The following is a 72,089-nucleotide window of genomic DNA, read 5'->3' on the forward strand; positions in this document are numbered from 1 at the left end:
GCAGCTTAGAGACACTCCTACACCGGTCTGAGGGTACACGACATGTGGGGTTCCTAGAGAGACTGGACATCATGCTCGACGTGTCAATGGCACTTGAGTATCTGCACCATGATCACTATGAGCTGATCCTGCACTGTGACTTGAAGCCTAGCAATGTGTTGTTTGATGAGGAGATGACTGCACATGTGGCAGACTTCGGCATTGCAAGGTGGCTTCTCGGTGATGACACCTCTATGATATGTACGAGCATGCCCGAAACGGTTGGATACATGGCACCAGGTACATAATTAGCTACGTCTTATTACAAACTGGTTTTTAAGGCAATTATAAATAGTGTCTCCAAGAAAAACAAATATGATTGAGGACTTATGCTTTAATTTCCACTCATTGTTTCCTTGAGCAGAGTACGGTTCACTCGGAAAAGCATCACGGAAGAGCGACGTGTTTAGTTACGGGATTATGCTTCTTGAAGTCTTTACTAGAAGGAAGCCAACTGACGCCATGTTTGATGCACAGCTAACCTTTAGGCAATGGGTTTGTCAGGCATTTCCTGCAGAGCTTGTCCAAATCATCGATGGTCAGCTACTGCAAGGCTCCCCTCTTTCTAGCTGCAGTTTGGAAAATGGCTCTCTTGCATCTGTGCTCGAGTTGGGTTTGCTCTGTTGCAGCGACTCGCCTGACCAAAGAACAACGATGCGTGATGTGGTCGTGACGTTGAAGAAGATCAAAGCTGAATACATCAAACAGACAGCAACAACATCACGTAGTGCAACACAATGACCGAGCTCCCTTTTAGCCTGATACTATGTCATCTGTAAGACTGCAACGATGCGTGGGTGTATTTGTTTCGCTTCTTTTGCACTAAGAGCAGCCACTTCCCTACTAGAGTGGGCACGAATGAATGTGAGTATTTGGCATGTACAACCGTTTGGTCAGCTTTTCTTTTCTCCGGTTGCGTGAGTACGTAACATTCTTGTTTCCTTTCTATCAATTGAACCCTTTCCGAAATACGGAGTATATATGAACAAGACCAGTGCGCCTAACGCTTTGACCACAATGTGTGAAAATAGATTATATCCCTATGATATACCGAGTCAAGTGCCATATACTGCCTCCATCCTAAATATAGTCTTTTTAGAGTTTCCAATATGTATTACATACGAAGCAAAATGAGTGAATCTACACTCTAACATATGTCTATATACATATGTATGTAGTCTGTATTGAAATATCTAAAAAGACTTATATTTAGGAACGGAAGGAGTAACAAATAGTCCAGTCCGAGAACACATTCAAGTTTCACCCTTTTTTCTATTTTCTCAGGCATGCCTTATCTTGAAAAGAAAGGCCATAGAGGCACAATACTTGACTGTCTTCCAACATAGATGTACTACGTTTTTTGCAACAACCAAACTTGCCATCTTTGACAGTGTTGACTCATTTCTCAAATACTAATTTTGTCGATGGATTGAACATTTTAACCTTTTTTATAACTTTATTAAAGACAGGCAGACTTCACTTCTTGATGCTTTCGTATGAAGTCCTCATTTAAGAAAACGCAAGCAGAAGCATTGCCCCGTCTCAGTGATAGAGCATGTCCAATCACAACCCAAAAAATAAAGCTCCGAAATAGTCAAATGGGAGATGGCCCAATTTTTGAAGCCCTAGAAATGGCACCAATAATGACTCCTAATTCGCAACCCCATTTTCTTATGACATATAGGACCAGCCCATTAATGACTCTTTCATTTTTTTTTGTATTCTATTTTTTTGTCCTCCATCTTTCCTTGGTCATTTAGTGCCGGAGCTTAATGGCAGCAAGTCAATAAGCAGCGGAGCTAGGAGGGGTTGGCGGGGTTTGGAAGGCAGTGACATAACTCAAAAGGGGATGGAGGGTTGTCGGTGAAGCAACTCGGGAGGATACAAAGTAGTGGCGACATTGCGGCGGAGGAGAAGGAGGTTAGTGGTGCTCTGAAATTGTCCACTACTTCAACAACCAACAATAGGGGTTAGAGAGAGAGAGAGAGAGAGAGAGAGAGAGAGAGAGAGAGAGAGAGAGAGAGAGACTAGTATTGGGTGCTCTCTGGATGTTTTGGAGGGGCCTACCTAAAATGGTCTTGAGTAGTGTGTAAGTGCATCTAGTGCCACCCCTAGTTGGTTTTGGAGTATTGACGACAAACCTAGTTGAGGGACTAATGTGTTTGTGAGAATTGCAGGATAACACAGGTAGAAGTCCCTCATTGATTCGGTTTTACTACCAGAGATGACCCCTAAAATGTATGAAGACATTGAAGACAAAGGTGGTATATGAAGACATTCACATTGAAGACTATGACAAAAGAAGACACGTTATGAAGCCTATGGAGCTCGAAGACTTAGATCTTTCGTAGTTCTATTTCTTTTGTGTTGAGTCATAGGAACCACCGCACTGTTAAGTGGGGTTCAGGAGAACCAGTCAGAATGACTCAAGTGATGCCTAAATCAAAAACCTATGTCTTCAAGTGAAGACAATAAGAGCGAATCTTGTCCAGAGCCGGACAAGTCAGCTTTGCTTGTAGCCCAAGTAAAGTTGCCATGAGAGTTTGAAATCTGACCGTTGAGACACGTGTCAGTTCCTTAGTGACCCAGGGTCATTTTGGACAAATCAGGTCGGGTTGCCAAGTGGCTATAAATAGCCCACCCCCTACAACCATAAATGGTTGGCTGCTCAGATTTTAGTGCACGGCTTTTGTAGTTTGAGAGCAACCCACCTAGAAGCCTTTGAGAGAAAATTCCTAGCAAGGAGAAAAGCACTAACCACCCAGAGCCAGAGAACATTGGGCGTCACTTAAGTCTTCTTGTCTGTGTGATCTGAAGCCTTATTACACTTGAGGACTGTGAATCCTCCAGACGGTTAGGCGTCGCGTTCAGAGCATCCAAGAGACATTGTGGATTGCCAGTGAACAAAGTCTGTGAAGGTTTGGGAGTCTACCTTGAAGACTTACCAGAGTGATTGGGCGAGGACTATGTGACCTTAGCTCAAGGAGAATACGATGAGGACTTGGTGTCCTGAGCTGCGTGTTCAGGACTGGGTGTCCGGGACTGTGTGTCCTAAGGTTTAAATACCTAGCCGCTCCAACTAGACGTACAGTTGTCACAGCAACTGGAACTGGTCCAACATATCATTGTCTTCAACGAGTCACTGGTTTCATCTTCACTTCCTTTTTCTTACTGTTACTCATTGTGAAGCCATTGCATGCTTGCTCTATCTTTTGTCTTCACAACGTGAATGTATGATCTGTTTGACTTCATAACTTCTTCCTACCTGATCCTTATTACACTGCAGCTGTTTGTCATTGTGCTTTCACTCTATTGAATACTTGACCATGGCTGGCCTCGTATAATCTAACTTCCGCTGCATAGTAATAGGCATAATCTTTGTTGTTTGTCTTCATAACTCCCACGTTTTGAAGACTTTCATAAATATCGCCTATTCACCCCCCCTCTAGTCGATATAACGCACTTTCAATTGGTATCAGAGCAAGGTGCTCCCTTGTTCTGTGTGATTCGGTTTAACCACCTGGAGTTTTAGCTATGTCGACTGCAGGGATAATCAAAGTCTCTGCTGCGTGCCCCGTCTTCGATGGAACTGAATATCCCTACTGGAAGAATAAGATGCGCATGCATCTTGAAGCCATTGACGTCGACCTATGGTATGTCGTCGAGAACGGCGTTCCCAAGGCTGGAGAAGGTGTCACTGCTGCTGATGTCAAGAAGTTCACTCAACTGGACTCTACTGCCAAAAATATCATCTGTGGTCATCTGACAAAAGGACAGTATGGCCGTGTGAGTGCCTTGAAGACATCCAAGCTGGTCTGGGATTGGCTCTCCAAGGTCAATGAAGGCATCTCAACCCAGAGAGATCAGAGAATCAGTGTTCTTCGCAACCTCTTCAACCGCTTCAAGCGAAATGACAATGAGAATGTCCAGCTCACATTTGACCGGCTCACTAACATAACAAATGAGCTTCAAGCCCTCGGCGCCATTGAGATCATCAAACATGAAATCGTCAAGACGCTGCTGAGATCACTTGATAGTTCGTTTGACATCCTAGCCCTGATGATTCAAGAACGTCCTGATTTCAAGACACTCGATCCGTCTGACATACTTGAGAGGCTCAACACACATGAGTTTCAGCTTTCTGAGAAAAGAGATATCTACGGTCCAAACTATGGGCGAACTCGTGCCTTGAAGGCAAAAGCTGTTTCCTCATCTGAAGAAGAATCTGACAGCAGTTCTGATGATCCTGAAGACATTGGAAGGGAACTTGCAATGCTAGTGAAGAAGTTCCAAAAATTCACCAAGAAGAAAGGCTTCAGAAAATCTTCACGATCAAGCTCAAGGAATGATGAAGCTTCTGCTCATGACTACAAGAAGAAAACATGTCACAAGTGCAAGAAAACTGGACACTTCATCTCTGAGTGTCCACAGTGGGACAATAAGAACAGAAGGAAGAAGAAGAGCAAGGAATATGATTCTGACGACAAGAAGAAGAAGAAATACTCAAAGTCTTCTTCCAAGTCTTCCTCAAAGTATTCATCACACAAGAAGAGCTCATCTGGCAAGGCACGTGCGTTTGTTGGCAAGGATATGGATTCAGAGGAGGAGTCCGCTTCTGAGGAGGCAGAGGTGGAATCTGAGGAGGAGTCTGATTCAGGCGTCGCAAGTCTGGCTACAGCATACGTTGCCAAGTCCATCTTCAACACTGAAGACAATGACTTCATTACCGACACCGATGCAAATGACAAGGACTACTCCACTTCTACCTACTGCTTCATGGCACGCGGTGCCAAGGTAAACACACGCACTACTCACTATCAAACATCTAGCGACGATGACTCTGATTGTGGTTCAAAACCCAGCTACAAAACACTTGCTAAAATTGCAACTGAACAACAGAAAGCTATGGAACATATTCAAAAACTGTTAGACATAAGCGATGATCTGTTAGGTGCTGAAATGACTCGATCTGAATCCTTAATTGAAGACATAAAAAATCTTCACGTTAAGTACGAGGAACTTGAAAGTCGTCATGAAACTCTCTCAACAACTCATGAAAAGCTTTCCTATGATTATCTTCAAAGGAAGCAAGATCTTGAGAAATTGAGAGCGACTCATGAAGATCTTCAAAAGGAAAAGGAGTCACTTCGCGCCAAACAGATCAGTTCCGCTCAGGAAGGATTTGAACCACCATGTCTTAAATGCATTGAGCGTCATAATGCTACTTCTGTTGCTGAATGTTCTACTGCTACTACTATTGCAATATCTTCAACTGTTGATGTGGTAACTAACCCCTCTGCTGAGGATACCACTGCTATTGCTGATGAGAATGCTAGGTTGAAGACATTGCTTGAAATAGGGATGTACAAAAGTCTTAAAGGGCATCAGACACTATGTGATGTCCTCAAAAAGCAGATTCTGAACCGAAACCCGAGGAAAGAGGGTGTTGAGTTCGTAAGGAAAATGAATGCTGATGGCTCTTACTGGAAACCTGAGCAGTACCCCAAAACCACGTGGGTTGCTGCAAAGGAACCTTCAGCAGATCCATCCAATCTATCTGGCTTCACTTGTGCTAACCCCATTATCATTGATGAATCCCTTGATGCAAACTATAAACTGTTTAAGAATCAGAATGGTGAAGTGTTTGCCAGGTACATTGGTACTAACTGCAGGAATGGACCGCCTATGAAGAAGATCTGGGTTCCGAAAAGGTGTTTGGAGAATCTTCCTGTGAATGTCATCATGACACCTTATGTGAAGAAGACAAACCTCAGACCAAAGGCTTCATACGGTCCAAAGGCTTCATACAGACAGAGGACTCACCTGAGTCGCACTAATGCAAATGTTTTGTAGGGAAACCATACTCAGGCATATGAATATGAGAGCGGTTCATCAAACCACCATGTTCATAAGACCAAGAACTATTCTGCTTATTCTTATGAGTACTATTGTCCGCCTGCAAGACTGTTTGCTAGGGCTCCAAAGCCAAAGTTCTCAGATGCTGCACTTAGACTTATTGCTTCTAAGCCATCCTTGAAGATGTGGGTGGCTAAGAAAGCTTAACTCTCTTTTGCAGGGAAATGTCTCCAGCAGAAAACCAAAATCATCTGACGGTATTGCTGGGGACCTTAAACATCTTGTAGGGCGCAAGATCAAATGCCCGAATGGTCTTACTATGTACTTCGTTCCTGAATCGCTTGCTACTCTCCCTATTAGTCCTAATCTGGATCTAAGCTTTCATAACCCACTGGTTCGTCAAATGTTTTTGCTTCACAATGCTCTTTGTGAAGCCTATCCCCCTAACTGCACTGTAGGGTACGACACCAGCTTCTTCAGAATGGATTATTGATAGTGGGTGTACAAATCACATGACTGGCAAAAGAAGCCTTCTTATGGACTGAACCTTACGTCCATCCGACAAGAGCCACATCACATTTGCTGACACTGGTAAAAGTAAGGTATTGGGTCTAGGTAGAGTTGCAATCTCAAGGGATCAACACATGAATAAAGTCATGCTTGTTGAATCCCTTGGCTTCAACTTAATGTCTGTCTCAATGCTTTGCGAGTTAAACATGATCGTAATATTTGGAAAATATCGTTGCCTTGTTCTAATGGAATCTGACAAGTCTCTAGTATTTGAAGGGTATCAAAAAGATGATTTGTACGTGGTAGATTTCTCAGCAGGACCACAATTTGCCGTATGTCTTCTAGCAAAAGCTTCAGAATGCTGGCTCTGGCATCGGAGGCTTGGGCATGCTGGCATGAGGAACCTCCACACCCTGGCAAAGAAGAAGCATGTCATAGGCATCGAGGGCGTCAAGTTCAAGAAAGGTCACTTATGCGGTGCCTGTGAGGCAGGAAAGATGACGAGAGCCAAACATCCCTCGAAGACAATCATGACCACTACTCGATCCTTCGAACTGCTTCACATGGATCTTTTCGGTCCCACTCATTACTCAACTCTTACTACTACTGCTTGTCTCTATGGCTTTGTCATTGTTGATGATTACTCTAGATATACTTGGGTGCACATAATCCTTTACAAGACTGAAGTGCAGGATGTCTTCAGACGCTTCGCCAATCGAGCAATGAACAACTATGGCGCCAAGATAAAGCATATCAGAAGTGACAATGGCACTGAATTCAAGAACACTGGCCTTGATACATATCTTGATACCTTGGACATCACACATGAATTCTCAGCCCCGTACACGCCACAGCAGAATGGGGTCGTCGAACGCAAGAACAGAACACTCATTGAGATGGCCAGAACGATGCTAGATGAATACAAGACTCCAAGAAAATTCTGGCCTGAATCCATTGATACTGCATGCCATACAATCAATCGTGTTTATCTTCACAAGCTTCTGAACAAGACATCTTATGAGCTCCTTACTGGTAAGAAGCCAAATGTCAGTTACTTCAGAGTATTTGGCGCCAGGTGCTGGATCAAGGACCCACATCACACCTCAAAGTTTGCACCAAAAACACATGAGGGTTTTATGCTTGGATATGGAAAGGATTCGCACTCCTACAGAGTCTTCAATCTCTTTCATTACAAAGTGGTTGAAACAGTGGATGTGTGGTTCGATGAGACCAACGGTTCACAAAGAGAGCAACTGCCAAATGTGCTAGATGAAGTTCCATCCAGTGAATTAATCAAGCTAATGGGAACTAGAGACATTATACCTTCTGAAGCTCATCCTGAAGAAGAACTTATCATCTCAGCACCTGATCAACATGAAGACAATGCTCAGCCTGAAGACATTCCTTCTAACAACGACAATGATCAGCAAGAGCAAAATCTTCGCCCTGTACATCCTCGCGTTGCCAATGAAGTGCAGATTGAAAGAATAATTGATAGCATCAATGCACCCGGTCCACTCACTCGTTCAAGGGCAACTCAGCTAGCAAATTTTTGTGGGCACTTCGCTTTCGTCTCAATAACAGAACCCAAGAAAGTTGAAGAAGCCTTCATGGAACCTAAATGGATTGAAGCTATGCAAGACGAGCTTCAACAGTTTGAGCTGAATAATGTATGGGAACTGGTCAAGCGTCCCGATCCTCGAAAGCACAACATAATAGGCACCAAATGGATATACCGCAACAAGCAAGATGAGCATGGTCAAGTTGTCAGAAACAAAGCTCGTCTCGTTGCTCAAGGATATACTCAAGTGGAAGGCATTGACTTCGATGAAACATTTGCTCCTGTGGCTAGACTTGAAGCCATACGCATACTGCTGGCCTATGCAAATCATCACAACATACTTCTTTATCAAATGGATGTGAAGAGCGCCTTTCTCAATGGCAAGATTGAACAAGAAGTGTATGTTGTACAACCTCCCGGCTTTGAAGATCCAAAACATCCTGACATTGTATACAAGCTCAACAAGGCACTATATGGCCTCAAACAAGCCCCTCGGGCCTGGTATGACACACTCAAATACTTCCTGAAGAGCAAAGGCTTCATACCTGGTTCTCTCGACCCCACTCTCTTCACGAAGACATATGATGGTGAACTGTTTGTGTGCCAAATATATGTGGATGACATTATCTTCGGCTGCACCAATCAGAAGTACAGTGAAGAGTTTGGATATATGATGCAAGAGCAATATCAAATGTCTATGATGGGAGAGCTGAAGTTCTTTCTCGGTCTTCCAATACGATAGCAACGCAACGGCATCTTCATATCTCAAGAGAAGTATCTCAAAGATTGCCTGAAGAAGTTCGGTATGCAAGAATGCAAAGGCTTCACGACGCCAATGCCAGCCAAGCATCATCTGGGTCCTGACGACAATGGTAAAGAGTTCGATCAAAAGGTATACCGCTCCATGATTGGTTCTTTACTTTATCTATGTGCATCTAGGTCAGATATTATGCTTAGTGTTTGCATGTGTGCTCGATTTCAAGCGGCACCAAAGGAGTCGCATCACTTAGCTGTGAAGCGAATTCTTCGATATTTGGCTCACACCCCAACTCTAGAATTATGGTATCCAAAGGGCTCAGAGTTTGATCTGGTTAGATTCTCGGATGCTGATTATGCTGGTGACAAAGTTGATCGCAAGTCTACATCAGGCACATGTCACTTTCTGGGACGATCACTTGTATGTTGGTCTTCAAAGAAGCAGAACTGTGTATCTCTCTCCACTGCTGAATCTAAATACATTGTTGCTGGATCTTGCTGCGCTCAGCTTCTGTGGATGAAGCAAACGCTCAAAGACTATGGCATTCATCTGAAGCAAGTGTCACTCTACCGCGACAACGAAAGCGCCATCAAGATTGCCAACAATCCAGTTCAGCACTCGAAGACAAAGCACATTGAAATTCGTCATCACTTTCTCAGAGATCATGTTGTGAAGGAAGATATTGATATCATACACGTCAACACTGAAGAGCAATTGGCAGATATCTTCACCAAGCCCTTGGATGAGAAGAGATTTTGCAAGTTATGGTGTGAGCTAAATATTCTGGAATCCTCAAATGTCCTGTGATCAGGCACACATCCTAACACTTATGCATATGATGACTTAGATGTGCAACACACGAAGTAAAGTATATCTTCAATCAATGAAGACATATATTCTAAGTGTGAATACATTAATGTGGAATTTGACTTCGGAGCGCCACGATAATTGTGCGCCGTGTCTGGGTCTAATACTTCCTATACGGTGGGTAACGCCACCACCAAATGTTCTATTTTGAAGTGTTTCACTCATGGCGTTACCTTGCTATGTCTTCACATTTGGTTTGGCTTCAATCTCAACATGTCTTCATGATTATCTTCACTATGTTGATTATATATATATACTAGTGTTCTGTCCTCTACAGCATTCACTTATAGCTATGTCTTCTTGTTGAATCTTTTGAACTAAGTGAATGTGATCGGACCCTAACCTCTCTATACTATCTATCTCAAACTCTATCTCTCCAAATCATATGCATTCTATTGAAACTGTCGAATATCTTCTCTGCGTCCTTGTCAGTAGAAGATACAAAGACAAACCTTAAGTCCACTTTCAATGCTCATTCCTCCACATGAAACCCGGAGAAGTAGGAACGACCACCCGACAATCCAGGCATGCGTGGGACGTGGAACAAATCCCAAAATTCTGCATGATGGCCACGTGTTCCTCAGATGCGAATCGCCAGGGGCACCTGTGTAATAACGCAGTGCCGCCCCTGTACCTATAAATACACACTTCATGGCGGTCATTATCTCTTCTTCCACTCTCGCACGAACCCTAGCGCCACCGCTAGCCCTCGACGACGCCGGCGACAAAGCGATTCGCTGCCGCAACCTCTCCGACGTCGTCTTCACGCCGACCGCGGACATTGTCCTCTCCGCCGTCGCCGTAGGTGTCCTCCGTCGCCAAGTTAGGGCACGGAAGATCGAACTGCTCGACCTCATCTTCCACTCCGTCTAGCAGTTCTTATGTGGTAAATAAAACTTCCTTTTTACGGCACCGTTGATCCTATGGCTTTGTCACTTTCTACCACAAGCAGTTTCTATTCACACAAGTTAGATCTCTCTCATACTGCATCTCATAACATGCCTAGTATATTCACTTATGCTTCATAAAGTAGTTAGATTCCTCACTTGTACTGATCTCTGGATTCGTACAAATCTGGAACCAACTCCTTATCTATGAGTGAATGTCTTCGCACGATGAGGTCAATGTCTTCTGAACTGATTTATATTCAAAATCTTCTGAGAATGCATATGACCTCTTCCCCTTCCCTCGCACCTTAATGCTGTCACAGGTACATGTCCGTGGGAGAATCCCTTGGTTCTCATAGTCTGCATTCATTTGCAGAATTCTTATAGCATCATATAAATTCTCCCGAAGCAAGTTCCTGTTTGTCCAGCAAGCGAAAACCTTTGAAGCCTTTGAACGTGTTGAAGCCTTTCAGTTTAAAGTTCATGGCTTCAGAGAAATCAGCAAGGAAGAGTGGCAGAAAGCGTCGTGGAGAAACATCTAGAGATCTGCCAGATGACCTCTCAGAACTGTACAAGACAGATCCTAAAGAGGATTACAATCAGCGCAAGACCCGAATCCAATGGATTCGAAGATATTGGGCAGAACAATGGTTCAAATACCGATTTGTAACCCAGGAATATGCTGAGAAAAATGCCATCAAGAGACCGTGGGGAGACATCCTATACAAGAATCTTCAACCCAGGTCCAGAGATGAAGCCATTGAACAAGGCTTTTATCCCTGCATGGTCCGTGGGCCACAGCCTGTTGATGCACACCCATCATCACTACTATGGTGTCGTGACGACATTCTATTCAAGCGCAACTTCCAGTTTGCCCAGAACTCAGCGAAGCAAAACAAGAAGACATTGGGACTAGACTTCAACCCTGGTCCCTCAGCTCCAAGGGCTGATGGCACACGAGATGCAGAACCCAATGTCGTCGGTCCTTTCTACAACCTTGAAGGCCTCATCACCCATATCTTGGTTCAAGGGACTGCAGTGAATGAGCCTGCAGCTGACGCTGAATCAGATGAAGCGCATGCAACACCGAAGCCAAAGAAGTTGAAGAAGCCTAAAGCTTCAAAGCCTGCCCCTTCACCAAAAATCTCACGGGCGAAGCCACTGGCAACTGCACCTCCTGAAGACAGTATGCAGTTCGAAGATTTATCACGCATCTCCAAGCCCCAGAAGGTCAAGATGCCTCTGCCACACACCGGCCAAGAGCTAACAGCTGCTGCCATTCTGCGCAATGATGCCATTGATCTGTCAAGTGATGAAGATATTGCAGATGACGCTCTTGAGCAACTCATCAAGAGCAAAGAAGAAGCAGAAATCTTCAATGATCTGCCTCTCTTTGATGTAACAATCATCCACAACTTCATTGATGAATGGTTTGACACGCCAAACATTAGCTTCGACGATCTCCAACTACCCATTGGCCTCAGTGTCGCCTTCCATGGCGCCATTGCTTCAGAGTTAGCTATCGCCCAACGCATTGTTGAACTGAAGCAGAAGATTGACTTTGAGAAATCTCAGTTCAAGAAGCATATGGCCAAGCTCAGCGTGCAAGACGTGAAGAATTTCAAGATTATGCTGCACGAGATCAAGGAAGCCTTTCTAAAGAAACGTGCAGAAGCTCAGGGTTCTCGTGAGCGCATGAAGGTCCTGGCTAATAAGTGTGTGCAAGCCTACAATGAGGCTGAGAAGCGTAAGGCCCTTGGGCGTCCTGGCATCGACCCCAGGATGGCTGCCAAGAAGCAGAAGAAGCCCGCTATGGCTGAACCTGAAGCACCAAGGCAGGAGGCAGATCCCCTTGTCTTCCCAACTAGCATGACTGGCCTGAAGCCAAACGTCAGGTTAACCGCTTCAGAACTGAAGAAGACCAGGACTGCTGAGGCTGAAGCAAGGAAGAGAAAACATCCTGAAGCCTCTGCTACTGCCCCCGCCAAGAAGAAAAGAATGACCAAGAAGGAACGTGCTGCTCCCACAGAGCTCTTGATTGTTGAACCCATTTCCATGGTTCACCCCGACGCCGATCCACAAGAACGTCAACTGACTGTCCATGAGCCTGCTTTCACAGAGGCTCATGAAGCTGAAGACTTTCCAGTAGCTGATCCCATCACTGCTGAAGACATTGGTCATCATGACCATGTTGAAGATGGTGCAGCCCTTCCTCAGCTAGAACACCAACAGGTATCATCGCCTGTGCTAACGCACAGCGAACTCATCAGCATTGGTCGTCCACTGACGCCAATTGCACATGATGCTTCATGGGCGGATCGCCCACAAGAGAATGAAGACCTTGAGGCCCAGCCAACAGCAACTCCACAGGCGTCACCCGCATTGCGCAGGCTTCGCAGAGGTCCAAGGCCTCAAGTCTCTGCTGAAGACAATCCGGCTGCATCAGCCGTGGAAGAAGAAGTCCTACAAGTTGCCACTCCCCTGTCCCACCAAGAAGCAGTTCTCGAGGAGAACGTGATCGTGACCGATCCTCCTGCTCGCCAAGTGGAGGTTGAACATCTTGAGGCTGCCACCACCAACACCACTGAAGCCACTGACGCTGTCATGGCTGAAGCTAATGTGGAGCCCTCACCAACAAAAGCACCAGAAGTCAGCGAAGCCACTGATCCCGCCACTTCTGTTCCTGAGTCTGCTGCCGGTCCCCAGTTCAACTATCATGTTGAGCACAGGCCTCAGGTACAGAAGCCAATCCCAAGATTGCCAAGGTTCCCAGGTCCTGCATCAGCACCTGGCTCCTTCAATATCAATGGCTTCAGAGCAGACAACACATTCTTCAACAGCTCCAGGAACCCCTACTCCAGGGAAAGAATATCATTTGATCGGTTCTGGAGTTATCCACAGCGAAGCTATTACTCATGTGTTCTTTACAACCAAGGTCGCATCTTCCCACACAAGCGCCTTGACATTGAAGCAATAGCTGGTCTGCCCTGTCTGGAAGAAGCTCTGGATTGCTTCAAAGAGGTTGGATTGCTGCCGTTCGTCACTGACCAAGAGCATTGGAATGAAGAGTTGCTGCTCCAATTCTATGCCACACTTCACATCCGCGGGTATAGCAGAGATCCGAAGACTTGGGTCCTGGAGTGGATGACAGGAAACATTCATCACGAAGCCAAAGCCTTTGACATCATTGAGCTCACTGGTTTGCCCACTCCTGGCGATCTCTACGAGCATGGCTGTAGCTTCATAGTGAAGCTATTGAGAGCATCTTTCAGAAGACTGAACCTAATATGAGTCAGATGCTCAGTATGATGAAGCCATTGCCCCAAGATGCTGCTTATCCCATGGAGTTCTTTGTTGAAGACCTTGAGTATCTGCCAAGAACCATTTATCACATCATAAGGCGAACTCTCTGGCCAATCAAAGGACATTCTCCCCATGCCAAGCTGGAAGGTACAATGAAGACTTTGGTCTTCTACATTCTTCATGGAAAATGCTTCAATACACAGGATTTCTTCATTCACCAACTTGCTGCATCTGACTCTGATCTGTTTGGTTTGAAGTTCTACGCCCCTTGGGTGATGCGGCTGATCAAACTTCACTCCGCTATCTCATATCAGCCCTCGGCCTGCAACCATCGGATCTTTTTGCCTGATGTGGATATGTCTCTTGAAGCCATCTATCCTGAGCCTGCCAAGGAACCTCTCAGTCTTCAGAATGCAGAGCATCAAAGTTTCACTCAACGTTGAAGGTGTGGAAGCCGTAACTCGTGTGTATTCTTTGGCTGGCACTACACGTGCACCGCATCCTGCTCTCACTGAAGCCACTGACAGTACAACTGCTCCACGACCCAAGAAGCGCACTCGTGTTCTCAACGACCGAGAGCTTCTTGTGGCTCTTCATCAGAAATAGGATAGGCATCATGACTGGCTGAAGCGTCAGATGCAAAGCCTCTTGGTGGATGTTAATCGCATTTGCAATCTTGCCACCAAGAATGCTTTTGTTGCCCATGAAACCTCTCGCCGCACATGGAAAGGGCTAACGCTGATGTGTTCTGAAGATGATCTTCAAGAGGATGGCTTCACTGAGCGATTCAAGTTTGACTCCACACCTCCTCGAAGGGCAGTGTTGCGACGAACTCCATCCCTTGAAGACTCTGAGTTCTCTTCCTATGCTGCAACTGTGAATGCCAGAGTGATCGAGGATGAAGATGATGCTACTTCACCGCCACCTCCTTCAGCATGCTTCGACTCTGCTCCAAGCTCTTCAGCACCGCCAAACACCACCAACGACCCTGCTAGTTCACCTACTCCTCATGGGAACGAGTAGATGCTCTATGTCTTCAAACCTTTTTGGTCCTTACTGACAAAAGGGGGAGAAGCATATGAGGTTGATAGTCTTCAAGCGGGTCCATATGGGCGGGTGCTTTATATTTTGCTTCGTGCTTACAACTCTCGTTTTGCTACATTTGGTTCTTTGAGTTGTAACACTTAAACTCGATGGTTGTCTGCTACTTATCTGCCACCTTGTGTTGCGATGATAAATTCCGCATGTGCGACGATAAATTCCGCACTTAGATCATTCTGCAGACGTCCATTTTCCATTATGCATGTCATTATCTTCATATACTTTCACATGCATAGTGGATTGTCATCATAAGTTGAAGTGGATCTCCACAAGTACAACCTGCCATGTGCATTTGCATTCCAAAAGCAAATTACTTATATGCACATCTTCAGGGGGAGCCCTTGCAACTTATGAAGACAATTCCTTATCCTTTACAATTTCACAGATTATATTCCCCGTTGAAAACTTCAACTAGTTTGTCATCAATCACCAAAAAGGGGGAGATTGTAAGTGCATCTAGTGCCACCCCTAGTTGGTTTTGGAGTATTGACGACAAACCTAGTTGAGGGACTAATGTGTTTGTGAGAATTGCAGAATAACACAGGTAGAAGTCCCTCATTGATTCGGTTTTCCTACCAGAGATGACCCCTAAAAATGTATGAAGACATTGAAGTCAAAGGTGGTATATGAAGATATTCACATTGAAGACTATGACAAGAGAAGACACCACATGAAGCCTATGGAGCTCGAAGACTTAGATCTTTCGTAGTTCTCTTTCTTCTGTGTTGAGTCATAGGAACCACCGTACTGTTAAGTGGGGTCCAAGAGAACCAGTCAGAATGACTGAAGTGATGCTTAAACAAAACCTATGTCTTTGAGTGAAGACTTTGAGAGCGAATCTTGTCCAGAGTCGGGCAAGTCAGCTTTGCTTGAAGCCCAAGTAAAGTTGCCGTGTGAGTTTGAAATCTGACCGTTGGAACACGTGTCAGTTCCTTAGTGACCCAGGGTCATTTCGGACAAATCAGGTCGGGTTGCCAAGTGGCTATAAATAGCCCACCCCCTACAACCATAAACGATCGGCTGCTCAGATTCAAAGTACGGCTTTTGTCGTTTGAGAGCAACCCACCTCGAAGCCTTTGAGAGAGAATTCCTTGCGAGGATAAAGCCCTAACCACCCAGAGCCAAAGAGAATTAGGCATCACTTAAGTCTTCTTGTTTGTGTGATCTGAAGACTTATTACACTTGAGGACTGTGCATCCTTCAGCCGGTTAGGCGTCGCGTTCTGAGCATCCAAGAGACATTGTGGATTGCCGGTGAACGAAGTCTGTGAAGGTTTGGGAGTCTACCTTGAAGACTTACCAGAGTGATTGGGCGAGGTCTGTGTGACCTTAGCTCAAGGGGAATACGATGAGGACTGGGTGTCCCGAGCTGTGTGTTCAGGACTGGGTGTCCGGGACTATGTGTCCTAAGGTTTAAATACCTAGCCGCCCTAACCAGACGTACAGTTGTCACAGCAACTGGAACTGGTCCAATAAATCATTGTCTTCAGCGAGTCACTGGTTTCATCTTCCCTTCCCTTTACTTACTGTTACTCCTTGTGAAGTCATTGTATGTTCGCACTATCTTTTGTCTTCACTGAGTGACTGCGTGTTCTGTGTGGCTTCACAATATCTTCCTACCTGATCCTTACTACATTGCTTCTATTAGTCATTATGCTTTCACTCTATTGAATACTTGACTATGGCTTGCCTAGTGTAGTCTACCTTCCGCTGCAGGGTAATAGGTTTATTTCTATCGTTTGTCTTCATAACTTCCATGTTTTAAAGACTTTCATAAAAATTGCCTATTCACCCCCCTCTAGTCGATATAACGCACTTTCACCTACAATCAGCCACCCTACCCGCCTCATCATCACCACTGAGACTCATCCATAGTACCCCAACTCCACAACAAACTGAAAGCATAAAATTTCCATCGGACACACTAGCAAAGCTACTTAAACCACTAGAAGGGCAGACTACCTAAACCCACATTGTGACCCATCTTCAAGGAACATGACAACACATTCATGTTGCTAGCTGACTTGGCTACCCTGTGGACCCAAATACACCGACAAGTAGAGAGTATCCTTCATGGTTGGCTACAAGGGCCATTATCATCTCCCATTGCTCTCAATCCAGTGACTCCAACTTAAGGAACCATGCTAAATAGTTGACCACACCCGTGAATGACAGAACGACATACAACTCTAAGTATGGCGACAAGCTTCAAGAAAGAAATGTGGGTTTGCGTCGATCGAAACTCCTACAACCAATCACCGTACACGTATCATCATCACCACTGAGGCTCCTCTAAGGTTTAGCTCCAACTCCACGACAAATGACAAGCATGAAATTGTCCATTGGACACAATGACAAAGCAAACTACCTAAACCACCGGTTAGTCAGACTACCTAAACCCACAACGTGATCCCCCAGGGAGGATCTAGGAGGTTCCATAGCATCGTCTCTAAAAATGCAAATAATTTGTACTATGTCCTTAATACCAATTTTCCAACAACTTAATGTCATTTCAGGACTGATGTTGGAACTATGATGATGCTTAGACCAGATTATGCTACCTATAGGGTAAATTTTCACAAAATTGAATAGTGGTACCCCCATACCTGAGGTCCTAGGTCGCCATTGTCTTGACCCTGCTCATGGCCATCATCATTGCAAAACAAAAGGACTTTAGGGCCACTTTGGATCATATGAATATGGAAATGATGGAATAGAAAAAATGCAGGAATTGGATATCACATAGCATGAGATCCTAGAGGATTTCAATATACAAGAATCCTACAATAAGTGATTTTGGATGTTGCAAACTAAAAACACACGGAAATTGTAGAGATTGAGGAGACAGGGTAGAGAGATAGAGTGAATGTGCATTGAGCTTCTCAAAGCAAAAAAGAAAAGGAGGTTTCAGCTCATGTTGGAATTCCCTATGGAGTGGGAGGCATGGTAGTGGATTCCACAAGAATTTAGTATCCCCAATCATGTGATCAAAATGGATTTCGGAAATCCTTAGGATTCAATCATCTAAATTACTACCAAAATCCTACAATCCAGAGGTTTTCTTAATAAAGGCACCTAAAGGGCATCTTAGATCTGATCAATATCAAGGAAAACATAAATCAGTGCAATGGATAGACAACTTTACACAAAAAGATCAGTAAAAATAAAATTCCATTGAAACTTGTACTAGCCTTCTTCTTCCTCCGATTGTATGCCACCCGCTGGAGATTGGAAATTTTAGTGATGCAACGGTAAAGAAAAGGGACATCTGCAAATGCCATTGCCATAGTAGGTTTTGAAGGCGGCAATAGTCGCTCGCCCTTGAGAAGAGATCTAAACATTGCTGAAGCAACATCGGTTGAAGCATCATCCCACGTGATACATGCTTGCAGAAACCGATTTAGAGGATTGCAGAAACCAAACCATACCGCAGAACAACATGGAAGAAGATATCAAAACTAATGGTCAGTCAATAGCTCTCCTTGAAAGACATACCAACTATCAAGATCTAAAAGGAACCAACATATATGTGGACACAAAATCTCACAGGTCCTTCATCGGCATCGGATCTAGCATCGTTGACGTAGGGAGGGACCGGAAAGATCTTATTTCAACCCTCCATCACCGCCACAACCTTGTCGATGTCACCAGGGAAACAAAAACCTAAATTAAAAAAAATAAGATGGTCGGATCCTCACTGAGTGGTGGAGCCAGGATTTAAGAAAACCCCAGGCCAATTTTCTTTTGACGACATGGAAAAACTTTCGCATTTACTACCCAAAATAACCGTGTAAGCGTTCTAATAAAACTTTAGCACTTATAGATGCTACATTTTTTCAATTAAATTACAGTTCAACAATACATGTAAGACTTCACACAATTTTTTTTGAATTGAATTTCAGTTCAATGCAGTCCCAGTGTTAAATACGATCTACAAAAAGTTTAGTATTAAATACTTCTGTTATTCAGTATATATGCACTACAAATAGAGTTTTGATCAAAAATTTACCCAGCTAGCAACCGGTAGGACCGCAGGAGCACAACGGCCTCGTCCCAAAGCAGATGACGCTCGGGGCGCAATGGCGGTTGGGCTCGCCGCTCGTGCCCTGGACTATGGAGGCCAGGAGCTCGGTGTCGATGGACGACGGCGGACTTGCAGCAGCACAAGACGACATCGCGGAAGATGGGGGGCAGTGTGGGACGACGTTCACTGATCAGAGGATTGGTAGGACATTTTGGTTGTGGCCGGTGCTGATCCCAGTTCCTGGATGGGCTGAGCCCTCGACTCAAAAATAAAGGACGGGCTGAACCCTGGGCTCATATCAAAATACCGTTTCTAAATATAAGTTTTTTTTAGAAATTTCAATATGAATTATATACGGTCTTTTTAGATATTTCAATATAGACTATATGCGATCATTTTAGAGATTTCAGTATAAACTATATATGAAACAAAATGAGTCCTTATTGAAATCTCTAAAAAGACTTATATTTAGGCCGCGTTCGACACTCCACCGCTCCTTCAAATCCAAGAATCTACGGAGCAGCTGTTAGCTCGCTCCAGGGATTATAACTCCAGCTCCGTCCGCTCCAGGAGCAGAGCGGAGCGGAGCGGAGGGCCACCGAACGCGCCCTTAGAAATGGAAAGAGTATATAGTTAATACTCCTTTCATTTCTAAATATCGGTGTTTCTATAGATTTTAATGCAGACTACATATGAATGTATATAGATATGTTTTAGAGTATAGTCAAAAACTCTACACCCCGGCCGGAGCCGTGCGCCCAGCTCCGCCTTTGTCCCCACCTCTTTTGCCGGCGACGAGGCTGCCGGACCGGGAAGAGGAGGGGGCCGAGGCGGCCGCGTGTAAGGAAGTTGAGGCGGCCGCGGCTAGGATTGGGTCAAAAAGTCCTTTTAGTGGCGGCAAAAGAATGTGCAGGAAAGCTAAAAAGAGGAAAAATCTTCTCAAAAGAAAAGCTAAAAAATGGAAAAACTTGGGTAGCAAAGGACTTTTGTTCCGGAGGCGACCGAGTGCGTGGTGGGGAGGATGACGTGGCAGGCTTTGGGAGTACTAGTTTACTTGGCTGGCTCGATCAGCTCCGCTCTACGTGCTCAGTAAGTCAGTCGTCGCCTACACTTGGGGAATTTGTTGGTGTTCCTGTGTGAGCTGCGGGGAGGATACCTGCGGGCTTTGATCCGGCGAGGCGAGGCTGGACCTGCGCCAACCGGCTGCTTCTGCTTGCCATGGCCGGGATCGACGACGGCGGGGCCGCCGCCGCCGCCGCCGCGCAGCTGGTGCAGGTGCGTCTTCCTCGTCTCCTCTGACCGATCTGCCCACCCGTGGCGGCGATTGGCTGCCTTCTGGCTTCTGCTGCATGCCTGTGTGGGATTTGTTCTTAGAATCGCTGGTAGCGCTCGCGATTGCCTTGGTGGAACTGGAATCGATTTGTGTATCCATAAGTTCATCTAAAAATTAATTACTGTAATAGTACTCTTTTGACCCTTTCCTCTTCCGGACCTGATCACCACCGACAGATTATTATTTTTTTAGCCAAGAACGTTTTTTCTCATTCAGCTTTCGCGATGCTATGATTGGGGATCTACATGATGAAAAGTTGCAACGATTCAGTAGGATATAAGTACCATTTGCAAAAACAAAAAATCTTTTTACTCTGCTAATGTACTGGCACTTGTCCCTCTGCAGAAGCTGATAATATGTGGAGTTCCAGAAGAGCAGCAACATCAAGAAGGCTTGCTCATGTATTTGGAGGAGCGCAAGGATAAGGTTTCCGAGATCACGGCGGCCATCTTGTCAGCAGGTACTGATTTAATGGAGTCATCAAAGAAGGATGAAGACAGCAGCAGCAGCAGCAATGCTTACAGTGAGAGCCTGTTGTGGTTGCAGTGGATGATGTTCCGCAGAAACCCAGATGCAATGCTTCATGACATGGAGCTTAGCTCTGAGGATAACCGTGCTGTCTGCGGGACTGTCTGGGGGCAGAATGGCGTTGCTTACCGCTGCCGGACCTGCGAAAGTGACCCCACATGCGTGATTTGTGTTCCGTGCTTCCAGAATGGTAATCACAAGGATCATGATTACTCCATCCTTGAAACAGGTGGTGGGTGTTGTGATTGTGGGGATGCTACTGCTTGGAAGCCTGAAGGGTTCTGCTCGAGGCATAAGGGGGCCGAACAAATTAAGCCTCTTACCGAGGAGCTTGCGAGTTCCGTAGGGCCTGTGTTGGACGAGCTGTTGCTGTTCTGGAAGGAGAGGATATGCGTGCCTCATGCAAAGGCTGATGATTATTGCAAGAGGGTTGCCCAAGAGTTGACGGTTTCTGTCGCTGACATGCTGCTTCGCTTCTGCGCATGTAGTGAAAGCCTTCTAAGTTTTGTGTGCCAAAGGATCCATGAGTCCCCTGGTCTCTTGGATGCATTGATGAGGGCAGAGAGGATACTGGACAAGAAAGTTGTGATCAAATTGCATGAGTTGCTTTTGAAGCTTATCGCTGAACCGGCTTTTAAGTATGAGTTTGCCAAAGTTTTCATACAGTACTACCCTGTTGCATTTTCTGAAGTTATTAAAGGGGGCAACGACTATGTGCTGGAGGAGTATCCACTGATACCAGCCTTTTCTGTCCAAATATTTACTGTGCCTGCGCTGACTACAAGGCTTGTGCGCGAGCACAATTTGTTGGGTACTCTCCTTGAATGTTTGACAGCTCTGTTTCTTTCTTGCGTTGGTGAGGATGGTCGTTTACAGGTATGTTTAGCTTCCTCTTTCTGTCGCTCAAAAAGTTTGATGCTTATGCCTTATTATCTAGCCACTATGCACTGATGGGATATTGTTACTTTTCGAGCATAATTGCTATATTCTGTCAAAGCTGCTGGTACAATTCGCGGTGAACATATTTCTCTTACCCGTTAATGGTAACAACAACAGGTAAAAAACAGAGCATAGGCCCTGAATGTGGGCTTGTCATCAAACATTAACACGCCTAGCATCTCTTCGACTATTGACAAGAGAACTCCCAAAAAATAACTATGCACAAGAGACCACAAGATAAATAACATTTCCACGTACTTGGATTTCTGATAAATGTTTGTTCAGTATATATGTTGAAAGATCCCAGGAAGATTTTAGAGTGATAGGCAACTTAGGAAGCATAGTTTGGTTTCTCTTGGGTATTCTGCAGCGATGTATATAACAACTTAATATATTGTGATTTGTACAGAGTAATGTGATTTCATATGGTCACAGAAATGTTTCTACTTTGTTATTTGCAGACGAGCAAATGGGTAAATTTGTATGATGCTTCTTTTAGATTATTGGAAGATGCGCGCTATGTCCTGAGACATGAGGAGGTTTCCATGTATGTTGCTTCTGAGAGGCCTGACCTGACAAGTTCATGGGTTAAGCTGTTGTTACTTGTGCAAGGAATGGATCCTCAGAAGAGAGTGACGAGTATTCATGTTGAAGATGAGAATGAGAATCTGTCTGCGCCTTTCGTGCTAGGTCACTATCTTGGGGTCATTCAGAGTCTTTTGATGACGGGAGTATTTTCTTCTCTTGGGCAACAAGAGTCAACAAGTGTTACCATATGCTCCACTACGATAAAAGGCATCGAAAGTGTTGAGAACCGGCGGCTTGCAAAAGTTGGAAGGGTCTCCCAGGAGAACTCGGTATTCAATTTGAGTACCAGAGAGAGTTCTTTGAACAGGGAATTACTGGCCCCTGCTGCCTGTTTAATTCGTCAGTGCTTGAAAGCTATTGGTAGCTGGCTGGAACAGATTGGTGAGGTGAGCGTGAAGGTAAATGAAGGATCCCAACTAGATAATGTTTCAGATTATTATGAAGTGATTGGTCCTCCTATTCAAGAGTCCGACAACATGTTGCTGATAGGTCAAGGGGGGATGCCTCAAGTTGGTAACATCACAGGAAAGGGAAAGATGCAAGAAACTAGCAGTGCACCGGATGTACAGTTGCACACTGAAAATGCCATTGCCGCTACTCTGACTGGTGGCAACCTTCTATATGCTCACCCAGATTCAGGAACTGATGAACAACAAGGTATACTCAGCAAGACAGGCTGGCATCATGTTGTCTCTGATGTCAGTTCACAAGAAACGTCTTTTCATATCCCTTTACACCGTATGCTTTCATTACTATTGCGGGAAGCAATGAAGAAATGTTCCGGAGAGGATGCCAAAACAGAGGAATGTTCGGTTGTGCGGTCCAATGAGTTCTTCTCTCAGGTACTTGGAGGTTGTGAGCCTCATGGGTTTGCTTCAGTTGTGATGGAGCATCCATTAAGAGTTAGAGTGTTTTGCGCACAAGTGCGTGCCGGAATGTGGCGTAAGAATGGTGATGCACCTACACTAAGTGCTGAGTGGTACCGCTCTGTGCAATGGTAATCTCTTGGTGAACTCGAATGATTTTCTATTCAACTTACAGTCCTGAAGTTGTACTGATTACCCGTCTTTCCAGGTTTGAACAGGGCTTGGAGTCGGATTTGTTTCTGCTTCAATGCTGTGGTGCATTATCTTCTCCAGAGTTCTTTGTGAGGACCATTCAAGAAAGATTTGGTCTGTCAGATTATACATCTCTGGATCTCACTCAACAGAATGAGTAAGCCCCAAGTTGTTTTATTATGGCGTATCGACTTGTTTTGCCTGAATATTTTTGTTTAAATGTTGAACAATTTTCTTATGCTTTTTCAGGTATGAGCCGGTTCTTATACAAGAAATGCTAACCTTGATTGTGCAACTAGTCAAAGAACGCAGATTTTGTGGGTGTTCCACAGCAGACAACTTGAAGAGAGAATTGATTTATAAATTGGCTGTTGGAGATGCCACCCATAGCCAGATTGTGAGGTCTCTTCCCCGTGACCTTTCGTCAAGCGAACAACTTCAAGATGTTCTAGATTCAGTCGCAGTTTATCCTGATCCATCTGGAAAGAAAAAGGTTTTAATCCTTGAAATTATACTACATGCTTCTGCAACTTGCTTTTTATGTTTGAATGAATACGTGACTAATAAGAAAGATTATATCACAGGGCAAGTATGTGCTTCGCGAAGCATTCTGGAAGGAATTGGACTTGTATCACCCGCGTTGGAGTTCCAGGGAATTACAGGTTGCTAAGGAGAGATATTGCCGTTTTTGCAAAGTTTCTACTCTTGGCGCTCAACTACCTCAATGGACTAATGTTCTTAGCCCTCTGCGGAGTATTTCTAAGATTGCCACCTCCAAAGCTGTCCTTCAAATTGTTCGTGCTGTTCTCTTTTATGCTGTTTACACCGACGCATCATCAGTATCACGTGCCCCTAACAATGTTCTTGTGACTGGTCTGCACCTGCTTTCGTTGGCACTTGACATATGTGAATCAGAGAGTCAAATTTCGGCGGACCAGTACGGGATGGACATAGTGCAGCATGATGATGAATCGTGGGTTGTTCTGTCATCGGATGAAAAAGAGGCTTTTCCCATATTGACCTACTCTACAGAACTAGTCTCCCCAGAGACTGACAAACTAAAGAAGGATAGCATGCTAACCTTGCTTGTTTCACTGATGCACAAGGAAAAGAATGACAGCACCTTTTCTGGATGCAATATTCCTTCTCTAGTTGAGACCTTGTTAAAGAGATTTGCCAAGTTAAGTAAGCAGTGCATGTCTGCAGTAAGACAACTGGCACCACAAGTACTCCCATCCATTCCAGATCATGCCAGCGCCAAACAGAATTTAGGATCTCCAGATTCGACGGGAAAACACCAATGCGAAGCTGCAATCATGGTAAGAGTTTAACTTAACAAGTTTACTAGTCTAATTATATTTTCAAGCCATCTTGAATTCCAGCTTCAGTTAAAATTCAAAAACAGGGTCTTTGTTTGGATGTGCTCACAACATAATTTTTTTCTAGGATAGAAACGCTAGGTGTATAGTTTCCTCGATTAGCTATTGAATTTGCGTTTTGGAATTTGTTAATTCATCTACAGTTTGCCCTTCCTACTTGCTTGTTAATTCTGACCTTTTCTCAATACTGGATTATGTGCTAGTTTCTTATCTGAATCTGCATGTCTTAGGCAAAAATGGGAGCAGAGCAGTCAAAACCTGCTGAAAGTATGAAGTCCTCAGGAAATGAATGGCATGACGTTCCAACATTTGAGCCAGATGCGCCCAAATCAACTGCCGTTGAGACGCGGCCAGTTTGCTCTCTGTGCCAGGATTCGGATTCCAAAAGTCCACTCTGCTGTTTGATTCGTCTTCAGGTGATAATCTTCTTGTCTTGACAATGGCTTACTTTATCCAGTGATGCTCTATGGCAATATCAACATGAACTGGTGATTCTCCTTGCGCAGTATTTTGACTACTTAAAGTACCTTTGTCTATCTCATGTTCAATAGCATGCCAATAGGACTAGCTAGAATATATTTTTATGTATTATATGTTGGTGGTATAGTATTCTTGCTTGTTCTATGATACAGAAATCCGAGCTTGCAGCTTTTGTTGAGATGGTAAATCCGTCCATCAGAGGAGGGAAAATCAATTGATTCCTCAGGGTGCTAGGTCTTCTATTTGTCAGGGATACACCATAGAACCTTCCTTTGTTACAGCATGGAAATGACACATTTCATGTTTTCCCAACTGGATACACTTTACTATGCAAGTGATTACTTTGGACTTACAAAAATAGCATATGATGCAAAATCTGTCGGTTTCATAAATGTAGCTTACCAAGTCAACTTTGGGACTCAAAATAGTGCATGTGCAATAAAACATGTACAAGTTGTTCTGCTTGATGGCTCACTGATGCAACTTCTCTCCTACTCTACTAACTGAAACTTTTCAGAGTGCCATGGAAACTATGATGGCAGAGACTGTTGAAGATGGTCAGACACCAAGATCAGTTGCAGAGTTTGCTTCCAAGGTACTCTCCCATGTCAGTTCCACAAGCTCGCTGAAGTTGCCGGCTGTTCAAGTTCTTGAGGATAAACTCGAGGCGGAAAGACGGGGTGCATCTGCACTCCGGGAAGAAATCGGTGCCCTGAAGAAGCAAGCAGAAAGGGTTGATGCGGTCATCGCCAAAACCCAACAGGAGATGAAGGAAGTCAGGAAGAAGCAAGCCGAGACTGACCAGATTCTTCAGCTTCTGTTACGCAGATCTCAGGGTAACCCCACTTCTTAGTCTCTGTTGAGACTGTGGTTCTACTGGGTATATCAGTGTATGTCGAACTTATTTGAACTCGTTGTGTGAACCACTTCGTATCTTGTGTATATCTTGAATAAAACGTGAGTTGAATGCTGGATGTATGTGACATTCAGTATTGGGATGTACTGTACTATTGTGTTGGGCTATGCAATGCATGATGCTTCTGATTGCCATTTGGTCGATCGATGTTGCTTCCACGCTCCTGTGTGGAGCTCCCAGCTGATCAGCTGCATGCAGCAAGGCCCCTCCCTCCCAACCCTAGCCACCCCTCCTCCTCACCCCCCTCCCTCTTCCCTTCCTCGCCGCCGCCTGAGGCAGCCGTCGGGCAAGCCCGGGGCGCCAAGGATGGTGGCGGCGGGGCCTCGGTTGCCCTGCCTCTGCGTGGGGAACCTCGGATCTGGAGCAGTGGCTTCATTGGCAAGGCACGGCTGGCTAGCAGCTGTGCGGGCAGTGGATCTGGCGTCCCGCCCGCGTGGGGCGGCAGGATTTGGTGGTTGTTGGTGGCCGGCGGCGGCTTCTGCGGTACCCGGTGCGGCGATCTGGCGCCTCCCCTCCTCCCTTGTTCTGCGTGCGGGCCAGCCTGGTCGGGCCACGCTTCCTCGGGTCGCCGGTTTTGTACAGGAGGCGCTGCTGGTGGCGGGGATCTATTTCAGGCGAAATCCCTGGTTGGCCGGGCCGCGTCGACGGCGACGCCCGAGGGTGCCGTTCCCCTCCTTGGAGGCGTTGGTATGGACTGATCCCCTCACTTCCCCTTCCCCTAGGTCTTTCGGGCGAAAGCCCTAACTTTGTTGGGCGGCGACGGCGCTCACGGCGTCGTTCCCTCCTTGGAGGCATCGGTATGGACTGATCCCCTCACTCCCCCTTCCCCTAGGTCTCCGGGCAAAACCCCTAACTTTGTTGGGCGGCGACGGCGCTCAAGGACGCCATTCCCTTCTTGAAGCCGCCGCTTTGAAAACCTTGGGGCTGGGTGGCGCTTGTGGGTGGTGGTGTGGCCCTATCCTAGCATGGATACGCGTCCGTTGCTTGGAGATGGACTCGCGTAGGTGGAGGTCGTCGTTTGGCGTCATGGTGGCGTCGATGGCGGAGGCACCTGCCAAGGTTGGCACCTCAATCTGCTCTAAAGATGGACCAGTGGAAGATGGCGGCGACAACACATGTGAGTGCGTCGGACCGGTTTGTGCCCCGAACCCGGTATGTGGCTCGGTCAGGGCCTCCGGCTTTAGATGTTAGGCTTAGGTGAGAGGTCTGGATATTTGGCCCAGCTTGCACCCCTTCATTATATGGATTGAAGTAACGGCAGATATTGCCAAGACGACGGATTCAGACATATTATTATACTATTTTATAAGGTCTTCAAGAATAATCAATAAAATAGTCACATATATTTTCTAAATGCATGCAGAGGCCAAAGGTCATCCTTCTTTTCTTTAAGAAAAAGGTTGCACGCAGCAAACACGCATGTGGCCACCATATGCTGCTGCCTTTATCTTGTTTCCCATCCACTCATCTCCTCCATATAGACTCCTCGTCCTCGTTCTATCCAGACTTCCAGAACCAAGGCAAAATCCCCAATGTGTGCTTCTCATCCTCCATTGCGCCGACGAGGACACCATGACACGACACCGTTGGGATGCCACAGCATACCCCATCGGTGCACAGCTGCTGCAGATCTCCTGAGCGCAGCTCAACTGCAACGCATAGGATGGAGTTCAGTTGTAATGACCTAAAATAAATATATGCTACTCCCTCTGTCCTATAATGTAAGATGTTTTTTAACACTACACTAGAGTCAAAAAACGTCTTACATTATAGAACGGAGGGAGTAATATTTAGTGTAATAATCGGATTTTGTACTGAGATTATTTCTCAAACTACCATGGCAAAAAAGAGAAAGAATAGATATATACAAAACGTCACTAAATTATACTCCCGCCATTTCTCCAATAAGTATTTTCAGATGAAGAGAATATGAGCAAAGCATATTGTTGCCTAGTTTGTAAAATATCCGGGCAACGGATAGGAGATGGATAGACACTGTACTAACCAGGGTAGTGTAGGAGGTTGGGTAACCTCACCTGAGTAAGGGCCGGTTATTTTGCTGGCTTCTAGAATAAGCTGAAATACACTACCTCCTATCCAGCTTATTCTTGACCACGAATCAAATTTATTTATTTAGAAAGCCTACTAATTAAGAGTTGACTAGTAGGCTTCTAAAAAAAATTTGGTTGGACTTTTAGAATAAGCTAGATAGGACTGGTCCTAAAGTCGATCTAATCAACCCGCATTCCTTTAATTGGTAGCTTCAACAGGTGTCCCGCTCTCCTTTACCCATGTAGCCTTTCGACGACACGGCGTAAAACACATTGCATACATTTGATTCAAGGAAAAAAGTAAAGCGTCTTATAATTTGGAGGCAAGGGTGTAATTAAAAAAATATTTTATAATGAATCTAATAAATTAAGTTTGGTTTTACAGATGTTAATATATTTATAGACTCAGTGAAAGTGACAATCCTAAAACTTCAATTATTTTAAAACGCAGAGAGCACTACACGATTACAAATTCAGATAAGATAACTAAAAGTAATTAAATCCAAATAACATATGCAACTGATTATTGCACATCATCGAGAATGTCCTCGCTATAGTACAATTCTACACACGCTCCCCCTCACAAATCTGATTATATATTCAGCTCAAAGGGCATTGTAGTCTTTTCGTCCTGCCAACGCACAGGGAGGTTGGCAGGTTGCTGCTGATGGCCAATCGTCAATGGGCCCGGCCCAATAAGCCCGCGGAGCGGGGGCGAAGCGGCCAAGCCGGAGCCCGACGCGGCTGTCTCCGCCGGAGACGGAGACTGCCTGAGTAGGTTAGGGTTGTGGGCGTGTGGGCTCGCCGGCGTCGGAGAAGATGCCGTTGTGCGGGGTGTTTAGAGGGATGGTCGGGCTGGCGACGCCGGCCGCGGGTGGCCGGAAACGGCGGTTGGGCCAGTGCCAGCGGGCACGCCTGTCGCCTAGTGGTGGTGGAGGCGGGCGGAGATGGACGGCAGTGGGTGGGGTCGGGTGGGCTCGAGCGCGACAGCGGCTACCTCGCATCTCATTCAGGTTTCTTTCAGCTTCATGGTGAAAAATATTGCTGCACATTCCTAAGTTTTTTTTGCACAATTGTTGGGCTTGACATATATATGTAGAGACCACAAAGGATTAGTCAAACTGTATTTATTTCATTTTGTGTCCAGATGGTATGCAGACCTTAAGTTTCAAGCCGTTAAGGCCAAAATGGATGCAGCTGAGGTTCAGTTCACCCCACTGTATCTCTCAGTTAGCAGCTTCAAAGCAGAGGTACAGAGTTCAGGGCCGGGTGCGTCTCCCACTGATGTGGGGAACCTTCAATCCAAATCATGGCCACACGTTGTTCAGCCTCGATATTTTTCGATCGATGATAAGGTGACTGACACATTCCCTGCCTGAACCTTGACACCAAACAGAATTGTCCAGTTAGCACCCTTATTTTTTGGTCTTCTCAACATGCTGATTCTTCTTTCGGCCTTTCACTTGCAGGGACAAACCATGCAAGCCAATATACATCACACACAGAGATAAAAATGTGTTTCAAAGAGCGGCTAGTTGAAGGGCAAGTTTATGCATCGCCAGATTCTGAAGTTTCTGAAGTAAAGCACTGAAATTTCATCACCTGTCGTAATGGCTTGACGATGTACGTTGGTGGATGAGATAGACGGAGATGCTGTCCAGCCATTGACCACCGAGGTCTGAAAGATACCCCTTGGATCTCACACCAAGATAGTCTCCTGGTGTTTGTTAGGACGCATCTCCGCTAGTCCTTGAGCTACTCCCATCCAAGGCATGGTGGCACAAAACAATTTCCTTATCCTGGCAGTGGCAGTAGCTCTCTATTCTATTAATTGGTTGGTTGGTCACAGATTGCTCCACTTGCTACATAGCATAAACAAACCCTATGCTTTCGTGGAACTATAACTTTCCGGTGGATACTACATCTTTAAGTTGAGAGATTTATGATTGCTTTGAACCAGCGACCGTTCAACTTTCATTCTTTGACTATCCTTTGCCCTGAGTTGTTTCGTGTGCTGTTTATTTTGCGATTAGCATTACTCCCGGGGGTGGCATGTCACATATTTTCGTCCACTAAAGCACTCGGCGAGTGCATGCTCAATCTCTCATCACTTGTGCCCACCAAAAGCGCCATAACTGCTGCTGCTCGGGCCTTCATCTCGCCCATGGCTTTGATTTCTCTTCCCACATGAGCTCGGCCTTCCTGTTGAGGTAACCATGCATCCCCCCTTCTCTTCTTTTCGATCTCCTTTATCTAGTTGATTCGGTTGGATATGCTCTGTGTATCCATTCTTGGGCTTGAATCTTTTAAGGCTTAGCTTCTGCCCCAAATTTTGCCAAGGGGTTCCCCTGAAGTCAGTTTTTTCATCCACAATCACCATACTGTGTGTTTTCGAGTGACAGCAATTGAGGTTTTCCTGCTTGGATTGTTTTGTTTTTAGACTTTTAAAAAGTATGATTTCGAACCTAGTGAGAAGAGTAGACCACTTTTTAGGGGAAACATCAAAATAAAAGGCAAGTTGTCCACCAATTTCTTTTGTAGATGTGGAATCATCATTCAGGACTGTTGCTCCACAGGTCAAAAAATTGGACTGTTGCTCCATGTGTTTCCTCTTGGTGTGAATTTGTCAAGCACAAATGTATACTAATGTTTACTTGATTTCTTTCCTAAACGTTCTGTTTGTACGTTCTGGATCTTCCCTTGTGAGATATATATTGGCTACTTCTATTGAGCTAAATTCTCGCACTCTTTTCTTCTTCTTCTTATTTGCACTACTATTGGAAAGAAATTATTGAGCCGGCTTTGTCTATATCTGTCTTCTGGTACTGTTCTCAACTTTCGGTGATGCCAGGAACTTCACTTTACTAAAGTTCTTCAATTGTTAGTGGTGTTCTCTTACTCAGACACATGGATGTTCTGCCTTCTATCAATGAGCTTTTGTTCAAATTGCATGATTCAGTTTACTTAATTATCAACTTCTTTTTTGCCGCGATTTCAGGTTTTGTGGCTCTCTAGGTGTGCCTTCTTCATTAAACAATAGCACGATCCTAAGATCCTCAATTTTCCCGACGTTTCCTTACCCCAAAGTCCAAGAAAATAACAATGTTCTTGCTCTATACAACTGCCCCCCTGTAGCACATTGATGTAAGGGAGTCCCCAATTATTTTATCCTGGTACACCAATCACCGCAATGGTGCTCCCAACCTTACCGGTTACCCTCACATTCCTCACACTGTTAGCCCTCTTGTCGATTGCCAAGGCGGCTGATAACAACTCCACAACCTCTGGCCTCATCCTCCTAAACTGCGGAGAATCTACCCAAGACGATGATGATGGTGGTCGTTCTTGGGATGGGGACACCGGCTCCATATTCGCGCCATCAATGAAAGGAGATGCAGCCATTGCTTTAGGTCAACCCCCTTCACTCACCCCCAGGGTTCCTTATACAACTGCACGCATCTTTACTTCAAATTACACCTATTCCTTCCCTGTCAGTCCAGGCCGAATGTTCTTACGCCTATACTTCCTTTCAACTGCTTACGAATACTATGCTGTCTCAGATGCCGTCTTCGGAGTCACGGCACGGAATCTTGTCCTCTTAAAAGACTTCAATGCTTTGCAAACAGCTCAGGCGATCACTTCTGCCTACCTTGTGCGTGAATTCTCGGTGAATGTTTCTTCAGGCAGCTTGGACCTCACCTTTGCACCATCAGCACATCAGTATGGGTCTTATGCATTTGTGAATGGCATTGAGATTGTGCCCACGCCTGACATCTTCGCAACACCTGACATAAGATTTGTCAGCGGTGATAACACATCTCCATTCACATTCGACGCTGACATGAGCCTCCAGACTATGTACCGGCTCAATGTTGGGGGCCCAGCCATTTCCCCGAAAGGTGACTCGGGCTTTTACCGCTCATGGGCCAATGATGCCCCATACATACTTGGTGGCTTTGGGTTGACCTTTTGGAAAAATGATAATTTGACTATCAGTTATACATCTAGAGTGCCGAATTACACCGCCCCAGTTGATGTCTATGGTACAGCTCGGTCCATGGGGCCAACTGCACAGATCAACCTGAACTACAACCTTACATGGATTTTACCGGTTGATGCGGGTTTCTTTTACCTCCTAAGGTTTCATTTCTGTGAGATTAAGTATCCTATTACCAAGGTGAATCAGAGGTCGTTCTTCATCTACATCAACAACCAGACAGCGCAGGAGCAAATGGATGTCATCTTCCGGAGCGGAGGAATCGGTAGACCAACATACACTGAATATGTTATCATGGCTATTGGTTCTGGTCAGGTGGACATGTGGATTGCACTTCACCCTGATCTTTCAAGTAAACCACAGTATTCTGATGCAATACTGAATGGTCTCGAGGTCTTCAAGCTACAGAATTACGGACCGAGCAATCTTGCTGGGCTCAATCCTCCACTTCCGCAAAAGCCTGATGTGAATCCTAATAGGCTATCTAGCGGTGAAAGAAAAACCAAAGGTGGCATACAAGCAACCATCGGTGGTACTGCTGGTGGTTTTGCTTTATTGTTGATTGCCCTTTTCAGCATGTGTGTTATCTACAGACGGAAGAAGGCAGCGAAGAGTCCCGGCAAGACCGACTATGGACATGTGAAGCATCCAACTAAATGCATAAAGTCTACATGTGATCTTGTACGTCATTTCTCATTTGCTAAAATTCAAGTTGCCACCAAAGACTTTGATGAAGCACTTATCATCGGCAGAGGCGGTTTCGGGAATGTCTACATCGGCGATATAGATGGAGGGACAAAGGTGGCGATCAAGCGATGTGACCAGAAATCCCAACAAGGCTTTCATGAGTTCCAGACTGAAATCGAGATGCTGTGCAATTTCCGCCATCGCCACCTTGTGTCTCTGATTGGCTATTGTGAGGAGAAGAATGAGATGATTCTGGTGTATGACTACATGGCTCATGGAACACTGCGTGAGCATTTGTACAACACCAGGAACCCACCACTGCCGTGGCAGCAGCGCCTTGAGATTTGCATCGGTGCAGCCCGAGGACTGCATTACCTCCACACCGGCGTAGAGCAAGGAATCATCCACCGTGACGTCAAGACCACCAACATCCTACTGGATGATAGGTTAATGGCAAAGGTTTCCGACTTCGGTTTGTTTAAGGCTAGTCCAGACATTGGCAACACCCACATGAGCACTGCTGTTAAGGGCACCTTTGGATATCTTGATCTGGAGTACTTCCGGCAGCAGCGTCTCACCAAAAAATCAGATGTGTACTCCTTCGGGGTTGTGTTGTTTGAGACCCTGTGTGCGCGCCCTGTGATAAATACTGAGCTCCCTTATGAGCAAGTGAGCTTGCGTGACTGGGTGGTATCTTGCCGAAAGAAAGGTGTACTCGAGGAGATTGTTGACCCCTGTGTTAAGGAGGAAATCACCCTTGAGTGCTTCAGGATATTTGCAGAGATAGCGGAGAAATGCGTTGCTGATCGTAGCATAGATAGGCCATCAATGGGTGATGTACTTTGGAACCTTGAGGTCGCACTCCAGCTTCAGGATAGTGCAAGCTACAACACCAGCTGTGCTGAGGGTGCATCATCTCTTCAGATCAGCGGAGTGCATTCAGGCAAACCATCAACCAACTCAACAATTAGCGTTGCAGCACAGGAAGCCATATTTTCAGATATTGCACATCCAGAAGGCCGATAAAAGCAAAACACAGGTCAGTATTTTTTTTGTATGATCTTTTTGTAGTTACCTTACAACTGCTATTCTGTTAGCTGGTGACCATGCACAATACTATCAGATAATTTAGTTTCCTCATATTAGATTTCTCTACTGGCCACTGACATAGTGACATCTCAAAATACGTCCCAGGTTGCTTTGATATTTTTCTACATATGTGATCGCCAAGGTTGTCTGGTGCTTCAGTAATCTTGATGCAATATTATACCAAGCTATCAAGGATAAACGGGGGATCTGAATTAGACATATTACCTGATTTTAAAGCATTCTCCCTTCTCCGAGTCAATGAAGAACTCACCAACAGTGTAATCAATCTAATTGGGGTTAGGAGGGTGCCCAGTGGATATCCAGTGTCATCCATTGTGATTCTTAGCGTCTTATCCAGGTTTTTCAGAGGCCGCGATTGTGATGGCATGGACCAGAAGTCGATGACGCCACGGAGGCACCCGCAGCCTCATCGATGCAACGGGACGCCAGATATATGGAGCTAGTGGGGCCATAATTACAGAGTGAAAGCTAGGCATACGTTCTTTTAGATAGTATGCTTATCCCACAAAATTCCTAAGAATTGTTGAATTGAATGCCCACCTACACTCAGAACTTTTCACATTCAACCAAACATTTTGTTGGCCCATTCATATCTTGCAACTTCTGCAACTTCTGCAATCCTCGATTCTGCACTTTCATGTTCACGTGTTCTTCTTTATCGTTAGGATTTTATTCATGTGACCCGGTGTAACGGTGGGGTCCATGGTCAGCGACCCAGACCAGACAGGAGTCGAACCAGCCGAGGCGGGACCGAGCCAGGAGGAGTAGTCGAGTCGTGTGGGTGTACTTAAGGGCCAAGTGTGGCCAGTTGTAAGGCATGATATGAGTTAATCGAATTGAACGGAGAGAAGCTGATCTTCCTCCTCCTTATCCCCTTCCTCTTCCTCGTCTCATCTACCTCCCCTGCTCGCTCCCCTCCTCAGATCCGTAGCCTAGATCGGTTCCCTTACATCTGGTATCAGAGGTCCAGCCCGTCGATCTGGAGACCGCCTACCCCAAGCCACGTTACCATACGAAGCAGGCGCAGCAAGTGGCGGCGATGGAGGAGCAAATCGCGGCCCTCGCCAAGGCCGTCCACGACGGGCGGTTGGCCAACGAGGCCCGCCTCGATGCGATCCAGCAGTCGTTGGAGTTGTGGAAGCCTGCGGTCACTCATCTTCAGCAACAAGTCGACGAGCTGCACACGCAAGTGGGGCGCATCGCGCTACACCCGATCCTGGCGGCGCCTCCGGATCCGATCCCGGAGGGCGACGCGGTGGTGCGACCGGCTTCCGCGTCCGACACCGCCGAGCACCACGGGCCTTTAGGCCACGACGAGATCAACACCACCGGGGGCGTGGCACATGGGGTGGTCACCACCCAGTTGCCGCCTCCGGTCAAGGGTAAGTCCTTGGCCGATCCCCATGCTCTAGTTGTTGTTCGTGCATCTGATTCGCCCATACTGCATCAGATCGACCCGCCCATGCCACATTTCCCCAACCGGTCGTTGCCTAAACTTGATTTTCCGGCGTTTGACGGGGAAAATCCGCAATTCTGGAGGACCAGATGCGAGAAATACTTTGATGTGTATGGTGTGCAGCCAGATTTGTGGGTCCGCGTCGCTACCTTACACTTCACGGGTAGTGCTACGCTGGCTGCAACTTCAGGAGTCTAGGAGTGGATCGATGCACTGGGATGAACTCTGTGTAGCCTTAGGCACGAAATTTGGGAGAGAGCAGTATCAGGTGCACCTTCGGCAGTTCCATCTGCTGAAACAAACTGGCACAGTGCACGAGTACATGTTGCAATTTGAGGAAATCATGCATCACTTGTTGGCGCATAACCCTGCTTTTGATCCTGTGTTTTTTACCACACAATTCTTAGAAGGGCTTAAACATGAGATTCGCGTGGGTGTGTTATTACATCAACCAAAGGACTTGGACTCCGCCTTCTTGTTGGCTTCCTTGCAGGAGGAGGTGCTGGAAGCGATTCCCCGTCGAGATCATCAGCGACAAGAGGGCGGGGGGCCGCGCATACCACCTCGTCCCATCGGGGTCGTCGGCGCGCCGCAGCCACGCCAGCAACCACCAGGCGTGCCGGTGGCCGCAGAGGATCGCCAGGGCCAGGAAGCAGCAAATGCTCCAGAGCGGGCAGGCCGCGGAGACGATCGCGTGGCGGCGCTCAGGAATTATCGCCGCGCCCGCGGGCTCTGCTTCAAGTGCGGCGAGCGGTAGGGGCAAGGCCACCAATGTGCGCCCACCGTCCAGCTCCACGTCGCCGAAGAGCTCTTGGAGCTACTGCAAGTAGAGTACCCAGAGCAGCAGCATGACGACGAAGGCCAGGAGGAGGTGTTAATGTCTATCTCCAAGCTGGCCACGACAGGTCAAACCACACCATGCACAGTGCGGTTGCTGGGGCGAATCGAGGGCGTTGAGGTGCTGATTCTCGTCGACTCAGGAAGCTCGCATAGCTTCCTGAGTGAGCAAAGCGCTGCGAGAATGCAAGCTGCAGTGCAGCCGCTGGCTCCAGTACCGATGAAGATAGCCGATGGGGGCACACTATCATGCACATGCATACTGCCGCGATGCAAGTGGAAGACACAGGGGCAAGTTTTTCAGTCTGATCTACGAGTGCTATCTCTAGGGTGCTATGACATGGTCCTTGGAATGGATTGGTTAGAGCAATGTGGACCTATGTGGGTGGACTGGACTAACAAAACACTGCAGTTCATCCATGAGGGCAAAGAGGTGTTGTTAACAGGGATTCAATCTTGACTGCAGTCAGTTCCCGAGGTGTCACCTGCTTAGCTCAGAGCTACGGAAGCTGAAGGCGATATTCTCCATTTCGTGACTTTGTGTGCAATGGCGCAAGAGGAGATCGACAAGGGAAAACTTCCAACTGAAGTATAGGCAGTGCTCGATGACTTTCAAGTGGTCTTTACAGAACCAACATGGCTTCCTCAACATCGGGATTGGGATCACTCTATCACACTGTTGCCAGGGGCCAAACCAGTTAACATCCGGCCATACCATTACACTCCGGAGCAAAAGACAAAGATCGAAACCCAGGTTAAAGAAATGTTGAAGGCTGGATTAATCACCCCAAGCATCAGTCCCTTCTCATCGCCAGTGCTATTAGTCAAGAAGAAAGATTTGACCTGGTGGTTCTGCGTTGATTTTAGACATCTAAATGCCATTACAGTCAAGAACACATATCCCTTGCCAATAATCGACGCATTGCTCGACGGGCTAGCAGGATCCAAGTGGTTCTCGAAGCTGGACCTGCGAGCAAGATACCACCAGATTAGACTGCAACCTGAAGATGAAGAAAAGACAGCATTTAAAACGCATCAAGGGCACTTTCAGTTCCGTGTGCTTCCTTACGGAGTGACAGGTGGACCAACCACGTTTCAAGGAGGCATGAACACAATGTTTGGACCACCGCTGCGCAAGGGGGTTCTAGTTTTCATGGACGATATCCTGATGCACTCAGCCACCTTCTCTGGCCATCTTCTGCTGTTGCGCCAAGTGCTCTCCATACTGAAGGCAAACGACCTACGAGCGAAACTCTCCAAATGCACATTCGCACAGAACAGTATCTCATACTTGGGGCACCAGATTAGCGAGGCAGGAGTTGTTGGAAATATGCCCTAGAGGCAATAATAAATTGGTTATTATTATATTTCCTTGTTCATGATAATCGTTTATTATCCATGCTAGAATTGTATTGATAGGAAACTCAGATACATGTGTGGATACATAGACAACACCATGTCCCTAGTAAGCCTCTAGTTGACTAGCTCGTTGATCAATAGATGGTTACGGTTTCCTGACCATGGACATTGAATGTCGTTGATAACGGGATCACATCATTAGGAGAATGATGTGATGGACAAGACCCAATCCTAAGCCTAGCACAAGATCATGTAGTTCGTATGCTAAAGCTTTTCTAATGTCAAGTATCATTTCCTTAGACCATGAGATTGTGCAACTCCCGGATACCGTAGGAGTGCTTTGGGTGTGCCAAACGTCACAACGTAACTGGGTGGCTATAAAGGTACACTACAGGTATCTCCGAAAGTGTCTGTTGGGTTGGCACGAATCGAGACTGGGATTTGTCACTCCGTGTAAACGGAGAGGTATCTCTGGGCCCACTCGGTAGGATATCATCATAATGTGCACAATGTGATCAAGGAGTTGATCATGGGATGATGTGTTACGGAACGAGTAAAAGAGACTTGCCGGTAACGAGATTGAACCAGGTATCGGGATACTGACGATCGAATCTCGGGCAAGTATCGTACCGCTAGACAAAGGGAATTGTATACGGGATTGATTTAGTCCTTGACATCGTGGTTCATCCGATGAGATCATCGTGAAGCATGTGGGAGCCAACATGGGTATCCAGATCCCGCTGTTGGTTATTGACCGGAGAACGTCTCGGTCATGTCTGCATGATTCCCGAACCCGTAGGGTCTACACACTTAAGGTTCGATGACGCTAGGGTTATAGGGAAAGTATGTACGCGGTTACCGAATGTTGTTCGGAGTCCCGGATGAGATCCCGGACGTCATGAGGAGTTCCGGAATGGTCCAGAGGTAAAGATTGATATATAGGAAGTATGGTTTTGGCCACCGGAAGTGTTCCGGGCATCACCCGTAGTGTACCGGGACCACCGGAGGGGTCCGGGGGTCCACTAGGTGGGGCCACCAGCCCCGGAGGCCTACATGGGCCAATAGTGGGAAGGGACCAGCCCCTAGGTGGCTGGGGCGCCTCCCACCAAGGCCCAAGGCGCCTCCAAGAGGGGAAGGGGGCAAACCCTAGGGCAGATGGGCCCTAAGGCCCACCCTAGGTGCGCCTCCCCCTCCTCCCCTTGTGGCCGCCTCCCAGATGGGATCTAGGGGCTGCCGCCACCCCTAGGGAGGGAACCCTAGGTGGGGGCGCACCCCCTCCCCTCCCCCTATATATACTTGAGGTATGGGGGCTGCCCAACACACGATTTGCTCTCCCTGTTGGCGCAGCCCTACCCCTCTCCCTTCTCGTCTCTCGTAGTGCTTAGCGAAGCCCTGCTAGAGTCCCGCGCTCCTCCACCACCACCACGCCATCGTGCTGCTGCTGGATGGAGTCTTCCCCAACCTCTCCTTCTCCCCTTGCTGGATCAAGGCATAGGAGACGTCACCGGGCTGTATGTGTGTTGAACACGGAGGTGCCGTCCGTTCGGCACTAGGATCATCGGTGATTTGGATCACGACGAGTACGGCTCCATCAACCCCGTTCACTTGAACGCTTCCGCTTAGCAATCTACAAGGGTATGTAGATGCACTCTCCTTCCCTCGTTGCTAGACTTCTCCATAGATTGATCTTGGTGATGCGTAGAAAATTTTGAATTTCTGTTACGTTCCCCAACAGGAGTCTCAACACTCCCTGACAAGATTCAGGCAGTGACAACTTGGCTGCAGCCAGCATCACTAAAGGAGTTGCGCGGGTTCCCGGGGTTAGCCAGGTACTATCGTAAATTTGTGCGAAACTTTGGCATCATCAGCCGACCTCTCACAGATCTTCTCCGCAAGAACTCACTGTTCGTCTGGACGAACGTCACCGAAGAAGCATTCCAAGAACTCAAACGCGCTCTCATCCAAGCCCCGGTGCTGGCATTACCGGACTTCTCGAAGCAGTTTGTGGTGGAGACTGACGCAAGTGCTACCGGAGTGGGGGCAGTCCTAATGCAAGAAGCACATCCCGTCGCTTACTTGAGTAAGGCACTCTGTCCGCGGAACCTGGGCCTCTCAGCATACGAGAAGGAATGTTTGGCACTGCTGTTGGCAATCGACCATTGGCGACCATACCTCCAACACTAGAGTTTCTGATCCGCACCGATCAAAAGAGCCTGGTCGATCTCACTGATCAGCGCTTGAATACCCCAATTCAACAGCGCGCGTTTACCAAATTGGTGGGGCTACAATTTTGTATTTAGTACAAGGCAGGACTCCTAAACCGAGCCGCAGATGCATTATCGAGACGTCGACATGAGCAACATTCAGAGCTGAATGTCGTGTCAGTGTGCAGACCAGTGTGGCTGGACGCTATTGTTGCCGGCTATCAGAAAGATCCAATTGCGCGGCAGAAACTAGCGCAGCTAGCAATAAATCCGGAGGTCGAGAGTGGTTTCACCTTGCAGGAAGGTGTGATTCGCGAGCACGACCGCGTGTGGATTGCTGAGGACAAAGACACACAGCAGTCTATCATGAAATCGCTGCACGACAGTGTAGTGGGGGGGGGGGGCACTCGGGATTCCACGCTACATACAATCGAATCCGACGACTCTTCTCATGGAAAGGGATGAAAGAGATGATCAAGACCTTCGTCCGCTCTTGCTCCATTTGCCAACAAGCCAAGACAGAGCGCAAATCGCCAGCAGGACTACTACAGCCCTTACCCATTCCTAAGAAACCGTGGGCAGTCATATCACTGGATTTCATCGAAGGATTGCCAGCATCAGGTGCCTTCGATGTGCGTCGACAAGTTCTCGAAGTACGCACACTTCCTGCCGCTCAAGCACCTGTTCACAGCCTTGCAAGTCGCAAAAGTGTTCATGCGGGACATATACAAGCTGCATGGCTTACCCATGGCCATCATCTCTGACCGTGACCGCATCTTCACAAGCAACATTTGGCAAGAACTCTTCAAACTCTCACAAACACAGTTGCGCCTCAGCTCATCGTATCACCCCTAGACGGATGGACAGACAGAGCGGGTCAACCAATGTGTGGAGACCTATCTCAGGTGTGCAGTGCACGCGTGTCCGAAAAACTGGTTCAAATGGCTCTTTCTGGCTGAATACTAGTATAACACTTGTTTCCACTCGGCACTGGGGCATACGCCATTCGAAGTGATCTATGGGCACCTGCCTCAGGAATTTGGTGTGATCCAAGTTGAGGAATGCACGGTGCTGGACCTGGCAGCATGGCTGAAGGAGAGGGAGGTTATGCACGAGCTGCTACAGCAACATCTGAAACAGGCTCAAGACAAGACAAAGAAGCAGGCAGATAAGCACAGGACAGACAAGCAGTTCGCCGTGGGAGATCTTAATGCCTAATATGTAAGCAGCTTCATCGAGGTCTTTCATTGAAAAACTTTTATTCAAGTATCCCTTTATGCTATCCAGAAATTCTATATCATTTCCAGTCAGTAATATGTCATCCACATATAATATCAGAAATGCTACAGAGCTCCCACTCACTTTCTTGTAAATACAGGCTTCTCCAAAAGTCTGTATAAAACCAAATGCTTTGATCACACTATCAAAGCGTTTATTCCAACTCCAAGAGGCTTGCACCAGTCCATAAATGGATCGCTGGAGCTTGCACACTTTGTTAGCTCCCTTTGGATTGACAAAACCTTCTAGTTGCATCATATACAACTCTTCTTCCAGAAATCCATTCAGGAATGCAGTTTTGACATCCATCTGCCAAATTTCATAATCATAAAATGCGGCAATTGCTAACATGATTCGGACAGACTTAAGCATCGCTACGGGTGAGAAGGTCTCATCATAGTCAATCCTTGAACTTGCCGAAAACCTTTTGCGACAAGTCGAGCTTTGTAGACAGTAATATTACCGTCAGCGTCAGTCTTCTTCTTGAAGATCCATTTATTCTCAATTGCTTGCCGATCAGCGGGCAAGTCAACCAAAGTCCATACTTTGTTCTCATACATGGATCCCATCTCAGATTTCATGGCTTCAAGCCACTTTTTGGAATCTGGGCTCACCATCGCTTCTTCATAGTTTGTAGGTTCATCATGATCTAGCAGCATGATTTCCAGAACAGGATTACCGTACCACTCTGGTGCGGATCTCGCTCTGGTTGATCTACGAGGTTCAGTAGTATCTTGTCCTGAAGTTTCATGATCATCATCATTAGCTTCCTCACTAATTGGTATAGGTGTCGCAGAAACAGTTTTCTGTGATGTACTACTTTCCAATAAGGGAGCAGGTACAGTTACCTCGTCAAGTTCTACTTTCCTCCCACTCACTTCTTTCGAGAGAAACTCCTTCTCTAGAAAGGATCCATTCTTAGCAATGAATGTCTTGCCTTCGGATCTGTGATAGAAGGTGTACCCAACAGTCTCCTTTGGGTATCCTATGAAGACACATTTCTCCGATTTGGGTTCGAGCTTATCAGGTTGAAGCTTTTTCACATAAGCATCTCAGCCCCAAACTTTAAGAAACGACAACTTCGGTTTCTTGCCAAACCACAGTTCATAAGGCGTCGTCTCAATGGATTTTGATGGTGCCCTATTTAACGTGAATGCGGCCGTCTCTAAAGCAGAACCCCGAAACGATAGCGGTAAATCAGTAAGAGACATCATAGATCGCACCATATCTAGTAAAGTACGATTACGACGTTCGGAAACACCATTACGTTGTGGTGTTCCGGGTGGCGTGAGTTGCGAAACTATTCCACAATTTTTCAAATGTACACCAAACTCGTAACTCAAATATTCTCCTCCACGATCAGATCGCAGAAACTTTATTGTCTTGTTACGATGATTTTCAACTTCACTCTGAAATTCTTTGAACTTTTCAAATGTTTCAGACTTATGTTTCATTAAGTAGATATACCCATATCTGCTTAAGTCATCTGTGAAGGTGAGAAAATAACGATATCCGCCACGAGCCTCAATATTCATCGGACCACATACATCTGTATGTATGATTTCCAACAAATCTGTTGCTCTCTCCATAGTACCGGAGAACGGTGTTTTAGTCATCTTGCCCAAGAGGCACGGTTCGCAAGTACCAAGTGATTCATAATCAAGTGGTTCCAAAAGTCCATCAGTATGGAGTTTCTTCATGCGCTTTACACCGATATGACCTAAACGGCAGTGCCACAAATAAGTTGCACTATCATTATCAACTCTGCATCTTTTGGCTTCAACATTATGAATATGTGTATTACTACTATCGAGATTCAATAAGAATAGACCACTCTTCAAGGGTGCATGACCATAAAAGATATTACTCATATAAATAGAACAACCATTATTCTCTGATTTAAATGAATAACCGTCTCGCATTAAACAAGATCCAGATATAATGTTCATGCTCAACGCTGGCACCAAATAACAATTATTTAGGTCTAATACTAATCCCGAAGGTAGATGTAGAGGTAGCGTGCCGACCGCGATCACATCGACTTTGGAACCGTTTCCCACGCGCATCGTCACCTCGTCCTCAGCCAATCTTCGCTTAATCCGTAGTCCCTATTTCAAGTTGCAAATATTAGCAACAGAACCAGTATCAAATACCCAGGTGCTACTGCAAGCATTAGTAAGGTACACATCAATAACATGTATATCACATATACCTTTGTTCACCTTGCCATCCTTCTTATCCGCCAGTGACCAGTCTGCTTGCAGTAGAAGCACTCAGTTTCAGGCTTAGGTCCAGACTTGGGTTTCTTCTCTTGAGCAGCAACTTGTTTGCTGTTCTTTTTGAAGTTCCCCTTCTTCTTCCCTTTGCCCTTTTTCTTGAAACTAGTGGTCTTGTTGACCATCAACACTTGATGCTCCTTTTTGATTTCTACCTCTGCAGCTTTCAGCATTGCGAAGAGCTCAGGAATAGTCTTGTTCATCCCTTGCATATTATAGTTCATCACAAAGCTCTTGTAGCTTGGTGGCAGTGATTGGAGAATTCTGTCAATGACGCAATCATCTGGAAGATTAACTCCTATCTGAATCAAGTGATTATTATACCTAGATATTTTGAGTATATGCTCACTGACAGAACTATTCTCCTCCATCTTGCAGCTATAGAACTTATTGGAGACTTCATATCTCTCAATTCGGGCATTTGCTTGAAATATTAACTTCAACTCCTGAAACATCTCATATGCTCCATGACGTTCAAAACGTCGTTGAAGTCCCGATTCTAAGCCATAAAGCATGGCACACTGAACTATCGAGTAGTCATCAGCTTTGCTCTGCCAGACGTTCATAACATCTGGTGTTGCTCCAGCAGCAGGCCTGGCACCCAGTGGTGCTTCCAGGACGTAATTCTTCTGTGCAGCAATGAGGATAATCCTCAAGTTACGGACCCAGTCCGTGTAATTGCTACCATCATCTTTCAACTTTGCTTTCTCAAGGAACGCATTAAAATTCAACGAAACAACATCATGAGCCATCTATCTACAATCAACATAAACAAGCAAGATACTATCAGGGACTATGTTCATGATAAATTTAAGTTCAATTAATCATATTACTTAAGAACTCCCACTTAGATAGACATCCCTCTAATCCTCTAAGTGATCACGTGATCCAAATCAACTAAACCATGTCCGATCATCACGTGAGATGGAGTAGTTTCATTGGTGAACATCACTATGTTGATCATATCTACTATATGATTCACGCTCGACCTTTCAGTCTCCGTGTTCCGAGGCCATATCTGTATATGCTTGGCTCGTCAAGTATAACCTGAGTATTCCGCGTGTGCAACTGTTTTGCACCCGTTGTATTTGAACGTAGAGCCTATCACACCCGATCATCACGTGGTGTCTCAGCACGAAGAAGTTTCGCAACGGTGCATACTCAGGGAGAACACTTCTTGATAATTTAGTGAGAGATCATCTTATAATGCTACCGTCAATCAAAGCAAGATAAGATGCATACAAGTTAAACATCACATGCAATCAATATAAGTGATATGATATGGCCATCATCATCTTGTGCCTGTGATCTCCATCTCCGAAGCACCGTCATGATCACCATCGTCACCGGTGCGACACCTTGATCTCCATCCTAGCATCGTTGTCGTCTCGCCAATCTTATGCTTCCACGACTATCACTACCGCTTAGTGATAAAGTAAAGCATTACATCGCGATTGCATTGCATACAATAAAGCGACAACCATATGGCTCCTGCCAGTTGCCGATAACTCGGTTACAAAACATGATCATCTCATACAATAAAATTCGGCATCATGCCTTGACCATATCACATCACAACATGCCCTGCAAAAACAAGTTAGACATCCTCTACTTTGTTGTTGCAAGTTTTACGTGGCTGCTACGGGCTTAAGCAAGAACCAATCTCACCTACGCATCAAAACCACAACGATAGTTTGTCAAATAGACTCCGTTTTAACCTTCGTAAGGACCGGGCGTAGCCACACTTGGTTCAACTAAAGTTGGAGAGACAGTCGCCCGCAAGCCACCTATGTGCAAAGCACGTCGGGAGAACCGGTCTCGCGTAAGCGTACGCGTAATGTCGGTCCGGGTCGTCTCGTCCAACAATACCGCCGAACCAAAGTATGACATGCTGGTAGGCAGTATGACTTATATCGCCCACAACTCACTTGTGTTCTACTCGTGCATATAACATCAAACCATAAAACCTAGGCTCGGATGCCACTGTTGGGGAACGCAGTAATTTCAAAAAATTTCCTACGCACACGCAAGATCATGGTGATGCATAGCAACGAGAGGGGAGAGTGTAGTCGTACCCACGCAGACCGACTGCGGAAGCGTTGACGCAACGTAGAGGAAGTAGTCGTACGTCTTCCCGATCCGACCGATCCAAGCACCGTTACTCCGGCACCTCCGAGTTCTTAGCACACGTACAGCTCGATGACGATCCCCGGGCTCCGATCAGCAAAGCATCGGGGAGGAGTTCCGTCAGCACGACGGCGTGGTGACGATCTTGATGTTCTACTGTCGCAGGGCTTTGCCTAAGCACCGCTACAATATGATCGAGGTGGAATATGGTGGCAGGGGGCACCGCACACGGCTAAGGAACGATCTCAAGGATCAACTTGTGTGTCTAGGGGTGTCCCCTGCCTCCGTATATAAAGGATCCAAGGGGAGGGGCTGGCCGGCCAAGGGGGGCGCGCCAGGAGAGTCCTACTCCCTCTGGGAGTAGGATTCCCCCCCCCAATCCTAGTTGGAATAGGACTCCTTGAGGGGGGGGAAGAGAGAGAGGGGGCCGGCCACCTCTCCTAGTCCTAATAGGACTAGGGAAGGGGGGAGGCGCGCGGCCACCTTGGGCTGCCCCTTTTCTCCTTTCCACTAAAGCCCACTAAGGCCCATATAGCTCCCGGGGGGTTCCGGTAACCTCCCGGTACTCCGGTAAAATCTCGATTTCACCCGGAACACTTCCGATATCCAAACATAGGCTTCCAATATATCAATCTTTATGTCTCGACCATTTCGAGACTCCTCGTCATGTCCGTGATCATATCCGGGACTCCGAACTAACTTCGGTACATCAAAATGCATAAACTCATAATAACTGTCATCGTAACGTTAAGCGTGCGGACCCTACGGTTCGAGAACAATGTAGACATGACCGAGACACGTCTCCAGTCAATAACCAATAGCGGGACCTGGATGCCCATATTGGCTCCTACATATTCTACGAAGATCTTTATCGGTCAGACCGCATAACAACATACGTTGTTCCCTTTGTCATCGGTATGTTACTTGCCCGAGATTCGATCGTCGGTATCCAATACCTAGTTCAATCTCGTTACCGGCAAGTCTCTTTACTCGTTCCGTAATACATCATCTCGCAACTAACATATTAGTTGTAATGCTTGCAAGGCTTATGTGATGTGCATTACCAAGAGGGCCCAGAGATACCTCTCCGACAATCGGAGTGACAAATCCTAATCTCGAAATACGCCAACCCAACATCTACCTTTGGAGACACCTGTAGAGCTCCTTTATAATCACCGAGTAACGTTGTGACGTTTGGTAGCACACAAAGCGTTCCTCCGGTAAACGGGAGTTGCATAATCTCATAGTCATAGGAACATGTATAAGTCATGAAGAAAGCAATAGCAACATACTAAACGATCGGGTGCTAAGCTAATGAAATGGGTCATGTCAATCAGATCATTCAACTAATGATGTGACCTCGTTAATCAAATAACAACACCTTGTTCATGGTTAGGAAACATAACCATCTTTGATTAACGAGCTAGTCAAGTAGAGGCATACTAGTGACACTAAGTTTGTCTATGTATTCACACATGTATTATGTTTCCGGTTAATACAATTCTAGCATGAATAATAAACATTTATCATGATATAAGGAAATAAATAATAACTTTATTATTGCCTCTAGGGCATATTTCCTTTAGTGATATCGTAGGAGACTCTCTAGATGAAGAACATGGTGCTACTTTGAAGCACAAGTGTGGAAAAAGGTTAGTAGCATTGTCCCTTCTCTCTTTTTCTCTCATTATTTATATATATATGGCCTTTCTTTTTTTCTTTTTCTCGTCCGGAATCTTATCCCGACTTGTGGGGGAATCACAGTCTCCATCATCCTTTCCTTACTTGGCACAATGCTCTAATAATTATGATCATCACACTTTATTTACTTTACAACTCAATACTCAGAACAAAATATGACTCTATGTGAATGCCTCCGACGGTGTACCGGGATGTGCAATGATGCATGAGTGACATGTATGAAGAATTATGAACGGTGGCTTTGCCACAAATACGATGTCAACTACATGATCATGCAAGCAATATGACAATGATGAAGCGTGTCATAATAACGGAACGGTGGAAAGTTGCATGGCAATATATCTCGGAATGGCTATGGAAATGCCATAATAGGTAGGTATGGTGGCTATTTTGAGGAAGGTATATGGGTGGTTTATGGTACCGGCGAAAGTTGCGCGATACTAGAGAGGCTAGCAATGGTGGAAGGGTGAGAGTGCGTATAATCCATGGACTCAACATTAGTCATAAAGAACTCACATACTTATTGCAAAAATCTATTAGTTATCGAAACAAAGTATTACACGAATGCTCTTAGGGGGATAGATTGGTAGGAAAAGACCATCACTCGTCCCCGACCGCCACTCCTAAGGAAGACAGTCAATAAATAAATCATGCTCCGACTTCATCACATAACGGTTCACCATACGTGCATGCTACGGGAATCACAAACTTCAACACGAGAATTTCTCAAATTCACAACTACACAACTAGCATGACTCTAATATCACCATTTCCATATCTCAAAACAATTATCAAGTATCAAACTTCTCATAGTATTCAATGCACTTATATGAAAGTTGTTATTATTGCCATCTTGTTCTAAAGGACTCTCAAAATAATATAAGTGAATCATGAGAGAACAATAGTTTCTATAAAACAAATCCACCACCGTGCTCTAAAAGATATAAGTGAATCACTAGAGCAAAAAGTATACAGCTCAAAAGATATAAGTGAAGCACATAGAGTATTCTAATAAATTTCAATTCATGTGAGTCTCTCTCAAAAGGTGTGTACAGCAAGGATGATTGTGGTAAAATAAAAAGCAAAAACTCAAATCATACAATATGCTCCAAGCAAACCACATATCATGTGGTGAATAAAAATATAGCTCCAAGTAAAGTTATCGATAGACGAAGACGAAAGAGGGGATGCCTTCCGGGGCATCCCCAAGCTTAGGCTTTTTGGTGTCCTTGAATTTTACCTTGGGGTGCCATGGCCATCCCCAAGCTTAGGATCTTGCCACTCTTTGTTCCATAATCCATCAAATCTTACCCAAAACTAGAAAACTTCACAACACAAAACTCAAAATAGAAAATCTCGTGAGCTCCTTTAGCAAAAGAAAACAAAACACCACTTCAAGGTACAGTAATGAACTCATTATTTATTTATATTGGTGTTAAACCTACTGTATTCCAACTTCTCTATGGTTTATAAATTCTTTTACTAGCCATAGATTCATCAAAATAAGCAAACAACACATGAAAAACAGAATCTGTCAAAAACAGAATAGTCTGTAGTAATCTGTAGCTAACGCAAGTTCTGGAACCCCAAAAATTCGAAAATAAATTTATGGACGTGAGGAATTTATCTATTAATCATCTGTAAAAAGAATTAACTAAATATCACCTTCAAAATAAAAATGGTAGTGATTCTCGTGAGCGCTAAAGTTTCTGTTTTCTACAGCAAGATCAAAAAGACTTTCCCCAAGTCTTCCCAACGGTTCTACTTGGCACAAACACTAATTAAACACAAAAACACAACCAAAACATAGTCTAGATAAATTATCGATTACTAAACAGGAGCAAAAGGCAAGGAATAAAATAAAATTGGGTTGCCTCCCAACAAGCACTATCGTTTAACGCCCCTAGCTAGGCATAAAAGCGAAGATAGATCTAGGTATTGCCATCTGTGGTTTTAGGGAAGAAAAGAGCAAACTTATTATCTATGGAATTAATCTTTATATTTGATAAAGCACATGATTGTTAATGGTAGAAGAAAGATTAAGCATTTTACAGAAATTCGCATCTAAGCTAGCTTTCATCTCTTTGATAGATTCGTTTTGGTAGGAGAGCAAAAGAGATGTGGATTCAACCTTCTCATTCATGGGGTGCCCAAATATATTTTTCATCTTTTCATAAGTATCTATGGCATCCCCTTCAAGAAAACCTTCTTCAAAAATAGAATCTAGGACATGCTTAAATGAAGAAGGTAGGGCAACATAAAAGCTCTTTAAGTAAATTTCAATTTGGTATTGGGGCACGTAGCTGGCCCGGATCCTTACTAGTCTATCCCAAGCATCTTTCAAAGATTCATCGAGTAAATAACGAAAAATTCCAGAATCATCTTCGTTAAAATTATTAAGATTCTCATTGATAACTTCGGTAGGTCTTTCCATAGCATCATTTTTTATGAGTTTAGAGAGAGTAGAAGGATTGTCAAAAGTACTAAAACTCGGGAGAGAACCCCCAACCCTTTTTGATTCTGACATGGCGAAAGAAAGGTGCGTGAAAAAGAGATGACGAATAAAACGGCGAGGGTGAAGTGGGGGAGAGGAAAACGAGAGGCAAATGGCAAATAATGTAATGCGAGGGATAAGGGTTTGTGATGGGTACTTGGTATGTCTTGACTTAGCAACGGCACCAGAGATGACTCGTTGTTGGGAGTCAAACCTTGACTTGACTTGGCGCAAATCTCCCCGGCAACGGCGCCAGAAATCCTTCTTGCTACCTCTTGAGCACTGCATTGGTTTTCCCTTGAAGAGGAAAGGGTGATGCAGCAAAGTAGCATAAGTATTTCCCTCAGTTTTTGAGAACCAAGGTATCAATCCAGTAGGAGATCACGCTCAAGTCCCACACACCTACACAAACAAATGAGAACCTCGCAACCAACGCGATAAAGGGGTTGTCAAGCCCTTCATGGTCACTTACGAGAGTGAGAGCTGACAGATATGATAAGATAATATTTTTGGTATTTTTATGATAAAGATGCAAAGTAAAATAAAAGGCAAAAGAAATAACTAAGTATTGGAAGATTAATATGATGGAAGATAGACCCGGGGGTGCTACCTCTTGAGCTTACGTTGGATTTCCCCGAAGAGGAAAGGATGATGCAGCAAAGTAGCGTAAGTATTTCCCTCAGTTTTTGAGAACCAAGGTATCAATCCAGTAGGAGGCCACGCTCAAGTCCCTCGTACCTGCACAAAACGATAGCTACTCGAAACCAACGCGATTAGGGGTTGTCAATCCCTTCACGGTCACTTACGAGAGTGAGATCTGATAGATATAATATTTTTGGTATTTTTGGTATAGAGATGCAAAGTGAAAAGTAAAAAGCAAAGTAAAAAGAAAAACAAGATTAAAGTGATGGAGATTGATATGATGAGAATAGACTCGGGGGGCCATAGGTTTCACTAGTGGCTTTCCTCAAGAGCATAAGTATTCTACGGTGGGTGAACAAATTACTGTTGAGCAACTGACAGAATTGAACATAGTTATGAGAATATCTAGGCATGATCATGTATATAGGCATCACGTCGGTGACAAGTAGACCGGAACGATTGTGCATCTACTACTATTACTCCACTCATCGACCGCTATCCAGCATGCATCTAGAGTATTAAGTTAAAAACAGAGTAACGCTTTAAGCAAGATGCCATGATGTAGAGAGATAAATTCATGCAATATGAAATAAACCCCATCTTGTTATCCTCGATGGCAACGATGCAATACGTGCCTTGCTGCCCCTTCTGTCACCGGGAAAGGACACCGCAAGATCGAACCCAAAGCTAAGCACTTATCCCATGGCAAGAACTACCAATCTAGTTGGCCAAACCAAATGGATAATTCGAACAGACTTGCAAAGATAATCAATCATACATAAAAGGATTCAGAGAAGATTCAAATATTATTCATAGATAGACTTGATCATAAACCCACAATTCATCGATCTCAACAAACACACCGCAAAAAGAAGAAGATTACATCGAATAGATCTCCACGAGAGAGGGGGAGAACTTTGTATTGAGATCCAAAAAGAGAGAAGAAGCCATCTAGATAATAACTATGGACCCGAAGGTCTGAAGTAAACTACTCACACTTCATCGGAGAGGCTATGATGATGTAGAAGCCCTCCGTGATGACGGCCGTCTCCGGTGGAGCTCCGGAACAGGCCCCAAGATGGGATCTCATGGATACAGAAAGTTGCGGCAGTGGAATTAGGTTTTTGGCTCCCTCTCTGTTCGTTTGGGGGTACGTAGGTATATATAGGAGGAAGAAGTACGTCGGTGGAGCTTCGGTGGCCCCACGTGGGTGGGGGCGCGCCTGGGGGTATAGGGCGCGCCCCCTACCTCGTGCCCACCTCGAAACTTCCTTGGAGTAGGGTCCAAGTCTCTAGGGTCATATTCGGGAAGAAAATCATGTTCCAGAAAGGTTTATTCTGTTTGGACTCCGTCTGATATTCCGTTTCTTCGAAACACTGAAATAGGCAAAAAAAACAGCAATTCTGGGCTGGGCCTCCGGTTAATAGGTTAGTCCCAAAAATAATATAAATGTGGAAAATAAATCCCAATATAGTCCAAAACAGTAGATAATATATCATGGAGCAATCAAAAATTATAGATACGTTGGAGACGTATCAGGCATCCCCAAGCTTAATTCCTGCTCGTCCTCGAGTAGGTAAATGATAAAAAGAGAATTATTGGTGCGGAGTGCTACTTGGCATAATTTCAATGCAAATCTTCTTAATTGTGATATGAATATTCAGATTCGAAAGATTCAAGACAAAAGTTTATATTGACATAAAAATAATAATACTTCGAGCATACTAACAAAGCAATTATGTCTTCTCAAAATAACATGGCCAAAGAAAGTTATCCCTACAAAATCATATAGTCTGGCTATGCTCTATCTTCACCACACAAAGCATTTAAATCATGCACAACCCCAATGACAAGCCAAGCAATTGTTTCATACTCTAACTTTTTCAAAACTTTTTCAATCTTCACGCAATACATGAGCGTGAGCCATGGATATAGCACTATATGTGGAATAGAATGGTGGTTGTGGAGAAGAAAAAAGGAGGGGAAGATAGTCTCACATCAACTAGGCGTATCAACGGGCTATGAAGATGCCCATCAATAGATATCAATGTGAGTGAGTAGGGATTGCCATGCAACAGATGCACTAGAGCTATATGTATATGAAATCTCATCAAAAGAAACTAAGTGGGTGTGCATCCAACTTGCTTGCTCACGAAGACCTAGGGCATTTTGAGGAAGCCCATCATTGGAATATACAAGCCAAGTTCTATAATGTAAAATTCCCACTAGTATATGAAAGTGAGATAACGAGAGACTCTCTATCATGAAGATCATGGTGCTACTTTGAAGCACAAGTCTGGTAAGGATAGTAACATTGTTCCTTCTCTCTTTTTCTCTCATTTTTTATTTGGGCCTTTTCTCTTTTTTTATGGCCTCTTTTTTTCTTTTTATTTTTTTTCGTCCGGAGTCTCATCCCGACTTATGGGGGAATCATAGTCTCCATCATTCTTTCCTCACTTGGGACAATGCTCTAAAAATGATGATCATCACACTTTTATTTTTCTTACAACTCAACAACTTGATACTTAGAACAAAATATGACTCTATATGAATGCCTCCGGCGGTGTACCGGGATATGCAATGAATCAAGAGTGACATGTATGAAAGAATTATGAACGGTGGCTTTGCCACAAATACGATGTCAACTACATGATCATGCTAGCAATATGACAATGATGGAGCGTGCCATAATAAACGAAACGGTGGAAAGTTGCATGGCAATATATCTCGGAATGGCTATGGAAATGCCATGATAGGTAGGTATGGTGGCTGTTTTGAGGAAGGTATATGGTAGGTGTATGATACCGGCGAAAAGTGCGCGGTATTAGAGAGGCTAGCAATGGTGGAAGGATGGGAAAAAGTGCGTACAATCCATGGACTCAACATTAGTCATAAAGAACTCATATACTTATTGCAAAAATCTAGAAGTTATCAAAGCAAAGTATTACGTGCATGCTCCTAGGGGGATAGATTGGTAGGAAAAGACCATCGCTCGTCCCCGACTGCCACTCATAAGGAAGATAATCAATAAATAAATCATGCTCCGACTTCATCACATAACGGTTCACCATACGTGCATGCTACGGGAATCACAAACTTTAACACAAGTATTCTTTAAATTCACAACTACTCAACTAGCATGACTCTAATATTATCACCTCCATATCTCAAAACAATTATGATGCTTCAATCTTTTCTTAGTATTCAATGCACTCAAAAGAAAGTTTCACAAATCTTGAATACCAAGCATATTATTATTAAGCAAATTACCATGCTATTAAGAGACTCTCAAAATAATTTAAGCGAAGCATGAGAGATTAATAGTTTCTCTAAAACAAATCCACCACCGTGCTCTTCAAAGATCTAAGTGAAGCACATAGAGCAAAATTATAACGCTCAAAAGATATAAGTGAAGCACATAGAGCAAAACTACATAGCTCAAAAGATACAAGTGAAGCACACAGAGCAAAATTATAACGCTAAAAATATATAAGTGAAGCACATAGAGCAAAACTACATAGCTCAAAAGATATAAGTGAAGCACATAGAGTATTCTATCAAATTTTAATTCATGTATGGCTCTCTCAAAAGGTGTGTATAGCAAGGATGATTGTGGCACACTAAAACACAAAGACACAAATAATACTAGACGCTCCAAGCAAAACACATATCATGTTGGTGAATAAAAAAATAGCTCCAAGCAAATTACCGATGGAAGTGGATGAAAGAGGGGATGCCTTCCGGGGCATCCCCAAGCTTTGACTTTTTGGTGCCCTTGGATTATCTTGGGGGTGTCATGGGCATCCCCAATCTTAGGCTCTTGCCACTCCTTGTTCCATAATCCATCACAAGAATTCACCCAAAACTTGAAAACTTCACAACACAAAACTCAATAGAAATCTTGTGAGCTCCGTTAGAGAAAGAAAACAAAAGACCACTTCAAGGTATTGTAATGAACTCATTCTTTATTTATATTTGTGTTAAACCTACTATATTCCAACTTCTCTATGGATTATAAACTATTTTACTAGCCATAGATTCATCAAAATAAGCAAACAACACACGAAAAACAGGATCTGTCAAAAACAGAATAGTCTGTAGTAATCTGTAGCTAGCGCGAGATCTGGAACCCAAAAATTCTAAAATAAATTGCTGGACGTGAGGAATTTATCTATTAATCATCTTCAAAAAGAATTAACTAAATATCACTTTCCAAATAAAAATTACAGCAGTTCTCGTGAGCGCTAAAGTTTCTGTTTTTTTACAGCAAGTTCAACAAGACTTTCCCCGAGTCTTCCCAATGGTTCTACTTGGCACAAACACTAATTAAACACAAAAAACACAACCAAAACAGAGGCTAAATAATTTATTTAGTACTAAACAGGAGCAAAAAGCAAGGAATAAAAATAAAATTGGGTTGCCTCCCAACAAGCGCTATCGTTTAACGCCCCTAGCTAGGCATAAAAGCGAGGATAGATCTAGGTATTACCATCTTTGGTAGGCAATTCTTCAATGAGGCATCTATCTTTCTTAGAAATTTCTTCATTTCTAGTAATTATCAAACTTTTAGGCACAAGATCAAAAAATTCATTCATAGCATAAGGTTCCTTAATGATGGCAAAAATATCGGGATGAATGCTTATAGATTTAAGATCCGCAGTTTCCTTACTAGATGATTCACCCTTATTCTTAGGAACATACATAAGCTTGGTAATTTTAGTGGGAGGACTAGAAGTATTCTTTACGGAAGAAAAAGCGGTTCCTAAGTTGGTAATGATACCCTCAAGTTTATCGATTCTAGTGGAATCTAGATTTATTTTCTCATTAACCATGGGTTCCTTTTCCTTAATATTTTTCAAAGTCATTCCTACCTTAGATCCATATTGGGTAATTTGATTATGGATCTTTTATCTAGATTATCAATTGATTCAATGGTATCAATTTTGTTTTCAATAATTTCAAGTCTTTGCATAACATGCTCCAAAGTTAACATAGTTCCATTAACCAAAAGAGGTGGTGAGCCAAATAAATCTATCATAGCATTATAAGAATCAAAAGTGTGGCTACCCAAGAAATTCCCCCCGGTAATGGTATCAAGGATATATCAATACCAAGGACTAGCACCTACATAAAAATTGCGAAGAAGGACTGAAGTAGATTGCTTGCTGGTAGATCTATTTTGAGATTGCAAATTCTATACCAAGCGTCTTTCAGATTTTCTCCCTCTCTTTGTTTAAAATTTAGGACTTCAATCTCGGGAGATAATGGAGAAGAGATAAGATTAGCCATGACGACAAGGCAACCGAGAAAAAGGCAAATGGAGAAAGAGAAGGAGAAGGAGATTGAGAAAGAGAGGGCGAATAAAACGGCAAGGGTGAAGTGGGGGAGAGGAAAACGAGAGGCAAATGGCAACTAGTGTAATGCGAGAGATAGGGATTGTGATGGGTACTTGGTATGTTGACTTTTTGCATAGACTCCCCGGTAACGGCGCGAGAAATTCTTCTTGCTACCTCTTGAGCTTGCGTTGGATTTCCCCGAAGAGGAAAGGATGATGCAGGAGAGTAGCGTAAGTATTTCCCTAAGTTTTTGAGAACCAAGGGATCAATCCAGTAGGAGGCCACGCTCAAGTCCCTCGTACCTGCACAAAACGATAGCTACTCGCAACCAACGCGATTAGGGGTTGTCAATCCCTTCACAGTCACTTACGATCGTGAGATCTGATAGATATAATATTTTTGGTATAGAGATGCAAAGTGAAAAGTAAAAAAGCAAAGTAAAAAAGCAAAACAAGATTAAAGTGATGGAGATTGATATGATGAGAATAGACCGGGGGGCCATAGGTTTCACTAGTGGCTTTTCTCAAGAGCATAAGTATTCTACGGTGGGTGAACAAATTACTGTTGAGCAACTGACAGAATTGAGCATAGTTATGAGAATATCTAGGCATGATCATGTATATAGGCATCACGTCTGTGACAAGTAGACCGAAACGATTCTGCATCTACTACTATTACTCCACTCATCGACCGCTATCCAGCATGCATCTAGAGTATTAAGTTAAAAACAGAGTAACGCTTTAAGCAAGATGACATGATGTAGAGAGATAAGTTCATGCAATATGAAATAAAACCCATCTTGTTATCCTCGATGGCAAGGATGCAATACGTGCCTTGCTGCCCCTTCTGCCACTGGGAAAGGACACCGCAAGATCGAACCCAAAGCTAAGCACTTCTCCCATGGCAAGAACTACCAATCTAGTTGGCCAAACCAAATGGATAATTCGAAGAGACTTGCAAAGATAACCAATCATACATAAAAGAATTCAGAGAAGATTCAAATATTATTCATAGATAGACTTGATCATAAACCCACAATTCATCGGTCTCAACAAACACACCGCAAAAAGAAGAAGATTACATCGAATAGATCTCCATGAGAGAGGGGGAGAACTTTGTATTGAGATCCAAAAAGAGAGAAGAAGCCATCTAGCTAATAACTATGGACCCGAAGGTCTAAAATAAACTACTCACACTTCATTGGAGAGGCTATGATGATGTAGAAGCCCTTCGTGATGACGACCCTCTCCGGCGGAGCTCCGGAACAGGCCCCAAGATGGGATCTCGTGGATACAGAAAGTTGCGGCGGTGGAATTAGGTTTTTGGCTACCTCTCTGTTAGTTTGGGGGTACGTAGGTACATATAGGAGGAAGAAGTACGTCGGTGGAGCTTCGGTGGCCCCACGAGGGTGGGGGCGCGCCTGGGGGTATAGGGCGCGCCCTCCTACCTCGTTCCCACCTCGAAGCTTCCTTGGCATAGGGTCCAAGTCTCCTGGGTCATATTCGGGAAGAAAATCACGTTCCAGAAAGGTTTATTCCGTTTGGACTCCGTTTGATATTCCGTTTCTTCGAAACACTGAAATAGGCAAAAAAACAGCAATTCTGGGCTGGGCCTCCGGTTAATAGGTTGGTCCCAAAAATAATATAAAAGTGGGAAATAAAGCCCAATATAGTCCAAAACGGTAGATAATATAGCATGGGGCAATCAGAAATTATAGATATGTTGGAGACGTATCAGGGGGCCATAGGTTTCACTAGTGGCTTCTCTCAAGAGCATAAGTATTACGGTGGGTAAACGAATTACTGTCGAGCAAGTGATAGAATTGAGCATAGTTATGAGAATATCTAGGTATGATCATGTATATAGGCATCACGTCCGAGACAAGTAGACCAACTCCTGCCTGCATCTACTACTATTACTCCACACATCGACTGCTATCCAGCATGCATCTAGAGTATTAAGTTCATAAGAACAGAGTAATGCTTTAAGGAAGATGACATGATGTAGAGGGATAAACTCATGCAATATGATATAAACCCCATCTTTTTATCCTCGATGTCAACAATACAATACGTGTCGGTTCCCTTTCTGTCACTGGGATCGAGCACCGCAAGATTGAACCCAAAGCTAAGCACTTCTCCCATTGCAAGAAAGATCAATCTAGTAGGCCAAACCAAACTGATAATTCGAAGAGACTTGCAAAGATAAACCAATCAAACATAAAAGAATTCAGAGGAGAATCAAATATTGTTCATAGATAATCTGGATCATAAACCCACAATTCATCGGATCTCGACAAACACACCGCAAAAGAAGATTACATCGAATAGATCTGCAAGAAAATCAAGGAGAACTTTGTATTGAGATCCAAAGATAGAGAAGAAGCCATCTAGCTAATAACTATGGACATGTAGGTCTGAAATAAACTACTCACACATCACCGGAGAGGCCATGGAGTTGATGTAGAGGCCCTCCGTGATCAATGCCCCCTCCGGCGGAGCTCCGAAAAAGGCCCCGAGATGGGATCTCTCGAGTACAAAAGGTTCCGGCGGTGGAATTAGGTTTTCATGGTGCTCTTGGATGTTTGGGGGGTACGTGGACTTATATAGGAGGAAGAAGTACGTCGGTGGAGCAACGGAGGGCCCACGAGGGTGGAGGGCGCTCCCCCTGCCTCGTGCCTTCCTCCCTTGTTTCTTGACGGACACTCCAAGTCTCCTGGATCATGTTTGTTGAGAAAATCACGTTCCTGAAGGTTTCATTCCATTTGGACTCCGTTTGATATTCCTTTTCTTCGAAACCCTAAAATAGGCAAAAAAACAGCAATTTGGGCTAGGCCTCCGGTTAGTAGGTTAGTCCCAAAAATGATATAAAAGTGTAAAATAAAGCCCATTAACATCCAAAATAGATAATATAATAGCACGGAGCAATCAAAAATTATAGATACGTTGGAGACGTATCACCTAGCCCAACCGCCCTTGTGCAAGTTGCAGTTCTAGCAGTCAAAGAAATAGTAGCACCTTCATGGGCGCAGCCCATCCTCAACTTTCTGGTGAACAAAGAGCTGCCAACTGACGAGATCTCAGCCCGACAAGTGCAACGTTGGGCAGCAGCATACACCATTGTCAACAGAGAACTTGTGAGGCGCAGTGTCACTGTTGTGTACCAGCGCTGCGTGGAACCAGAGAAAGGCCAAGCAATCCTCAAAGACATCCACCAAGACGAGTGCGGCCACCATGCGGCTTCCAGATCACTCATAGCCAAATCTTTCCGCCACGGTTCTTCTGGCCGACTGCCTTGGAGGATGCCAAGGATCTAGTCAAGCATTGCAAGGGGTGTCAGAAGTTCAGCTCGCAGCAACATCTGTCGGCTTCTGTACTCAAGACCATTCCCTTGGCATGGCCTTTTGCCGTCTGGGGCTTGGATATGGTGGGACCATTCAAGACAGCACGCGGCGGCATGACCCATCTGCTTGTCGCCGTGGATAAATTCACCAAGTGGATAGAAGCAAAGCCAGTCAAGAAGTTGAATGGTCCGACTGCCATGACTTTCATTGCAGATATCACCACTCGGTACGGAGTACCACACAACATCATCACAGACAATGGCACAAGTTTTGCCAAAGGAGCCTTGGCCCGTTTCTGCGCGACGCGGGGCATCCGACTGGACCTAGCGTCCGTTGCCCATCCATAGTCAAACGGCCAAGTTGAGCGAGCAAACGGCCTCATCCTTTCCGGCATCAAGCCCCGACTTGTCGAGCCTCTGGAGCGGTCGGTCGGCTGCTGGATTGATGAGCTACCAGCCGTCCTCTGGAGCCTGTACACAACTCCAAACAAGTCAACCGGCTTCATGCCTTTCTTCCTCGTCTACGGTGCCGAAGCCGTCATCCCGACGGACATTGATTTCGACTCACCTTGCGTCACCATGTACACTGAGGCGGAAGCAAAAGAAGCGTGAGAAGACGGCGTCGATCTGCTGGAGGAGGGCCGACTGTTAGCACTCAGCCGGACAGCCATCTACCAGCAGAGTTTGCGCCGCTACTACAACCGGAAGGTTAAGCCAAGATCTTTCCAGGAGGGAGACCTTGTGCTCTGACTGATCCAGCGAACAGGCGGCCAGCACAAGCTCTCGGTGCCTTGGGAAGGCCCATTCATCGTTAGCAAAGTTTTGGGCAACGATTCCTACAACCTGATCAGTGCCCAGAAGCCCAGAGCACGCAAGAGAGATGACTCCAGCAAAGAGACAGAGCGGCCGTGGAATGCAAACCTCCTTCGAAGATTTTACAGTTGATGCAATATGTACCACACTATCTTTTGTATTAAGTAAGAAGACTCTGGGTCCCCCGAGAAGAGCTAGGGGGCTACCTCTTTTCTATATATGAGAAGTATTATGCCTATGAAAGTGTTATTTCATTATTCCGCCTGGCATCGGGTTCGACCAGTCGGCTCGGGGGCTCGCCGCCTCGTACTATGTGAAGCTTCCTGCAGTCGGACAAGTAGTGAGTTGGCACCCAAGCCTTCTCCTGCTAGAAGCCACAACTTGCAGAGAAACTGTCCGGTGGGTAGAAGTTACAGGTAGGAAAGGGTGTCCACATGAAAAATGGCTAAGGACCCCAAGCATGCACATAGTTTAGGCCGGATCCCCGCCTCATCGACCGGCTGCTGAAAACAGCCGGCCGGCCAGCCTCTACTTTAACTTGCTAACGCTCTAGTCGGCTAAAGTACTTGCCCTCCCGAAAGCAGCTAAGTACTTGACCAAGCCATAGTCCGCAGAGCGGCTATTTGGCTGGCAAGATGGCAGCCAAGGGAGGGCGGCAAAGGAAAAAGGCCAAGGAGCAGAAAGCAAGAAAAGTCAGAACGCGGCAAAAGCACAACTTTTGAGAAAGCATATTTACATGCCAAAAGGCCCTTGGCCAGCATTCAACAGAGTTCGAAATACACCCCATGGGTGGAATTGCGCAAATTTAACAAAGTTTGTCGAGACTGATAAAACAGGGAAAATAAAGATAAGCCGGCGGCCTAGGGAGCTGCAGAGGGGTCCGGCTGGGTGGCGGAGTCGGTGGCGCCGGTTGGTGGAGTGGACGGCTTGTCAGTCTCCGCTTGGTAGCCTCCAGTAGCAGTCGGCGCACTCGAGCGCGGCTCGTTGTCCAAGGCGTGATCAAGCTGGGGCTGGCCGTCCGCTCCGACCTCTAGCGCTTCTTCTTCGCCTTCCTCATCCTCCTCGTCTTCTCTCTCGTCGCTGGAGTCGTTCATCTCGACCGAGTCTTTGCCATCCTCCAAGTTCAACCCGAACCACCCTGGTGGTGCCTCGGCACCATCCTCAGCCAGCTCAGGAACGAAGATGCCGGTGTCGGTGTAATCGGCAATCGCCGCCGCCCGTCTGACAAGGTCACGCTCCACGGCCACCAACTCCTCTTGGGCCTCCTGCCGAAAGGTGGTCAGCTGGGCTAGATTTAGCCCAGGATACCACGCCTTGACGAATTCCAAGGCCCGGCGTGCTCCAGCTCGGGCCGAGGAACCCTTCCAAGCCTTGAGGCGGCCGGCCGCCACCTCCAGCCAGTCGGGGACTACAGCCCGTGGGTGCGCTATCGCGCCCTCGCAGAGAAAGAAAATAGTGACTTACTCCGGCTTTCCGCCAAGTCGGCGGTCCGTCGGTCCAGATCTCGGACGTTGGAGTTAAAGGTGGCCGCGCAAAGATTATGATAGTCCTGCAATGAAGATAGAAGAAAAGTTAGCACTAGGAGCCCGCCAAGTAAAGTTCCGGGCCGCCTGCTCAAGCTGTCAGCCCGAAACTTGGGGGTTACATCCAGTGGGTGCGCTAGTGTGCCCCCACAGAGAAGTACAAGAATCAAAGACAAAGAAGTGAGAAACATACCCCGAATGGCCGCTCGCGAATTCAGGAACGCCCTATTGCACTGCTGAAGAGAGGTGGCCTCAGCTTAGAGTTTGACATGGACGTCCAAGATCGCTTGGTTCAAAGCGCCCGTCCCGCCTCCAAGCACCCATTCAGCGGGAGCGGTGCTGGTTGCTTCGGCATCCGGGGCTGATGAGCTTGCAGCACCGGCTTCCAGCGGTCGTGGCGCCGAAGTTGCTTTCACGCCTCAGCGGTGCGATTGTGTGCAGACCTCAGGAGTCGGGCCCGTCACCACCTCATTTCCGGCTGGTGGTGCTGGCGGGGTGGCCGGCTCCTTGTCCCGCGATCTGTCAACCGGCGGCGGTGAAGGCACGGCTACCTCCGGCATGGCGACGTCGCTAGCTCCCCTCTCCATGACCAGCTGTTCATCGCCGGCTCCCCCAGTCAGCGGCGGCGCGGAGTTCAGGGGCATGACGAACAATGGCGCTTGGCAGTACGCGGCTTCTTCGGCCCGCTTCTTCGCCGCGGCATCGGCCTCAGCCTCCGCCAGTTTCTTCAGCGCGGCGGCCTCCGCCTTGTCCGCCTCTGCCTGCTCCCTGCGAGCGGCTTCCCGCTCCTCATGCACCTCTCGCGCGTTTCGTTCCTGCGCCTCCCGGAGGTCGGCTGCGGGGTCGATTCGCCGAGTGGTGGCAGAAGTCTCCCCTGACCCAATGACGGAGGCGGCGGCTGACTTCTTAAGAGAGAGCGGAGCCCTAAGTCAAGGAAATAAAGCAGAACAGCTCAGATAAAATCAACAAGAAAGGAAGGCACAAGGGAAAGACACTTACGCCGACACCATAGGGGGCAATTTTGGAAGCTTCTGAAACTTGGCCGCCTTCGCAACGGCCTCCTTCCGCCTGGTCGCGGCGGTCGGGTTCTTGGTCTTCTTCGGCGCGCTGTCGAACAAGGCGGCCCCTTGTTTGCGCTTGCGCGTGCCGCCTTGAGCAGCCGACTCGGCGGAAGGACCCAAGTCCGCCTTCCCGGCACCTCGCGCATGGCGCGACTCGTCCTCGTCGTCGTCGTCATCGGGCCAGGTCTCGATGCCTCCAACGTCTTCGGAGGCGCCAGCTCCGTCGCCGCCGCCTATGGCGTCGTCCTCCAGGGCGGCCACCCCCAAGTCAGGGTCGTTTGCATCACTCACTTCCCGGTCCGGCAGGTAGTCTCCACCCGGCCCCACGACGGCGGCCGTCGCCGAGGACATGAAGATATGTGTGCACGGGATCGACTGTTCAAGACGGCAAGACCAAAACCAGAGCGAATACTAAAAAGGAAAGAGTTGAAGAACTTACAGGAGGCGCCGGGTTGGCCCCGGAGTATGGCCGCATGCCGGACCACCAAGACTCCTCCGACGACTTGAGGTCGGAGACCTTGTTCACCATGCGGGCGACCTCGGCCGTCGGCATGTCCCTCGTACACGTCCGGCTTGGGTCCCGGTGCCTGCTCATCCGACAGATCAGATGAGGCCGGCCTTGGAGAAGGAGAACCCGGTGCTCGACGAAGGCGACCAACAGGTCGGACGCCTTGAGGCATGTCGCGTCCGTCAGCACCTGGAGTTGGTTGATGGCGGCGGTGGCGTCGACTGACAAGAGCTTCGGCTTGTAGCTCCAGTTAGCCCGAGGTTCAGCCGGAGGTCCGGCTTTGTACGGCCGCAAGTTGATGAAGTCAAGGGCGGGGTCGACGTTCTCCACATAGAAGTACGATTTCTGCCACAGTTTGACCGACTGTGACAGCTTGATGGCGGGGAAGGCATTCTTCACGGATGGGCGGCGCACCGCGACGAAGGCGCCGCACTGGGCCGCCTTCTCCCCGGCGAAGGTGCCCAGCATGGTGTAGAAGAATGCTCCGCACAGCTCAATGGTGGGGAGGATGTCAAGGTAGCCTTCGCACATTGTGACGAAGGCGGACAGCAGCGTCACGGTGTTGGGCGTCAGATGATGCAGCTGGAGGTGGTAGAAGTTGAGGAAGGAGCGGAAGAATCCGCTCGCCGGTAGGCCGAATCCGCGAAGGAAGTGCGAGTGGAAGATAACCCGCTCGCCTCCTTGCGGCGCCGGCGAGATCTCTGCCTCCGGCGGCACGCGCACCTTGACGTAGTTCGTGCTGGGCAGCCGCCGTGTGGCGCGAAGAAAGGCGAGGTGGTCGTCGATGACGACCGAGCCATCCCAATCCCCTCCCTTCCCGCGCGTCATGGAGTCTGAGCACAACAGGGAAGTGGCGCCACGGTGGAGCAAGAAGCCCGGCGTGGAGGAGGTTGACGGCGACGAGCTGCGGCAGCGCTTCAGCGGGGCGCACCAGTGCGGCGGCAGCAAGAAGAGGAGGAGGTCGAAAATGGAAAAGGGAAGGAGGGTGCGCGTGCTCCGCCGCTCCCTCTTCCCCCCTACTTATAGCCCCTCGGCTGCGAAGTCGAGGGGGCGGGGCGTGGGATCATGGGATTAACTGCGCCCACGCCCCACGCCCCCATGATTATTGCGTGAGTTACTACACGCAGTAACTCTGCGCGGAATCGCAACGGTCCGCCTCGGCAGCAGTGGATACACCCGCGCGCCGAGGCCCAGTCGTAGCGGGCCTAGCCTGCTATCGCGTCCCATCGCGTGCGTGGACTGGCAGGCTGGTCCGGATATCTGGCGCCGCGTGGCGCGCTCGCAACGGGCGGTGGGGTAGAAGCTTAGAAGGCATGCCACCTGATTCCCGCCATGACAATTCAAAGTCACCCGGCCAATCCTCCTAGTCATGACCGACTCCCGGCGGGTGGCCTATCAGAAGACGGATGAAGCAAGAGCGCTCGGAGAAGGAAACTGATGAGGCACCTCGACTTGTCAGCCGCGACACCTCACCAGCTCCGGGGACTACTGTCGGAGTAATGGGCCACGGGTAGCCTAACCTGAGTCCCTGAGTATTTCAAGACATCGGGCCGGCAGCGCCCCTCAAGCGTCGAGGACGAAGCGCCACCTTCTGGTGGTCGGCTGGCTCAAGAGGCCGGCTGCCAGAGGACGGCCAAACACCAGAAGACGGCCCCAAGTCAAGCCGCCTCCCAGCAGGCGGCCTCCCAAGAGGCCGGCTCCTGTCAGGCGGCCCACAACGCCCTCAAAGTCTGCGCCCCCATGAAGAAGACAAGACATGATGTGGCAACAGTATAGCCCATCACCCCCATATCCAGGGCAGCGCGCGGCCACAGTGTCCCGTACCAGCCGAGATCTCCACACGGCGCGGCACTGTTGCCATCCCACCCTTGACGTCACCCCTGTCAGGTGGAACCCTGTTCCCATGACGGCCTGTCGGTATGGCCTACAGGCGACGGGGCCTACCAGGAAGCGAGAGCCCGGAGGGCGGCGGCACCTGACCAATCGGACCCAAGGGAGGCCAGCCTCTAGCAGGCGGCCCACTCTTCCCTCGGAGTCCACGCGCCATTAACCAGACAAGACACGGTGTGGCTATAGTGATCTCCCGCCAGACGACGAGACTGTAGCCACGCCCCCCTCGACCAAGCATGCATCATTAGCATTACGGCTACAGTAACAAGTAGTCGGCCGGACCTGCAAGCGGCACAGGCGGCCTGTCGGCTCCGTACCATACCAACCAGCGAGGCTCCCCAGGCGGCGGGCCCCAGCGGGCGGCGAAGGAGCCAGCGACAGGAGACACTGACAGCCGGGTCCTACACCCGGCCAGTATTACCATTGTACCCTTGGGGGTAGGCCTATATAAACCCCCAGGGCACTCATGCAAAGGGTTCCCAATCCAGTTAGATCTAGACACCACATAGAGAGAGAGAGGAGAGCTAGCCCTGCTTTCTTATACCCCAAGCATACAGCTCGAGGAGCACCATTGTACTTGCTAGCGCCTTAGTGATCATGCAGAGACCCCGCAGGACAGGACTATGGGTATTATCTCCTAGGAGATCCCCGAACCTGGGTAAGATTCGCCGGCGTGCATGTCTTCGCCTCATCCCGTTTCCTAGCACCGACGACGTCCTACTAGCCCCCCTCATGATTAGCCATCCTTTGGCATATGTCACACCAAACCCCCGACAATGGCCCATGTTTTAATTCCATACTACTGACCATGATTAGCGCCTAGAGTTGAGGAGACCACAATTGGACAGTTTTTTATTTTCCAATCTTTATTTATTTCAGATAAGTGCCTTGCAATGGAGATTACCTTATATTACCGTTCAAACATAACCAAGCTGAATCACATGATAGTATTTGCACATGCATGCAACTCAGCATGCTTGTACCTCATGCAGTAGCGTAGAGCACAATTTTTATGTTGGTATATATAAGTTGTATTCATCTGTATGAGTGTTTAAATTGTATACCGTGCTGAATCTAATCACACTTGCACATCTATTGAACCCAGAATGCTTCTTTGCCGCCATATGAGGAGTTCATAAATATATTAAACATGCAGCAAAGGATGTACATCCAGTTGATAGGACTGAGTGGACTACTCAAGACACCTAGCATCAAAATTAGACGTGTATTGTGCCTGGCCAACGCTAATTCATATGACGCAGAGCAGGATGCCTTTATCATCAATGGGATACCATGTAGGATCACACTGGAAAATGTAGCGCATATAACAGGCATGCCCTGCCATGGGAAGAAGCACGTCCCTTCAAATCTTGATGATAATATGGAGTTGTGGAAGAAACTAAAAGATCGTAAGGACACCAAAATAACTTTCAAAGGATTGCTAGCCAAGATGAAAGTCGATAGCACACCAAACTTTGTTAGGCAATTTGTCTTGTACACCATAGGCAAATATGTATGCCAAACATAAAAGGAGTATGTGGATAACAAATATATTGGGATTGTTAGAAACGTTGAGACAATAAAGGGCACAAATCTTGGACAGCTAACGCTTGTCTATCTTATGGATAGCGTAAAGAATTTTGTATATGGTGAGGCAATTCTGGAGGGGAATCTACCACTGCTGCAGGTAATTCGTAGTAGTACAATTATCAGTTACCTAACATACATTACATAATGTACGAGAATGTTTGTAAACTGCTTTTCTTGTCATGCAGACAAGGTACTACGAGAAGTTCAGAGTGCACCAATTGGACTCTAGCATCTCGTATGAATCAAGATTAAGGCCACTGATCCAGAACTGGAACGAGGAGAAGGCAAAAAAGGTTAACAATATAATCCAAAATAATTATCTGGGAGTTGGAGAGGTAAAATGTCAGCACATTGTCTGAATTATGTAACATATATATTTTCTAAATCATACTAATGACACTAAACTACAGTATGTTGAGGACCTAATGAGGCCTTTCATTCTAGCACGAGATGGTATGCTGGCCAAACCAAAGACTGACGCTCAGGTAAATGAGTTACATCATGCACAAATATATATTGTAACATTCCAACTAGTATGAAGTTATATGATTGTAACTGTTTCAAAGTCTCAGATTAAGGTACTCGTCAGACGTGTATTGACTGATTTGCAAGAAGTTGCCTCCCTCGTGCGGGAGGCCGGTGCAGAACAAGTCGATAGGATGTGCACCCTTGAAAATAAAATGGATGAGTGCCTTAGGCGTACCCGTACAAATGGCAAGCTCACGAAGGACCTCATCAAAGAATTGAACGTAAGCCTAGAATTATGAGATTAGTATATATAATTGGAAATTTACGTGTACAAGTTTTTTTTCTAAATTAGTTTACTATGAAAACACCCCAGACTAACATGTTTTTTTAAAGAAAAAACACGATGAAATATTTCCAGGAGTGGAGGACATACATCTATCTGACCTCAGGGCACCTTCACACCTAATGGAGGCCTCTGTTGAGAATGCTGAGCAGGCTTCTGACCAGGGGAAACAAAAGGATGTCACGGAGGTCGCTGCTAAGCACGATTGTAAGCAGGGAATAAAAATGATGACATGGAGCCCCCCATGAAGAACCTTGATGAAGATTCTGACGTACGCATGCATGCTAAATAATTATGAAATAATCAATGTCATTTCAGAAATAACATGTGATCTTCCACGTACAGGATGAAGCATTCGAAAGAGCTGTTGTAAAAATCAAACAGGATCTCAGTGGTGTTCATAAGCTTTTGAAAGAGGTGGATGATATCCAGGGAGCTTCTAGTTTTGATAAGCAAATGCATTCCAAAGCCACCACAAGCCTTGAAGATTTCCAGGTGATGCACATTTTACCTATAATTGAGCAAGAATCTTCTAAAGGCTAACCCGCGGTTTATTTCGTATGACAGAATCCGTTCAACAGACGGGGTAAGCAGCACTCTGTGAAGGCTATGGGATTGCGAGATCCTAAAGAGCTCCATGCCTTCACAGATGATGACAGCCATGATGAATCCTTTCGAAAGCAGCAACAAGTAAGTGTGGTTGAATCGACGCCACCAAGTCATGGGGGTGAAAAGAAAAGGATGGTATTGCAATTATTTAAGAATGATGAGTATGCTTCGTACGACACTGAGAAGAAAAAAAAAGGAAAAACAAGACTCCATCAGAGTGTACAAATGATTCGGAGGACACGAACAATAAAAAGAGGAAAATCGGCTCTAGCAACTTAAAAAAAGGTCAGAAGCTCCTGTAACCCAGAGGGACCAGCTAGACGTGGTTCGACCGGATTTCGTGGCGTCACTGATCAACACTACAAATCGTGAAAAACAAATGGTCTTAGTTGATGACATTGTTGTGCTATCAAAGCATTTGCAATGCCTCACCCATAAAGATGAAAATGAAGATGGCGTATGGTTGGGTGACGAAGTAAGATAGTATTTCACAAATTAGTTTATGAAGTTTCAGTTTTGTACAATACAATTAACTTGATTATTGTTGTAGGTGGTTGATATTGCGATCCAGCTCATGCGTCATGATGAACCAATTGACACAAGGGACGGCCAACTGGTTTACATTGAGAGGGTGGCCGGTGTCGCTAAGCTCGAAAGAGATGGTAGGATAGAGGAGTGCTACGAGGACGCTTTGGCAGGCATTCCTGGAACAACACAAGGCACCACCTACTTGAAACATGATATGGTATTTTAACCTGGCGTAGAATAGATTTTTTATTACTATGCACGTTGATCTAATTATCTGTGCACTCCAGGTTTTCCTACCTACGAACAGTTTAAACGTCCACTGGTTCCTTGTGGTCGTAAACCCCAGAAGGAAGGAGATTCAGGTTCTTGATTCACTTTTCCAATGTATGGTACCCAGAGAAGTAAATAACTGTAACGCCCCGAGACCGACGCTCCAGAAGACTTCCAGCTATTCCGAGTTTCGTCGTGTGATTTGTTTTATTTGTTGCATTCATCCTTGCATCATGTGCATTGCATCATGTCATCATGCCATCATATCATTAATTTTTAAAACCTCAACTAAATAAATTGTATGGATTTTTCGATCCATTTAAATCGAGGGACTCACATGGTGACTTCTCTTTATAACATATCCTCCAATATTAGGGAGCTATATTAAATATTCCATTAGATTGGAATTAACCGTAACACACTTGCAAAATTCCCATGGCCTTTCTACTTCAAGTTTGGTCCCCAAACTTTGCCAACGATTCTTACCTCTTTTATCGAGGCTCCTCCTAAATTCTTAACATTTTTGGACTCTTCCAAAATGTTATCCTAGTCCATACCATTCGAAATAAATTCAAACCTTTTCTTTTTCCCGGTCCAAACAACTCTCCTTTTTTTCACTTCTTTTCTCTGGTTGCCCATCAGCCCACAAACCAGGCCGGCCCATTTGCTCCCAAGGCCCAGCCCCACCGACCGAACCCTAGCCCCCCTAGCACGACCCTCATCTCTCCCCTCGTCCTCCCTCCAGCGTCGCATCGCTCGACCCCATCGCCCTCTCCTGCGCCCGTTCCCGATCCTCCCGCATCCCTCCTCTCGATCCCCATCTCCCTCTCGTTCCCGTGCCCGCAGCCATGGCCCTCCTTGCGCGACCCCTCTCCCTTTCCCCTAGCCGCCTCCTCCCTCCACCGGCGCCAGCCGCCCCGTCGCCCGAGCGCTCAAGGAGAGCAGCTCCTCGAGCCTCGTCGCTGCTGCTTCCTCCCTCTGCCGCCAGAGAGGAGCGAGAGCCTCTCGCTCGAGCCACGCCGCCGGCCAGTCCCTCTTCCTCTCCAAGCCACGCCGGTGACCCCATCGGTGCAGCCAACTCCGGCGGCTCTCCGTCGCCTGCGCCTCCAGCGCCTGATCCCGCTGCCCGAGCCGTCCCGTCGCGCCTCCTCCACCCCGCAGCCATCGCCGGAGCTGCTCCTTTTGCCGAGCGCCACCCCGAGCCCCAAGCATCGCCCCTGCTCCCTCCTTCGCCAGCACCCTGCCTCCTTCACACCTCCCCATCAGCATCGTCGTGGCCCTGTTCGCGTGAAGCCCCTGCGCCACCACCATCAGCGCACGGCGTCTCCGACCCGTTCCGCCCCTTGCTGCTGCTGTAGGCCATGAGCTCGCGGCTACCGCACGGACGCCAAGACCGAGACCGCCCCGAACCACGTCGTCTCGCTGGATCGTCAAGACCATCTCGGTTTTTGCAAGTACCTCTACGCCCGAAGATGTTGGATGCGCCAAGTTCCACTACGATAGGCACCACTACTGTTGCTGAGAGTTTCGTCAAGTTCAACTACATCGACTACGACACGTGAACGACTACCATCGCCGAGACCGCAAGTACCACGACTAACATGTACGGCTACACGACGACCCGCCAAGACCCTGAACAACTACCGCCGCCGCCGTGTACCACTACTTCCACTACCGTCGCCACGTGAACAACTACTTCCGACGACGTCCCGTGAACGCCTACTTCCTCTACACCGCTCCGAATGCGAACCGTCTCGTTTGAACGCTTCGAAGGTATAACCCGAAACGACCGCCGTGGACCGAATGCACGTTGTATGAGATGCCCGTGTTTGCACCATGTCCGAATTGTTCCTTGCACGTTCGCCGTAAGCCATGCCACCATTATGTGGGACACCCGGAATCCGGGATCACCCCACCATCCATGCACGCATCCGCACGCCTCCTTTTGCACCGGTATCTCCGTGAGCTACCGGAACCGATATGTTGCCGTGGCATCACTTTCGGATATGTTGCCGTGGCATCATTTTCGGATATGTTGCCGTGGCACCATTTTTTTTTGTTTCGCCGCCGTGGCACCCTTTTTGTTCCGCCATGGTGACCAAATGCTTCATAACATGCTCATGTCAACATTTTCATAAAATTGCATAAAACTTGTATATGTCATCCGCATCATGATAAACAACATTTAAAATGTTTAAACTTGTTGTTGCATTAAATTGCTAAATGCATATGGGGATTTACCGAATTTGTTGTTTTTATATCCGGCCCCATTTAAATTGTTTAGATGGTATAGTTTATATTATGTTTCACCCCTTGCCATGTTTAACAACAGTTAATATTGTTGGGTAGCTTAAACGAGAGATAACTAAATAATTGATGTGGTGTTCCGTCAACATGCACCTCGTTGCATATCGAGCTCCACTTAACTTGTAGTATTGTTTGTTGCACTTTGCCATGCCATGCCTCATTAAATCGGACATGCATCATACTTGTTTGTGCATCATGACTTGTTTATGCTTGTGTGTTTACTATGTTGTTTGTTTCTTTCCAGGTTGCTTCTCTCGTTAGCTTCGGTTTCGTTCCGGAGTTGTGAGGATTCGTTCGTCTACGACCGTTTGTCTTCTTCTTGGATTCGTTCTTCTTCCTTGCGGGATCTCAGGCAAGATGATCATACCCTCGAAATCACTACTATCTTTGCTATGCTAGTTTGCTCGCTCTTTGCTATGCCAATGCTACGATGCCTACCATTTGCTTGTCAGCCTCCCAAATTGCCATGTCAAACCTCTAACCCACCATGTCCTAGCAAACCGTTGATTGGCTATGTTACCGCTTTGCTCAGCCCCTCTTATAGCGTTGTTAGTTGCAGGTGAAGATTGAAGTTTGTTCCTTGTTGGAACATGGAGATGTTGTTCCTTGTTGGAACATGTTTACTTGTTGGGATATCACAATATATCTTACTTAATTAATGCATCTATATACTTGGTAAAGGGTGGAAGGCTCGGCCTTATGCCTGGTGTTTTGTTCCACTCTTGCCGCCCTAGTTTCCGTCATATCGGTGTTATGTTCCCGGATTTTGCGTTCCTTACACGGTTGGGCTATAATGGGAACCCCTTGACAGTTCGCCTTAAGTAAAGCTCTTCCAGCAATGCCCAACATTGGTTTTACCATTTGCACTAACAACCTACCACCTTCCCTTGGGTTCTGCAGACTCAAGGGTCATCTTTATTCTAACCCCCCCGGGCCAGTGCTCCTCTGAGTGTTGGTCCGAACTGAGCTGCCTGCGGGGCCACCTCGGGGAAACTTGAGGGTTGGTTTTACTCGTAGCTAGCTCATCTGAGTGTGCCCTGAGAAAGAGATATGTGCAGCTCCTATCGGGATTTGTCGGCACATTCGGGCGGTGTTGCTGGTTTAGTTTTACCCTGTCGAAATGTCTTGTTGTACCGGGATACCGAGTCTGATCGGAA

General features: G+C 46.3%; 2 protein-coding genes and 1 pseudogene across 3 annotated transcripts; all 3 read left to right on the forward strand.

Annotated features, from left to right (window-relative positions):
* The window catches only part of LOC123056729 (probable LRR receptor-like serine/threonine-protein kinase At3g47570), a 3,441-nt pseudogene extending 2,661 nt beyond the window's left edge, over positions 1-780 (forward strand).
* A 19,114-nt stretch (positions 781-19,894) lies between these two features.
* LOC123060129 (E3 ubiquitin-protein ligase PRT6) lies at positions 19,895-26,259 on the forward strand. Its single transcript, XM_044482701.1, has 8 exons — positions 19,895-20,179; positions 20,583-21,641; positions 22,166-23,289; positions 23,367-23,507; positions 23,600-23,843; positions 23,935-24,669; positions 24,960-25,145; positions 25,727-26,259. The coding sequence occupies exons 1-8, from the start codon at positions 20,123-20,125 to the stop codon at positions 26,060-26,062; spliced, it is 3,882 nt and encodes a 1,293-aa protein (XP_044338636.1). The 5' UTR covers positions 19,895-20,122; the 3' UTR covers positions 26,063-26,259.
* Positions 26,260-28,826: 2,567 nt separating this feature from the next.
* Positions 28,827-34,735, forward strand: LOC123060130 (receptor-like protein kinase FERONIA). Of its 2 annotated transcripts, none has more exons than XM_044482703.1 (5): positions 28,827-29,189; positions 29,324-29,531; positions 29,646-31,586; positions 31,737-33,899; positions 34,055-34,735. In XM_044482703.1, exons 3-4 carry the CDS (start codon positions 31,367-31,369, stop codon positions 33,884-33,886), a joined length of 2,370 nt encoding a protein of 789 aa, XP_044338638.1. In that variant the 5' UTR covers positions 28,827-29,189; positions 29,324-29,531; positions 29,646-31,366; the 3' UTR covers positions 33,887-33,899; positions 34,055-34,735. The 2 variants fall into 2 exon arrangements, with proteins under 2 accessions (XP_044338638.1, XP_044338637.1); XM_044482702.1 differs by having other exon boundaries at positions 29,646-30,386; positions 31,175-33,899.
* Positions 34,736-72,089: the final 37,354 nt, after the last annotated feature.

This window comes from Triticum aestivum, chromosome 3A (assembly GCF_018294505.1).
Source record: "Triticum aestivum cultivar Chinese Spring chromosome 3A, IWGSC CS RefSeq v2.1, whole genome shotgun sequence".
NCBI lineage: Eukaryota > Viridiplantae > Streptophyta > Magnoliopsida > Poales > Poaceae > Triticum > Triticum aestivum.

What these genes read in the sequence shown, in the direction of transcription:
- LOC123060130 (XM_044482702.1), top strand. Translation starts at nt 31,367, where the DNA reads ATGGTGCTCCCAACCTTACCGGTTACCCTCACATTCCTCACACTGTTA.
- LOC123060129 (XM_044482701.1), top strand. Translation starts at nt 20,123, where the DNA reads ATGGCCGGGATCGACGACGGCGGGGCCGCCGCCGCCGCCGCCGCGCAG. An exon ending in GTGAGGATGGTCGTTTACAG is followed by an intron (nt 21,642 to 22,165) that starts GTATGTTTAGCT and finishes TGTTATTTGCAG; the next exon opens with ACGAGCAAATGGGTAAATTT. An exon ending in GCTGTTTGATTCGTCTTCAG is followed by an intron (nt 25,146 to 25,726) that starts GTGATAATCTTC and finishes GAAACTTTTCAG; the next exon opens with AGTGCCATGGAAACTATGAT.